General features: G+C 41.1%; 1 protein-coding gene across 3 annotated transcripts; it reads right to left on the bottom strand.

Annotated features, from left to right (window-relative positions):
- Positions 1 to 347: 347 nt before the first annotated feature.
- cdin1 (CDAN1 interacting nuclease 1) lies at positions 348 to 56,612 on the bottom strand. Of its 3 annotated transcripts, XM_078278006.1 has the most exons (12): positions 56,545 to 56,612; positions 56,129 to 56,272; positions 46,257 to 46,302; positions 45,193 to 45,257; positions 44,291 to 44,351; positions 41,053 to 41,125; positions 30,954 to 31,033; positions 30,523 to 30,572; positions 28,782 to 28,849; positions 27,278 to 27,343; positions 26,918 to 27,023; positions 348 to 1,893 (listed from the first exon to the last, which is right to left on the bottom strand). In XM_078278006.1, exons 2-12 carry the CDS (start codon positions 56,233 to 56,235, stop codon positions 1,737 to 1,739), a joined length of 879 nt encoding a protein of 292 aa, XP_078134132.1. In that variant the 5' UTR covers positions 56,236 to 56,272; positions 56,545 to 56,612; the 3' UTR covers positions 348 to 1,736. The 3 variants fall into 3 exon arrangements, with proteins under 3 accessions (XP_078134132.1, XP_078134134.1, XP_078134133.1); XM_078278008.1 differs by lacking the exons at positions 44,291 to 44,351; positions 56,545 to 56,612 and having other exon boundaries at positions 56,129 to 56,248; XM_078278007.1 differs by lacking the exons at positions 46,257 to 46,302; positions 56,545 to 56,612 and having other exon boundaries at positions 56,129 to 56,248.
- Between the last annotated feature and the right edge of the window lie 2,070 nt (positions 56,613 to 58,682).

Below are 58,682 nucleotides of genomic sequence, written 5' to 3'. Positions count from 1 at the left end.
GCATTCTCCGAGGTGGTGGCAGGGTTCTTCAACCTTTCACTTTCTTTCCTCTTATCGTTTTGTGTGCCATAAAGAAGCGGACAGGACAGGGACCCCCTATAGGCAGTGCATATCTGCCTCTTAAAGCATCACTCAACTTTATGTTCACTTCTGGTTCCCCTAGCCCGGCTGTGTTTCTTCCATTGGTATCTGCTCATAAAAAGGTTCTGAGGTTGTAAAGAAGTGCAACAGACAACTGCTGGATAGGCACACACCTTTACACGGAAATCAAGTGTTTCAAATGTACGTACCTTGAGGCACTCACAAAGCTTATTAAGTATATAATAAACATTCATGACAAGAGCATATTCAAAATCAAGAATTAAAACATATTTATTAATAATAACATACACATACAATACAAACCCTTACAGATGTTCTTTTAAATGATCACAGCGTAAAGTATAGAACGTAACAAGAACTGAATTTTCTTTTTACAATCCTGCAAAGCACTCAGGGAGGTGACACAGAGACCTAATCACTTTGCATTTTATTAGACTGTGACCTCAGATCTCTTGCTCAACAGACACCCTAATTCATTGTGTGTAGAAGACTGTAACTTCAGGCTACTTGACTTGCTATGATGTTAGCTAACACAGCTTATAAGATATATATTTAGTACAGACTTTAGGCCAATGAAATAACCCTAGTGAACTATGATCAGTGTTGAAACGATTAATCAGTCAGTCGATAGAAAGAAAGAAAATGTATAGACAAATATATACATAATGATGTTTATATCAATGCAAATTTAATAGCTTTGGGTTTTGGACTGTTGGTTTGGAAATTGTGATGGCCATTGTTTTTTTTCTCTTCAACTTTTATACACTTAGCGATTAACCAATTAATCGAAAAAATATTCAACAGTAATCGACAAAAAGTACAATTTAAAACGAGTATTATTCAACCGTACCTTTATTCAACACCTTACAAGCTAGCCAAGCAGAAAAACTTAAACACCTGTTATGTATAGCATCAAAAGCGTTAGATTTATAGTTTATTTATTATAGTTAAAAAAAAGAAAAAAGAGGATAATAATTATGTGATGAAATTTAGTTGCAGTGTGAACCCCTGTCAACCCAATGTGCTAAAAAAACAACAACCTGAATACATTTAGTAGAAAAGGTCACAGTGAGGCCATTTTTAAACAGAAATGATTCTGTTTACCCCCTGAAGAGTGACTGAGAGGGCACTGAGTGACGCAGGTGAGAGACAGGCCTCCACCCAGCCCCCAGACCGCACCTCTCTTATCTGCCTATGGAGTGGAGGAGGAAGGAGTGACAAAGGCCAGGGCTTTGGGTGTGATAAGGAAGGGCCTTATGTCCTGCTTTGGCCCTGGCTCTCACCCAGGCTGTCCGTTACTAGAGGCCATCCAGGGGCCAGGAGCTGACCAACAACTAGGAAAGCCTCCAAGACGGTGTTTTCGCACACAGGTATGAATCTGACCCTGTGCTGTCAGATATACAGAAAGATGGTGTGTGTTTACATGTGGTAGCTTTGGGGCAGTGAAAGAGAGGAAGGGAGAGACAGACAGAGATGGAGGGTCAGGTGGAGTTCAGGGCAGATTTCGTCTCACACTGCAGGAAAGCCAAATTGCTTCCGGATCTAGATATCCACCCCTGTTCCTACAATTCCCGCCTCCTTGTCTTCCTCTTTCTTTCCTTCCATCTTTGTTTTGCTTTTCTCACTCTTTGTCTTTATTCTGGCTCTTGTGGCAGTCGGTCCTGCTGGGCGGCATGGCACAGGGTGACGATGTCTGTAGGGAAGCTGTCTTTGAGCAGGATACCTCTGTCTCTCTGGCAGTCCAGCTCTCCTATGAAACCATACCAGTAGATCACAAGGCCGGGACCAAACCTGTGGTGCAAAACAAAAGAAACAAAGCCCGTCTTTTGTTAGTACATCATGTCTGAGAGTTCTGAAGTAGCTATGAATGAGTTGCACAGTATCTTTTAAACTCATATCTGCTAATTGCTTACGGCTGTTGATTTGGAAGGCAAAACAAAAAAAAGCAGTAATAAGTCAAATAAAAAGATAGAAAGATGGGACACAAGCAAGATTGATATATGAGCGATAAGGTCCTTAAGTATTTTCCTTTGATCACCATCCAGGAAACGTGTGCTGAATCAAACAAAAAAGCCGCCGAGTGATACACACTTGATCACATTACAATGGCAGTGAAATAACAATTATCGGAGAAATAACAAAGCTCTACACCAAGGCCTCCGGATCCTGTCATCCGAAGCCTTTGGCACATAGCAGAGCACACAGAGTTCATCACAAAGTCCGAGACTTAAACACACTGCATCTGGCGGCTAATGTTAGCCAATCCAACAGTGTCTAGCTGTTTCACTCACAGCCACTTTGAATGCCAGAACAACTTTGCCTAAGTTGGCAAACACTGCAGTTCCTAAAAGCTATAAATAATGACTTGCCAAGCAACTGAGAAGTCAAGTTCAGACTATTTAAATATAAGATGTTTTTTCTTCTTCTTTCTATCTTTTGTTCTCTCCCTCACATCACTTTGATGCTATTGTGTCTTATTGACACTGTAGCTACTGTACACCCGAAGGTCTGCTAAAAGGTGCAGAAACAATTAAAATAGAGTTCTTCACAGGGAATGTGCAATGTTATTTCACTACCTCTCCTCACAAAGGCAATAAATCATCTTTCAAGCTATTTATTATGCCCCAAAGAGCTACCGGTGGCCCCTCTCTGCCTCATATAGATCATACCTATTCTTTGAACGTTAGCTGCCATGCATAAAGACATGTCACAGTTGAACTCTGAGCGGAGAGCACCTCAGCCCCCACATGCAAGACCAGATTCAAGGGGGCTGACAGTGCTCTGGTCCCAGACACTCTATCCTCAGACAGTTAACAATGTTGTGAAGCCTCTGGAGACCTAGACAGGAAGCTAGCCAAAAGGCCACAGAGAGCAACAGAAGTTCAGCTCCAAGGTAAAGTGCATAAAACCTTGAACCTGTGAGCAATCATTTCATATTAAAATACAGACTCAAAACACCTTATGGTGTTATTTTAATACTAATTATGTGAATCTTTAGTTTTTTTTTATATAGTTATAATTTATGAGCTTATTATAAATACTTAGATGTTTGACCCTTGCAACTTCGGCAGGGTATTCTAACCAGATAAATTATAAATGCAAGTGCAAGAATCAGTTGTCGTGACATTGCCAACTATGTATGTCTACTGTTGACTGAGCCTTGAGGCAGTGCATGTTTTACATACAGTACTTGTATGGAGACAGAGACATGCAGGAAAATATATGCGACTATACACGCACACACCGCTCCCTCCAAGAGGCCCTTGCAGCAGTACATGCTTCTGCACCCCATCCCCTGATTCTACATTGTACAGTGTGTGATTTACGGTGCTGTATCTATGAGCAAGTAGGCCAAAGCTAACAGCCCTGGAGAAAGCCCACAGATGCACACTGAAAGTTCACCACAATGTCACACTCATAGCTCAGCCTCTCAGCGCTGCACAAAGCACAAGCCCCAAAACTCTCATCGTTTCCATGGTCCACTGCTGCACATGGCCGCCAACTCTTAATATGGAAATGTTATGGAAACAAAACCTAAACATTTACATTAGATGACTTTGGAAAAGGGGTTATGCTCTTCTTTTTATTCAGCCGCCGTGCTGTATGTATTTCCTGTGCTCTGGATGGGGAGGTGAGGCTGAAAAGGGGAGAAAAGGGAGACTCGTCTGCACAGAGTGGAGAGAGGCAACCTTCTGAAAAGGTTAAAACTGTACATCAACAGATAAGGCAGCGGTGTACAATACATCATGTCCCGGCTCTGTCAGGGGAGGCCGAGCACAAATTGAAACAAGCAAAATTATAAACACAGGGGAGCCATGTCACCAAGGCCTTTCCATACCGTAAAGAAAATAAATGGACTTTGAATCCTACTCAGAATTAATACAAGTCAATACTACAGGGAGCTTAAGGAAAAATCTAAGACTGGGAATACAAACAACACGGAGGGGGAAGGGAATGGTCAAGAGGCCAAGACTGAGCCTGATGAGTAGAAAAAGTTCCATTGTAAAGAGCAATTATAAACATACAGTATATGATGCCATATATAATGTACAGTCCCTCTGAAGTTAGTGTTTATAACGCCTGACAAAGTGACTAGAGGTTAAGTTTAAATTTATCTGCAAATTATGGTTTATTATGTGGGCTCGGCTGACTCATTACACACAGCACCTCTAAGTCAGAGTCAGCCTTCAAATAAACACCTAACTATGTAACGAGTTGGTGAAATTGTTTGTGAAACGTAGCTAATTTCAGCGAGGGGGCCCACTTGACGAGCCTGGGCGTGGATTGCGGCTGCCAGCCACGCTTTCGTTAGTGTTAATGAGCGGGTGGTGGTCGCATTTAAAGCAGGTGCCAAGCAGCTCACTACGGCAGCTTAATGAGAGCAAGGCACTCAGGAACAAAAACTCTCGAATGGAGGAGAGGGAGTGTTATTAGTGTCTGCCTGCCTGCCTGCCTGCACACGCACACACACACACACACACACACACACACACACACACACACACAGCGAGTCATGCAGCCATGCCTCACACAGAGCTGGAGCACTGAATTAAGTCTCTGCATCTTTATATGCACAAGGCATACACACACAGAGCACCAGTAAAAATATGAACTGCAAAATCTATTAAAAATACAGTGAAATACAAACTGTACCCTTCAAAGAATGTGCAAACTTGCTCTCTTGATTTTATGTATGCCCTTCTCATTTTCTGAGAAGTCTAAGGTTAATAAGGGTCATACAGCCCCCCCTCAAAAAAAAAAATAAAAATAAAATAAAACTTGCCGTTTAACATTTCTACTGAACAAACAGGTAGGCTAATTTGATCTGCCACATTTGGTGAGAAAAAGCTTTACAAAAAACTGGGGGCCAAGCACTTCTGCCAAAGCACATTACACAATATGACGAATTATCAATAAAATCAAGATGAATTTACGCTCGACTTTAAAACACCGTCACTTCATTTTACATACCGCGCAGACTCATTTTAAAGAAACGTTCCAGCAATGGTTTAGACAGCGTAAGCCTCTACCTGAGCATGAACTCTATGTCTCTGAGGTTTCCCCACAAAGACCTCTTTGTTTTCAGCATCCATACATCAGGTCATAAGGTAGGCCCACTAAAGCACTGCCAAACATCAGCTTTAGTCAGTCTTTTCTCTGCTCCCTGAAATTCAGGTATGGAACCTGCTCAACTTCTTTTAAGACAGAAAACATTAAGAGTAATTGGGGTGAGATGTATAAAGGGATAAAAGTCCCTGTGTCGGAGACAGAAGGACTATGTACAACAACAGCAAAAGAAAGATAAAATGTGTGCATTAGTGACAAATGACCTGCTCTTTACCAGTGAGTCCATGCTAAACAGACAGCTGCCTATAGGAGTTTATTTATAGGGTCAGATAATGGTTGTGTGATGTGTTTGTACGTGTGGAGGTTTAGAGGGGGGGCAGTGACCCAGGGCCTGCATGCCAGGTGATATGGCCCCGTAGCTGATCACTGTACATCCAGCATGTGTATTTTAATGGCCTTGCAGTAGCAAGTCAGCCAGACTTATGATGAAGACGCCCTGATAACACAAGCTTCCGTGCACACAAATAGGATATTTAAAGGCTGGCTCTGCCCGGAGGGGCGTCCACGAACAGGGAGGTAAATAATCCCCTGCTCCAAACTATACATCCTCCTGTCCATAAATAACACAAGTTGAATGGAAGAGTTAACCTCCCAGAGACAAGTTATTAACATGACTAGAGCTAAGAATAGAACACCTTCTTTTCTCTCACCGCCGCCCCGTTCATCTTTGTGGGCAAGGAAAAGTTTTAATTCTGCTCAGGTATGTAAAACATAAATACAAGGCAGTCATAGCACATGATCGTATGTTAAATAAGTCGCCCAAGCCTACACAAGCATCGTAATTAAGGTGGAATAGAAGGCAATAAAAAATAAAACATCTTCCGCCAGATGTAATTCTCCCCGACATTTTTATGTTTTCTGTCGATGTGGTATGAAAATGAAACGTGGCGCGGATGTGGTTTGTCTTTATCACTGCTGGAGGTAGAGAGAGTGTTCTACATGAATGTATGTTTGTGTAGTGTATAGTGTTAGGTTTAACATAGAGGTGTGGAGGCTTAATGTGTGAGTATGAAGGGTGTGGGATGCCAGGTCGAGTCGGTGTGTTGTGAGTTGTATGTTGCACAAGGAGATAATTCCCCCTCACTGATGCGTGACACCAACACCAGAACTGAGACTAGAGGATTCCAGTGCTTTATCTGGTAACCATAGCGACCAACCTCTGTGGCAAGACATGCTCTCTGACCCACCACAAAATGAGTCAATGCTACCGTTAGCTCAGGAACACTTTATTGTACAGTAAGACACACCAGCTCTAATATTTGCATTAGGAGGTGGAAGCCATGTTAAATAATGTATAACCTCAGGGAGAATATCATCTAAACCCGTCATGTGATATTGACAAAATCAAATATAATGATATTATGGGACAACATTTGGGAGATGACTATTGGTGTTTTCAGAAGATATTTAAATACATAAAACATTGAGAAAAAAAAAAACTAAAAAATAATGTGGATTTGATGACAAAATAGGTATTTGATGTCAATTTCACCTATAAAAATAAAGTCCGTAAGTTAAATCACTTTACTGTAATGCAGCCTTAAGAAAAAATTTAGTAATTTTTTACTGATATCTTGCCTCAAATCATGACACAGTACAGTGTTCTAACAATATATCGCCCAACTCAATAGACTCTCTATATCATTCTCATTACAGTGGTGGGTCATATGTGTCAACCTACTGCATTAGGACAATTGTTTGTATGTACTCTGAAGAGGGATACACAGAATTTAGTTAACATACACAACTGAGATGTTTACTTTTGGTACTCATATTAAAATCCACAGAGTTGCAGATAAAACTAACTATAATAAGGATTTTAATTTGACCAATTCATTTAAGCTTTGCACTTACGGAATGATAAATGGTACAAATCATTGATATCATTTTATTAATAACCTTTAACTCCTAACACAGTTAAGCTCCCCCAACATTGCTATGGGACTCTACAGTCTTTATCTCCCGCTAACAAATTATCACTTTCTCTGACCTCAGTTTCCCTCACGACCTCCTATCACCTCAGCCACCTTCTCACAATAACCTAAATCTTATCTCCTCTCACACACACACACACACACACACACACACACACACACACACACACACACACACACACACACACAAACAAAATCTGACAGACTATATCAATCAGCTGATTGATAACCTGGCTAACACATGATTATGTGAATGAGCACATGAGCTAATACAATTAGCCTTATTTCTATTTCGACAGCACAATAGCAAGACATAGAGAGAGCACCACCTCACAGCGCCATTTGGTCCTGGTTAGGATCCGTTTGTACAATAACATGCTTCCCAAACATCCTCCAGCCAAAGGGAGGAGTCTTAATCAGTGTTTGGAACTCATTAAGTCCCTTAACTGAGCATGTCGCCGACCGCATTAGCAACACATATCTGAGGGACAAGTGTGCGTTGTGTGTGTAATGTGTGCTGGTCCCCTCTAAGATCTACGGCGTCATGGTCCAACGCACTTTGACACACTCTGGTCTGCTTTGGATGTGGAGCGAAACCAAACAAGGTGTGGTCTGGCTTTGGCTTTGTCTGTTTAGTGTTCCAAAGTTGATCCAAACAGTATTGAGGACACCGCATACGACAAAACAACCTACTGATGACAGCTCTATGATGACACCAGACCAATCTACATTAAAGTTATGTTAGAGTTATGGAACAACTTATAGACTTTCAGACAAAACCTTTCCTCTTTTTTCATCTTCCTCTTCCACAAACAGTACCACACTAAAATTCAGCCTTTGTAATATAAATGTTATAATAAGAATGCTCCATCTGTGTGTTATTCCCTGGCTGTTTAAGGGTTAACATTCAGTCGGTCAGAGCTCACCTGATCATTTCTCAGATATCGACTCTCATCCTCTATAATGACCCTCTACATCATGAAAATGGCTTGAACTCTTCAGTTATGACACTGAGCGGGTATTCATTAACACTTGATGCTGATATTATTAAATTCTATTATGGCGATGGCTTCACAGGGTGTCTCCAATGCAAGTACTGTACTGAAATCAGTCGGCAATAATCTGTCAATACATTTTAAATGCACATGCTGCACAGAATGGAAATTAGCTTTTTTATATTCGATAAGGGAAGTAAAACTAACAGAAGACAAAATTGTCTCTGAGGTTTTCACTGTTTTCAAATGAGGCTATTTAGTCTCCAAAGCCAAACACTGGCTGCAGTGCTAATTTGGAGTCCCCTCTGGCCTTTGATGAGTCCCCATGTCTGTAAGTTCTGCTTGGAGACAGGAAGCTCCCCGCAGTGGCAGGCGAGCAAGCTGGGGGCTGGGAGCCTGTTCAGACGGAGAGGACTACGGCATCAAGGGGATACATGCTCCTTTAACCTGTTATTGTGAACTCCCAGCAGCCCTGGTCGATAATTGCCACCTGTCTCTTGGGAAACACAGTCAAAGGCAGGCAGAGGGACGGCCATTTTGTGTCTGCCGCTGCTCCTCGCCCCACGCAGCCATGGTCCTAATCCTGTCCTTAACCCTGGCGGCTAACGTGTTTTCAATTAAGGATGATCCCCCACTACAGGCACAGCCCTAATCAACAACAGTTTGTACTGTAACCCTATCTGGCCTTGCAAGGGCAGCGTCAGCCTGACCGGGCGCCTGCAAACCTGGTGTGTCCAGCACAGAAACAGTGTTATGTGTGTACATGCATGGGTGATATCTTGTTTATATGTGAGGTCATAGGATGTGTGCCTGTTTGTCTTCCACATCTGGTTATGCTATTGAAACAAACATATAAACATCTATACACACGCAATGCAACAGCACAATTGAGTGCTCTTTTTTTAAATGAAAATGTTCTGTTTTCCTAATTTTTTTGATAAATAAAGTTGTTATGCCTATGTTTAATTTTAGGTAATGTTTAACCAAGGGACAAATGCACATGTTTGTGTCACTCCTAATTGTTCATTAGGAACTTGCATTTCCATTCTGAAAAAGCCATACTCTCCAGTGGATCGATCTCTTAGTCAAGTCTTATATCTTAAATTCTGCTGCCGCTCCAGTGAAGGCTGAATCAAAATTTAGGAATGGATAGGCAGGTGTGAATGTTTGTTGTGTAGGGCCCCTGGCCTCTGCATCCATGAGTAGAACCCTGCCCCAAAATTAGAGTGAGGCCTCTAATGTCTCCCTGGGAGAAAAAGAGGCCTGGCTTTCGTCCAAGTCAGCACCTTTGGAAGTGCAGTCGTGTTACCACCACTAAATCAACATGTCAGCGCCCGGCCCAGTGAACTTCTTCACCCAGACTCCACCGCTTACAGCTATCCCACACACCTAATGAATTGGTGTGAATGCCCATCTGTCTGCTACAACGAAAAGGGGAAAGGAGATATGAGGAGAAACAGTTAAAAAAAAAAAAGATATTTCTTTTTCAGCTGTAGCATAGAACATTTTCAGTCTGCCAATATAATTATCATCACAGAAACACTGTATTAGTCCTGTTGAACAGAAGAACTGCTGTGACAACACAGAAGACGGCAGGTTAAAGGTATCCTCACCATCAACCTTGGCCTGAGTCCAAAATGGAACTGTCCCAGTTAGGGGGGCGAGTTTGGAAACGGACACGGGCGAAGGGCCACAGAAAGCCGTGTGCTTACTCGGCAGTTTGTTTACATTCCTGAGGGTAATTTTAGCCCCTGGGGGGGAGCAGAGCAGGGGAGGCCGACATGTCGTTGGGGCTTGTCAGTAGTTGACCGGCCAGCCGGCGTAGTGGCGGCACCTGGACATGTGGGTGGTACATTAAAACACACACACACACACACACACACACACACACACACACACACACACACACACACACACACACACACACACACACACACACACACACACACACACACACCTCCAGCGGATAAATCACTGGAACTGTTTGTCTGTGTTTGTTCAAATCAATTATTTACCAGGTTTAGTAATATAGGAAATTTACGAGTATCTTCTACATAATATCAATGGCTACTCTGTCTGTGACTGGAGAACTCACAGAGACACAAGCTAACGAGGAGGCCGAGTGGAAAACCACAGATGGAGGGTGTAGTCTTGCTAACAGGCCCACCACAGAGCACCATTAGCCTTTGGACAACACAGGATATCCCCAGTGTTTGCACTGATGATCTGGGGTGCAAATCTAATTTCATTGTAGTTTTAAAAAATTTGCTATGCAAACAAAAAAATAATCCTAGTTCAAGAATCGCTGAGGGCTTCCGTGCGCGTGTTTGGGATTTGTCCTTTTATTACTCCCAGCCCAGAGTGTCCCTTCAAAGGGCAAGAAAGCAAAATTCCCGTGTGTGTTTGTGGTGCTTCTGTGTAGGTGCACGTACTGTATACGTGAGAAGGAGGGACAGAGAGGGAGAGGGAGGGAAAGACTGAGCTTATCGAAACTAATTAGGCGAGGGATGAGGATGGAAGTTAAATACTAGGCTACATGTAATGAAAGAAGCAGAGTGGGGGACATCTAGGGGTCAGGCCCACACCAAACAGTGGTCCTCAGGCAATCTGGTATTGATTTTCACTCGTTTGGGGATGAAGGTGGACAGGGGGGAGGGAGCCTTGGAGAGAGAACGAGACGGGGAGAGGCGGTAGTGCTAGAGTCTAAAGGTCTTGTGAGTTGTCAACTTGACAGTTTAACCCCTTTTGGAGGAGAATAAACAAACAGAGGGATCTCCTGGGCTGACAGCGTTGATCTGTCATAGCGACAACGCTGCAAAGCCACACACAATGCCCACACAGGAGAGGAGAGTGGGGAGGAAAACAAGGGAGGGTTGATACAAATATGCAGAGGCACATTCCTTAAGCCTGAAGAAGATAGGACCGTGCTCTGCTCAATATCTGGCAACCCTGATCTATGAATATCTGCACCTCAGATCAGAGAAGGAAAACATTAAATTACTAGACTACATTTCCATTGAAAAGGTTTATAGAACAAATATAGACTACACTAAATATAAATATAGTATGCGCAATATATTTCTTATATATGGTGTTCTGTAACTGTGAATGACACACATATACAAAATTCAACCAAAGTGGGCCCGTCAGTTACATTTAGGTCTTTCCACAAATCAAAAAGTTTGGGTTTCTCTGATAAAGGAGTATGGCTGACCGTCCACAACCACACAGACACACAGATGTCAGCGCTCCTCTCTTGTCACTCAATCTGTGAAGGCCGTCACCCCGAGCACCTTCCCCTCTCATGTCCTTAAACACATGAAGACCCCTTTCACTTTTCCCCTCAGACTGCCTCATCGCTTTGTCACATTGCCAAGGGGGACTCCATTAGCCTGGCCATGCACAGAGCCCCCAACTCTCACTTATACTTAACACACACACATAGACACACACAGACAGACACGGACACACACACACACACACACACACAAACACACACAGACAGACACACTGATCCGTGCAGCAAAGGCTGTCCACATCAAATTAGAGTGGCCCCTATTGTCCCTATTACGGCCTGGGAATGCTCCATCATGACGGATGCTACGGGGTCCCTCACTTGTCAGGAGTTGTCAGACAGATAGGGAGTCTGGATACACACAGCTGACAGGTAATCTTAATGTCTTCAATTAGCCCAATTAGGCCTGTCATAAACAATTCGATAAGTGCTCGACCAACACAAACAGATAGACGCACGCACAAGCACACTCGGACGCACACACACTCACACGCCGAGGTCTGAAGGGTATTAATGAGAAGGGTAATGGGTATATCAGCGGATGGTTGACTTGTCTTTTGTTTCAAGGAGGGGTGTGTCCCCATCCCTTGCTCTCAGCTGTGCACTGCTGGCTGCTACCTGGTCAGTTCAAATTGTACCATCTCCTTTCATTAGCGCATTGCTGGCTGAGAATCTAAAAGGCTGTGACAAAATTCATTTGAGACGAGTGGGAGCAGATTGCCTGAAGCAGGTGCTATAAGGGAGATAAAACAAAAGCACCACCTTTGAGAAGCTCTGTGTGTGCATGCATGTGTTTTTTATCTGTGTGTGTGTGTGTGTGTGAGAGGCTTTTCCTTGGTCTTCACATTCTGTTCTTTTCCTTGCTATGGTAAATGGGTAATGACAGTGACATAAAGTGTTTTGTAAAAAAAGAAAGAAATAAAGAACAGGGACCAGAGAGGAATGGGGCCAGCGCACACTTGGAGCATTTACAAAGCTGTGGTGAAATCTAAATATTGTTTCTAGCGTGACTAAACAGGCCAACACCTTTTCTATAGAGAGGATGTGCGATAACTAACACTGTTTGATTTGGTCTCTCCTTTATAATATCTTATCACAGAACAATGGTGACACCCACACTACATCCCCTCCTGTTGTCCTCTTTAAATTCATATATTTGCATTCGCTATCAATTTATTTTTCTCCAGGTACGCGGGACACGTTTCAGCAACCGTGAAGCACAAGCTTATGTTTAAGATTTCACAGTTTGCAAACACAAGACCTGTGCAAAGTTAGCATCAATATTTGAGCAAGAACTTTACAGCACTGCCTTGATCTTATGTACAGAGGCCCAGAAATGCCCCACACGAAGCAACAATGCTGACACGTTCAATGCAGCGCTTGTATACTAGTCTCTGGGCGTTCCAGGCAGTGTTGTACAAAGGCAGGGGTAAAAAGGACAACATACAATCAACACTGAAGATTTTAGTTAAAACCCAGGCAATAGGCTTAATAGTGAAATCCCAAGGATCATTTTCATTCAAGGAGTCAAACTGGGACCAGAAGACAAAACCAACTGCTATCAGCGAGGTCCGTGATGGACATCTACCTCTACTTCTGATCTTTACCTTAAGTGACGGCTGGAATGCCATCTGAGGAAAAAAAGAAAAAAGAATGAAAGAAAGAGAAAAGCTGTCACCGGGAAGTTGTAATAGGAAATTGCTCTTGGCAACTATTTGTTCAAGCACCAGATTTTTTTTCATCTTTATGCCAACCCAGCGAGCCCCCATTGGAAAACAGGGCAGGTCCCCCTAATGAGTAATCTATTTCAAAGCAGTCGTGTCTGGGCATGACAGTTTACTGAGAGGCTTGAAGAACTGGTAATTACCAGTGTTACGGGGCAATTAATGCATATTACACTGCGGCACTCATGGCGGTGACTGTCAGCTCCCCAATAAAAATGAGCACTCTTCAGCTAAAGGGTGACATTAATTGGGCCCTTAATGACTATGCAGAGGAACCAAGCCAAATAGGAACAAAACAGGGGACTCGCTCTGACTCCAACAGAGGGCTGGAAATTGGACTAAAAATGAGATTAATTGCTGTTTAGAAAAAAAAAAAGGGAAAAAATGTGGTGAGGGGAAGGGGGAGAAAGAGGTTGGAATTATAGGGTGCAGAGAGCAAGGGCTGCTCATACAAATGACAATTCAATTAATTATTTTATACTGTATTTTCAATACCTTAAGGAGCGCAGACAGGCCTAAGGCCCATTTCGAGGGCTTTGTCTTGATATGTTGCTCATTGCATAAACATGTACATTTCCCAAAGCTCCCACACACTGCATCATTGTGCATACTATATGTTCAATATAATGCATACATCTAAAATCTTCATTAAAGTAAAAAGAGACTTTTCTCTACACAACATAAAGAAGGCATAGGCCTATATATATATAGCTGTGGTTAATGTAAATAAGATCAGGTAGTTAGGTCTTCCATGATGTGCAATAGAGAAACATCATATTAGGAGGGAAGTATAGAGAGATTCTGGGTTACACACTTTCCTATGAAGCCTAAGATCTTAAGTATGTCTTTCTACTTAAAACAGTCCGTTAAAACATTAGGCACAGATTTCTTAAAAGTAAATCTGCCAAATTGCAGCCCTTCCACCCCCAGGAATGTTTGTTTAGAGGGAGATCAAGGATGTGGTGAAGACATGAAGTAATTCTGATTAATGTTGCTAAAGCTAGGCACGTACTGAACACCACCTGAATATGCAAGTTCCAAATCATAAAAATATCAGCATGCAAAACATGCCGCCATTTGCATACATTTTTGATTCTGGATTTCCTTGCTATTTAAATATGCAGTTAGAAATAGTCCAGCACTGCCTCTTGCGCTGTCACGCTGCACACTCACACTGTCATTGGTCCTGATAGAACTCTTCCGCTTCAAAGGGAGCTTTGCGATGGAGAAGAGAATGAGCAAATATTTGAATTGCAAAAACATATCATCTTGCGAGGGGAGAAAATTGAAGACAACTTTTTAGAGTTAAAGACACCCCCAACCCCTAGCAAGCTAACCCTCTGCACACAGCACAAAAAAAGTCAACATATTCATAGCGTAAGCACTCTCCTTGCTAATTAACCGTATCCAAATTTGCGTAATGGGATATGACACATTTTAGAGGGGATTGTGGAAATAAACTTTAATTTAAGGAGAGAACCATAAAATGTTTAAGCTGCCCCTGTATTTAACTGAAATCCACCACACAAATCCAGGTTCTCAGACAGCCTGACATGGATTTGATTACAGACTGAAGTGTAATTAGCTACTTAAGTTATCCTCTGGCAGGTTGGAGTGAGCAGTACCACCACTGTAGCTCGCTATTTCACTCAAGATACAGGAATACCTTCCTTTAAGGATTCTGCACAGCCAGTTTACAGCCATTTGCATGCAATCACTGCAGGAGAATCTCTGACAGCTTCCAACTTTTGCAGAAGTTAGTGAAAAAAAAAACGCAATAAATAATCTTCATGACAAATCAATAATATGACTCATGGCATATTTGTAAATTTGAGCTCCCCAATTTGAAGCCAGGATAAATAGAACATTTAAGCCAAAAGTTACAAGTCTAGCCACGAAGGCCACTAACAACATTAACAGCAATAAATACCCATCTTCAGACATCTGAAAAAAATAGCCCTGCAAAGAGGGAAAAATTGTGTTCATGATTGCAAATTTATTTACCACAGGCTGAGAACTGCCTTGAATTTTTTTAATCGGGGAAAATGTGAGCAAACACATACACAGAAATTGTCTAGGACACATGGAGAATTACAGCGAGTGGCAAGATAAACAGTGGAAAGAATCAGCTACCGGTGGAAAAACAAATTCAAGGCTACATTTTTTGATAAGCATCCAAAGCTTTAAATGTAAGACAAATAGTATGCAGATTCCACACAATAATTAGAGGATCAAATTAAGTTTACACAGTTACCTTAATTCTAACTTATATCTAAACATAATTCTTAAATATGAGTCAACCTGTAATAAGAGTCTAAAAATGATGACTTCTTGTCATCTCTTAATACACAGTTAGCCTTATCCAGAGCTCCTCAATACACCGTCACACCTCCCAACGGTCTAACCCTCCTGTGGCCTCTACTCCTTGTGACTCGCCTACGTGTAGACAACTTGCAGACAGGTCAGAGCAGAAATCAAACCTGAATGATGGATAGCTTTACTGCACAATGACCTCTGTCACTGGGTTCTTGCCCTAAATCAATGCTGGCGATAAGGGCCCTGCGCCAGCGCTCACCTTGGTATGTTCACCAGCAGACCTTATCTATGGCAGGAGGAAGTATGAGTAATAACTAAAGACAAGCCACGACAAAAACACTAACCCCACCTTGTCAAACATAATTTACAATGTATATCCCTCTACCCCACCCCCCGCCCCTGCTGTTAAAACAGTAATTATAAGAGCCAAATAGATTTGGAACTGTGTGTTTGGAAGATTAACCTGTTGTAGGATGGTGGGAGAGCTGTGCACGTATCTTTGGTCATATTTCAACAAGAAAACTGGGAGATGGATTGTAGACAGAGGACTGACATATCCTACTTTTTATACACTGGCATTCCCATACACATTCATTCACAAAGTCATGAATAAGATCCGTAACTCTCAGCACTGTCAGGTCTGTGTAGAGCAGTGATGCAGGAGAGGAGAGGTTGAAGGTTGAAGTTGAGAGAAGGGCTGACAGGAAGTAAAAGCAAAGACTTTATGAAGATTACAGCATTGAGAACTCTCGAACCTTTCAGTAGTTTTTCATTTGACTGTGTGTGATAAAGTGTGTGTGTGTGTGTGTGTGAGAGACACAGAGACACGGACAGCGGAGCGAGCGTGCTTTCAGGCAGCCAACATGACATCAAACGTTGCAATTAGCTGACCCCTTTCTCCTAGAGTCACAGTTTGAAAAGCCCTGCCTTTAAAACCCTGATTAAAACAGGTTTGCTTTCTCATTCAAAATGGCATTTGACAAGGTTAGTAATATTTCAACTAACTGCAAAAACATTCTTGTGGCCGTAATCCTTTTTTTTCCATCACTTTTCAGGGGCGCAGGTAACCCTGGAGTGAGTTTCCCATGAACTCAGCACTACAATTTGAAAACAAAACGGCTGTGGGAGAAAAAAAAAGGAAGAGTAGTTCAAAGTTTTACTCAAGCGTGTTTTGTTTCACCCGGGCAGCTGAAGCTAAATGTTTTGCGATCATTATTCAGAGAATTTATCCCCTTTCTAATTCAAACCACAACGAATATTTAAAACAGAGCCAGTAGTCTTTCTCTAACCGCGAGCTCCATCCTTAGCTGGGACTCAGGGGGGCTGAGGACTGTCAGCAGCTCTGGGGATAGAGTTCCTCAAACCGTTAAACCCCCTCATCACCAAATTAGTAGATGTGTAGTCTGTAGTCCAATGGCCTCTCCAATGGAAAAGTGATATAAAAAGTAATGTAAGATGTAATTTAATGGTGCATGACAGTATATATATATATGTGATGTTTTTTTCCCCAGTTAAAAACCAAGTCCAAGTTTTAAGAAAGGCTTCTAAGAGTCAGCAAACTTGAATAAACAAAATGTAAATGGTGTCTGAGACAGTCTTTGTCAGTGTGCAATCCTGACAAAACAAGCTGAAGATAAGCCATGAATAAGGGGAAGGGATCTGAACTGGTCAGGCCAGAACTCTCTTAAGTTAACAGTTTTCACATCTATTCCAGTCGCTGGAGAAGAGAATGTGAAGTGTCGGGCCGGACAGTGAGCCAGGCCAGGCTTAACTGCAGCTGTGCTCAAATTGAAGTGGCACTTTCTATCAGAGGCCTTTCGCCAGACAGCTCTATTCTGCCCTTTCACTTGTAACCTCCATGACACAAAGACGCCCATTACAAAAAATAAGAGTGGTCATTTCAAACACTCCAGCCGTCATTGAAGAGACAGATTCGGGGTTTAACATGGGGGAAGATTCATGGTGCGAACGTGCCAGCTGATGGAGATATCACTCAAAATGAGAAATAGATTTCTCCGACATCTCTGTGGCGGCCGTTCAAAGTGTGTGTGTGTGTGTGTGTGTGTGGGGGGGGTGTGTCTCAAAGCCCCAAACTCTGTGCAGAGTTTATATTTCACTTGTTCAGAAATGTATGCCTCTGTTATCTCGCATCAGTCCAAAAGGAAAAGGATTGAGTATCGCCCGTTTCAACTTCCCGCCTATGATGAAACGTTACATCGACAGCGGACGGAGTTGGAATTTGGATCATATTGTCACCCTGTTAACTCCTTAAGCCCTTGTCACAAAGGTTTGGTTTATGGTGCTCATTTAAAATACATAATAGAGAGAAAAAAAACATATTAGAATTATTAACACAAGAGAGTGGAAAGAAATAATATATTAGTCATATTGAGTGCACATTTATTCTAAGAAGTTTTAATAGGGTTCAGTGGCCAAAACCATTTTTTTTTTCCCCTAATCATTTATAGACCTGACAGAGCTTGCGGATACAAATCTGTTGACCTGATAGATCTTGTACATTAACCCTCAGAATTGATGAGCAAAATCAGAAGGTCAGCCCTTGGACACAGGCTCCTCATGTGTCTTTGATTACACACTCCCACTAAGGGATAGGCAGGCAGAGATGTTTAAGCTATCAGGCAATCAGACCGCCGCGAGACGTGAAACTCAAACCAGAGACGGGAGAGGCCTGCCTGGGAACAAAGATGGGGGAAGAGAGTCCTGACGAAGCTCTTTAACAAATGCCAGGCCGGCGAGGAAAGACTCAGAGGTACTTGTATCTCTTTCAGTGTTTCTGGCAACAACACAATGAAGTGAATTAATACTGAAATATAAAAGCAAAAGTTCACAAAAACAAATACCTCTTCATCTGGTATTTAAATTCAGTTACTTACGGTACGTCAATCAAACTGACTGCCATGAGGTACAATCAGGTATACGTCTTACATAGTGAAACAAACAATTTAAACCGCTATTTTGCGAGATGGATGAGGTTAGATGGTGAATGGATTTATTTTTTTTTTTTTCAAATCCCTACCTAACTAAATGGAGAATAAAGGGTGCAAATTCAGAACAGCATTGCTGCTTTTGACGTCATTTAATGTGGAACAGATACAGAAGCTGATTGGTGTTTTGGTGATGCTGGCTTATACAGATTTGTTTACATGTACTGTACGTCTGTTATGCTCTAAAATCATCTCATCTTATTAACTACATCCAGGTAAAGAGTTCAGGTAAAATGAGGAGAACCTTGCCACTTGGTTCAGGATATCAAAACCTTTGTTATAGACGGGTATAAATCACTAAAAGCTTCTTATCAGGATCTCTCTGCAGTCAATACACACAGAGGTCAAACTAAGCCAGCATAGCACTCAATGCTGGTTACCAGAGTACAACAAACGCAAGTGTATGCACATGTACTGTTTGCATTTCTGCCAGTAATATATTAGCTCCCGATTACCACTGTTTACACAGAAATGTAATCAGTACTTGTTACAAGACTATGAAAATATGTAAATGTACAGAGAGGATAAACAAGAAGGTGAAATCAGGTGGGAAAATAAGGAAAATGGGCATGGGCGGTAAAAAACAAACAAGGTTACGTGAGGGACAGTGGGCCTATAAAAAGAAGCCCACTGTCTAGATTATCTATAAGGAACCACTTATCACAAGCGACCAGCTCCACACGGTGACTGATGGGCCTCCACGGACCATGAGTACCAGCACATTATCTGGTACACACAGAGCTGCTCTTTAAACACAAAGGTAGAAATATGAAGCACTGTTTCCTTTGCTGTCATTTGGTAAAAATATTATATTTATTTTTGTTCTAACATTGGAAGAGTGTTCTCAGAAATACACAAGACAATGCTGGCCGACATATAAATTATAAAGATAAAACGGCTAAACTGTAATAAATAAAATGTAAAACGCCACTGATTTAAATCCAAGTAGCTCTTAAAAAGGTTCAATTAAATCCTGAAGTATACTATTAAAAACAAACACAAGTAACCTATATGATACATGGAGCAATGCTACTCCAAACAAATCAACCTAACAAAATCAAAAATCTGAAAACAAACAAGGAAATCTAAATCTTCCCAAAAAGCTGCATGCCATGCCATGAAATTACACATCCAGAACCAAAATATGCATTCCTTTTGTATCCATGTGAACCATGGAAAAATAAAAGCCCTCTTTCTCTATACCAAATGCCATTCCTTAAAACGCAATGTCAGGACAATATTGGTTAATAGAAGAACAAAAGACCAGCTTGTTTCCATTCAACTGGGATTTTTTTCTTGGTCGCATTAATTTCCTGCGACAGGCTACGGGACTCATGGTCCAATGCTCTCCTTAGGCCTTGGGAGGACACTGGAGGAATCATCTGACGCCTCCTGGCCTCCCTCATCCCGCACTACAGAAGGGGGTTAAGACACAATTAAGCCCTTTAGTTGGGCGGTGTTAAGATGCTCTTGAAGCAGCTGTGGAGGTGCATGAAATGAAATACTTAAAAAGGCCTCATTAAAGAAGGTCCTTGAAAGCATTAAATATTTGTGTGGTAGCTTTATGTCTACAGAGCTTAAATGTGTGTGTATATGTGACTAGAATGCGGCTATAAAAATCCTCTTAAATTACTTTTAGCCTTTGATATGATAGATTCAGCAAAATGCAAGAGCACAACCTTTGGTTGATAATAGACATACCTATAAGTATATTCCTATTTCCCCTGTTATCTCTCTTTAACTTTCTACAGATGTGAAGATATCCAGCAGCAATAAGTGTGCCCAAAGGCCCGTGTTTGATGCACAGCAAGTGCCGTGTGTATAGAAAATCTTTTTGTCCAGGCTCTCTCTGTGTCAAGAAAATAGTTTAATGTCACATTGAATGTAATGTGGGCCTGAATGTCTTTTGGTTCCCGGCAGCCATCGGAATTCTCCTGTTAGATTGAGTTTTACAAAGAGCCATTTTAATCATTGCCCACCATTCTCTGTGCTTTTGACAAATGCTGCTGACTTTTTTCCTGGAATAAAACCCAGGAGGTCACTGTAGTGGAAAAAGAAGAAGGGGAAAAAGGCAGCGAGGCCGAAAAAAATAAGGGGGCGGGGTGGTGGCGTCGGGGGACGTGTGTCTCTGTAGGTCTGATGACATACATGGTGAAAGCTGACAAAAAATGTACGTTAATCTTTTAAAAAGTTCCATGGCAAAACAGGAATTCATGGAGTAGACATGCTTGCACCTCATTTCACTCGAGGCTTTCTTTCTTCTCCATCTGACAGTGTCACAGGCAAGCAGAGAGACAGGAGAAGGGTTATATATCGCTGGGGTGCCGCTTTCTGTCCCGCTTCTCGTTTATACACACAGCAGCCGTGTCAAAGCTGCTCTCACACTCAATGGTAAATGACAAATTTGGATAATGCACACATACAACCCTACGAAAATAAATAGGAGACATAGAGGCTTAACCAGAGTTAAATCCTGAGGCTGCTGGAGACCTGAGAGTGTGGATTACACCCCAGACACCTTAAACAATGCACCCAAATGTGCATCCTTAAAAGCATGAAATCCTTGAAGCATCACAGCCGACTTGTCATCTGCCATTAATATTCCAAGTTGCTTGTGCTTTGGGGGCCAGCATTGCACTTCTGTGTGCCGATGTGCCCTAAAACAAACACTCACAAAGCCCTAAAGGAACCACCATTGTGGATAGCGATTTTTCTAGCTGTGGAATATTCTACGAGAGGATGTCATAACAAAGGAAACAATAAAAGGGGCCACGTTCCTACACTGCATGGGGTATCCATAACTATAAATAGGAGGAAGGCAATGTCAGAGGTGCTTTCACTTTACCAGGAAAACTGATATTTGTGCTATCAAAAAACTGAGGAAATTAAGCTCTAACTAGAATTTCCGTGCATATTAAGTAACTAAAAACTTAAAACCTGTAACCCTGAAAAGCCACCTCATCAAAATCCCAATAACAATAATGAAATACACTGCTGGTAGGTGCACATCAACCACTGTTGCAATGGAGATTTTTTTATTTTCCCCCTTTCTTTGTTGTGCACATCTCTGATGGAAGGTGAGGTAAAGCGTGGCAGGGTACAGGTCTTGGAGGTGTCACATTGTCACCCCAGAAGCGCCAGTACCTGTCCTCGGGGATGGCCTTGTAATGTCCAGCCTCATTGGATCAGCAGCAGCGCGGCCTGTGGGCGCCCTCTCTCAGGTGACATCCCCTATCTGCTCTGGCTCTATGATGGCCCTGCTGCTGCTGCTTATATTACTCTTATGCTACTGTTGCACATTCAAGCATTTATAAATATAAGAAAATGCCTTTATTCCTATTTAACAAGTTATACGTGTAAAAGCAAACTATCTGCACATCTTAAGGCTCGAGGCACACAGGAAATCCTTTTTTAAAGATAAAATCAGTTGAATGCAATAAGGGTTTTCCACAACACAGTGTGTCATTAATTAAGCATTCCTGTCGTTACTGCTTTTGAAAGTTCAACAAAAAAATGATGGACATGTCCATTAAAAAAGGACGGCAATCTGCAATATCTTGAATCAAAAAATTAATTTGATGTCGCAAATGGATTGACGGTTCTGCGAAATATAACAGAATTACCATGCAATTTCAGCTGTAAAATCTACAGCGTACAGTTCCACAGATAATTGGAAAAAGTTCACAAAGAACTCAAGAGATGTCTAATTGCAGCTGTGTCAACTAATATAAAACATCACATAAATCAGATTTTTGTCTATTCATTAGCCAATGTGTCAGCGAGCAGATTAGTGATGTTGTAGGAACAGTCTGGTTTGAGAGTCTACAGAATTATGACTTCCTCATTAATTGTAGTTTTGCTTCCATTATGTGCGTGTAAAAAAAAAGTCTTGCAACAAAGGACAAGCACTAATCTAATTTGCACAAAACACATTTGAATGGAGATCGATATGCACTTTTGGAGCATGAGAATTTTGTGCCTGTAATTACGGGAGAACATAAATTATCTACATTACAACAGGGCATGACTTTCAAAATGACTAAAACAAAAGAGCCAGATGAAACACAATGCATGTGCGTGCATTCAAGTCTCAACAAATTTCCAAGTGGTCAAGCCAGATGATGTATAATAGCAAACCCAAAAGTCTTAACCCCCATTTCATATGAGGGAGAAATGAGGCATACTGTCCCATTATATTGCTATAAATCATTTTTTGTAGACGGCTGACAGCTTTTTATCAGATCTAACCTTTTCAAGCCTCCATTAAGAGTGCTAACATTTTCAACTCTGACACATTTGCAGTTTACGAATCTCACAGCTGATTTACTTTTGGGGGGGGGGGGGGGGCACGCTGGCATCAATGCTCATTTCCACACAGGCTGTCCATTGTGTTGGATTGGGTGGAATGGGGGAGGGAAAATAGCAAACAGCAAAGAAAAAGAAATAGCAAACAGCGAAGAAGCTCTGAATCTATTAATTTAACTCCACATTTACCCTTTTAATCTGCTATACCACAGTGCAAAGTAGTGTTGTTGCTGAAAAGCTATTTTGTGGTAAACAGTACATTCTGATTCACTCTATTGATCCTTTCATGTTACACAACTGCTGCATGGTGGGCAATTAAGGGCCACAATGATCCCTCATAATCTGACAAATGAATAGAGTGGACTTTCAGAGAAGAGATGTTGTGAGACTATGAAACAATGACTAGACAAATAAAGCATGATATCAATTTAAGAGGAACAGTTGTAGCCTTTTTGTCAGATGTTTGCTTTGTGACTGCTTTGATGTGAAAGCCTGTAATGTTAATGTTTTGACTGATTGGTTTATTTTAGTATGTTTTGTACAAGCTGTGATACACACTCTCCTGACAATGAGCAATTGAACGAACAACCACTGATCCATAGATCCATCTATTTATCCATCCATCAAGTATCAAAACTTCTCTGGTGTCTTTTGTCCTCCATTCCAGATACACAGCTTTTTACAAAAGGACTCTACAGACTGACAACAACATATTAAGTAACTGAACATCACAGGGACCACTACAGTAGCATGGTCAAAAATTTAATGTCAAAGCAATGAAAAAAACCCTAATCTGTATTTCTACATAATTTCCAAATCCAACAGTTATTCAAGTGCACAAATATTCAGGTATATTTAAATGTTTTCGGGATTAAGTATTTGATGATCTAAACTAATCACACAAATACAAGGGCGGAACTTCAGTTGCTCAGAGAGTCATTGAAGGAACTTTGCCAACCATAATTGATTTAAGTACGCCATAATCAAGGAGGGGCAGTTAAGGTGGCACCGAAGAAGGGTCCATATTTCATTACATGCTGTGTTTAACCTTACCCACTTCTCCTAAAACACAGAAGAGGCTCATTATGTGTTTAATATTCACCAGCAGGTGAATAATTTTTATGCAACTCTGATAGTTGGGCTAGATGGATAACTCAATTATGTGAACATCCGTCAGAGCAGAGGGCTCGCTGGTGCTGGAATGCCACCAGCTAAGATTGATGGCTGGAAGACACCAATAGCTGCTGCTTCGCCATCTCATCCAGGCACTGGGCCTGAACACGCCGTTTGATTCTGCAAGAAGACCGTTTTTCTCTCCATTTTTTTCTTCTTTTTTTTTCCTTGGGAGCATTGTAGGTGAAGCGTCATTACCCCTCACTCCACTGAAGAGGGGTTCATTATGGGGTTAGTGTGTTGGCAAGACTATTGTTTGGATGATAAATGTAGTTGGTGAGGGCTTTGGAGGGAAAATTAGTTATGTTTTTTTCTTTCCGTCTACAAAAACATGTCCCCATAGCTCACTCTGCAATGCTTGAGGGCAAACTGAGAACAATTAACACAAGCAATGGGTGAAGCAGCTCAGTTAAAGCAAAGAGGGAATTCATGAAAAATAAGCAAATCACTGGAAATGTCAATCAGGGGCAATGAAGTAATTACAAATACCGCTGTGCGATTCCAAGGCCAGTCGAAAAGAAAACCGAAAGGTTTAGAGTCAAGCACTGAAATGTGAGTTTGAGGAATGAAGGAATGAAACACCCTAAACATCAGCCCTTCAGGGCCTGTCTCATAAACTGAAATCAACTAATGAGAAGTGAAAGGAGGATGATGTCACCCCATCACTCTCTCGTACCCTATTTCTCTATTGGTTTATGTTTTTGCGACTACAAAGCGATGACCCCAAATTCACTGCTATTACACACAAACATGCACATGTGCGCACACACTTGTACCTCAGACGATAATGCATAAGGTCTAACAATAAGAGAAAGATGAGGCACATTTTCAAATGTCAGCAGTAAATGTCAATTAAAAATTACAAGGGTGCTGAAAAAGGTAGGGTCTGAAGGGACTGACATTTTTTCTTTTGTGACACAACAATGTTTATCTGACCGGGCTGTTGGCTGACATGATGGAATCTACTTTGTCAGTTCCTTAATACACTCGGACAAGGCCGCCCCAGTGAATATCAATGAAAGACACCCGTGGGCAAATATGTAAGGCTCAGACTAACTCTACCGTCCAATCAGCCTGTTAGTATTCTGATATTTTGACCTACTGTAAACTAATGCCACGAGGACCAAAGAGGAAGACAGATTAATGCCACTTTCTTCAATCCAAACTAAGAAAGAACACAGACTTACACAGTAAAATATTTATGAAGACATCTGATCTTCATGTCATGCTAATCAAATAAGCTCTCTTCTTTATTTATTGCATTATTTTAAGTTAGACTGACTGAGACATGACGTCATTTAAGTACTTTCTCATTAAACATTGTCTGGGAATGTTTTGGAGTTTAAGCAAAGCCTTTTACTGTCACTAACTTTCTAAGCGATAGCTAATGATGCCTAACAAAGATAGTAACCATCAAAGATTGACCCTTTTTAAATTCACACTTCAGTGACTTTTAGTTCCTGACGTCAATAATAGTAAAAAAGAAAAGAAATGACAAAGCCTTTGTCTTAAGCAGGCCATTTCCAAATAAAACTATGTTACTCTGAGAAAATATAACATACCATTGATTATGACCTTGAACTCATCTCCCACATTTTAACTGCTCAATTCTATTGGAGGAGTCATCTTCTCTTAAAATCAAATGGTTGCTCTGCTGGCAGCTTCTGAGTGACATCAGTAGGTCATTCATCTATTGGCAGGTCTAACACTTTCTGAATGTGGAACCATTATTTCTCTTTCATTTTCTTTTCAGTCTTTACATAGATGTATCTGGTGCTGCACATGCACCAAGAAAACAACAACAAAGAGAGAAAGAGAGAGTCTGGCTGTGCCTGGGGTCTGGAACCTCCTGGCGCTCCAGCACCATGTCACAACATGTCAGCTGGCCGTCACGGCTGAGGAGGGCCGGGGCCGTAGCGAGGGGAATGGAGGCAGTGTGGGCGACTTTTCAACCTGGTGACTGGAACCACGTGCCAAGAGAGGCAGGGATGTGTAGACCATGTGCGAGTGACCCCTACTCTTATCTCTCTCTGTGTGGGCCTCAACGTATATACTTCAGTTTGAGATTAAGCCTAGATAACACTTGACTATTGTGCTAAATCTTTTGATAATGGCTGAAGGCACTTTGTGTGACAGGTGCATATAGCTAATATCTTTATTGCTGGCATTTAATAGGGTTAACGTCAATGTATTCAATGGTTGGGACAAACTAAGAACTAGCACATGAATGACCAAATAAAAAGGGGCATAACCTTATACGCCCTTGTAAGCCCTATGCTTTTGCAGTGATGAGAAAAAAACAAAAACAAAGCTGTTGTTTCCTGTGGGTTGACTGTGTATAGATAATCTAGATAAAAATGATGTTCTCTCAAGAGACAATGACATAAGTATGAATGTTATGGGCCTTATTCATTTCTGGCATTTAGACACACATTCCTATGTACACACATACACATACACACACCTCTGTTCTCCCAGGGTTAGACCACGAGGGGCCGTTCCTGTCTAAAGGTTCTCATGACAACAGATGCAACGGATTCATCACCCATTTCTCAGCTTCCCTTCCAAAACAATGTGTGTACTCTGGAAAACAATCAAGCTCACAGGCAGACCCTTCAGGCTGTTGAAGGCTCCATTGACAGGAGGGATGTGGAAGTAGTGTGATGTACAGATGTACCATATGGAAGTGTGGTGTTAGTGTGGCCTATGCCAGGGAGGAAGTGGTTAGCGTTGTTAGACAGAGATATGAGCTGCTTTGTAATACTGAGAAATGCTGATTGTGGTTTGTGGTCAAAAAAGGAGAAGTTGTTCACAACTTCTCCTTTTTTGACCACAAACCAAACTAGGAAAATAGGAGTAGCAGAATGATAGGTTTAATTAAGATAAGATAGGCATATGAAAACAGAATAAAAGGAGGTGAGCATACGAAGAGAAGACTCACCTGTTCCAGTAGCTCCAGAACTGTTCGTTGAGATAGGTGCGATGACTGTGGTCATCTCCGAATGAAGCTTTGCTCTCGATCCAGTGTACAATGTGTCCCTCCACGGCTGTTCACAAACAGAAAAACACAGCAACACTCAGAAAAACAGCGACAAGAAAGTCACACAAGCAAGATCTAGAAGGGACAAGTGACATTTTCTTTGATTTTTTCCCCCGTCATTCACAAAAACCAAAGAAAATCTGGTGTTGACATGACAATATTTTGACAACTGGATAATCCACTTTGAAACAAGGTAGCTAAGGTTAACAGGCAGTTATTTCAGATATGAAATATTGTTCTATTATATATGTAAATACTAACCAATGGGAACCTCCAGGATGATGTCGGGTGTTTTATCATAGCCCATAACTCTCAGTTGGTTTTCATCTACAGGAGACAAAGTGCAACATTTTACCATCTGACTCTTACTTTGCAAGCATTTGTACTCTTCACCAAACAAGTTCTGTTGCATTAATCACAGACAGGTAACCTAACAGCCTTCACCAAGCTGCTGGTAACAAAACCCCTAAGTAGCAAAGCAGAAGAAATACCAGTAGAGGACAGCAAGCACAGTAAAACCATTAACTACATCTGCCACGTATTCGCTGTCGTTGCACAAAAAAAACTTGTAAAGCCCAGTTACAGAGCTGCTCTCCAGTTTGCAGTTTGGCAGAGCTTTATAAAATATACAGCAAAGGGACAAGGTTGGCATTATAGCCTGTGTAAGCCTGACCCCTGCCTGCACAGGCCGCAGCCATTGTCCTTGACTTCTGGTGCGCTTCAGCCATTATCCCTACAACACCTGATTTCTCCATTAAATCTCAGGCTGACCAGGTCATTCAGTTCCAAGGGCCTGCCTCTTTGTCTCCAGCCAAGCTCAACTAATGGGGCATGGAAGTGAATTGAGAAGAGATGGAGGGTGGCGGTGTCAGTGGTGGTGAGGAGGTAGCGTCAGCCAAGGGGGGACAAAGAGAGCTCAGTGAGGTCGGAGAGCCTGCCAGAGGCCTGTGGTACAGAGGGGCACACTGGGTGTGGTAATGTGGGTGTAGATGTGTATGTGGTGGGATGGAAGCCTCTATTCAAACCTACTGGGCTGTTGACATTGTCATGTGGCTCTGATCGCCTTTTTACATCACCTTTGATTAAAATTAATGGGCCATCCCTGCTGTTGGGGAGCTCATTTCCAATCCATTTATCAGATGGTGTGGGGATGCCTGAGTGGCCCTTGTGCCGCCCGAACTCTGACAGTTTTAGAACAGTCCTCTGTACAGCTCTGGAGAAAGGTCAGCACTCCAGGTTCAAATAAATGATATGGTCTTAATGACAGTGGGAATGACTTTTATCCTCCATCGCTCATCTGACCTAGGGGATGGTGATGGGATGGAGGTGATGGGAGGAAGGGAGGGTTAAAAATCCTGTTTCACAATTTCACACCTGGACACTCTACCTTGATTTAATATTGTTGGAACAAGATAATGGTGTTAGGAAAGTAGAAGATGAGAACAAAGATATAAATCCAGAACCAGAAAACCAGAAACTGGCCTTTTTTTAAATTCAATTTAGAAAAACAACTGACAACAACATTACAACTAACAAAGCATTAAAACATACCTTTGAAACTTGTATTCTATAAATATTTATTGTATGCTGGTACGTAAGCATCCAAGGGTATTTGATGACAGCTTCTTGTTGTTAGCGAATCAATGAGAGAGAACATCCACTGCATCAATCATAGGTTTTCCTTTACTAAGTTTAGACAAAAGACTACATTGCCATGACCAGATTGACTTTAGAATTATGATGAGAAGGTCAAGAGATGGCTTACCAAGAAAAGAAAGGTTCCTCTCCTTCAGTTTGTCACAGAGCAGCACCTCATGCTCTTGGCCAATAGCGCTGAGAAAAGAGAGTCAAGGATTCCAACATATAGCAAAAACAGTATTTTATATATCTAATAGAAACATGACACTAAGTAAAAAAATTCATATTTACGAGAAAACTTGCTCACAAAAGAATCAGGCAATGTACCTGTAAAATTGGTTACTATGGAAACCACAAAGTACAGCAGTTTGCTGTGGTATCAAGATAGGTGCATAGACATGAAGTGATATAAGCTCAACTGTGCTGTGTGTATGCTTGACATCAGTTAAAGTTAAGAATCTGCCTTTCCTCCACTATTGGCTTACTATGCAAAGTGAAAGCTACTTCTCTTTGGTTTTGCCGATGTAAAGAAAGAACCCAATCAGAGTCTTCAGGTCAACCTTAATCTGCTTTCACAACAAATCTCCAAAGTGCATTACCTAAATGAGGAAGAAACAAATGCCAATTTGGCAAAATGCATAGAGCGCCTGCACTGGCTGCTCCACTCATTCCCCTAAAATCTTTGAAGTAAAATGCTTTTAGAATAAATGCCATGTTGCATCAGGATGCATGCTGCTTGATGCCACAGAAAGGAATCCTGTATTTACAGAGGTCGGATATCATATATGCAAAACTTGCTTTTTCGAAAAGAGAGAAAAAAAAAAGTACTTATGCCATTATACTACCCTCAACAAACACTAATCTCTCAAAATGCATTCTAATTAATACATCCATATGGTGATTGGAACAAGTGCATTAAGAGCTATTCCTCTCATGTTAGGATGGAGCTCTTTCAAAGCACATAGTGGGGCGGTTATAATGAACTCTCAGTGGTGGAGTAACTGACTCTAAGTTGACACTGATGAGAGAGCAGCAACAGAAAGGTAAAAAGGGGGGATGTGGAAGGAGGGCATGGTCGGACAGGGTTGACTGGCTATGAACAACAACCCAGCCCCACCACCACACACAAAAGCTTGGACAGACACAATAACATACAGATGTACCCATGTACACTCATTTAAATAAGTCTCCTCCTCCAGGAAATAGTTGGTCTGCTACCTAGCTGCTTGCCCCTAAATAACCTGGAGTCCCATTCTGCCCCTATAGTCAAGGCCAAGCCCCTGTTAGATAAGGAGGGGCATGCATAGTTGAGCAAAGAAAGGGAAGAAAACACTGAAAATATAAGAAGTATGACTGAAATGCGAATAAATAAAATACAACGAATGTGCGATTAAAATGAATAGTTCAGGTTAGACCGACATGCCCAGAACTCTCCATGGTGCTGAACGGCATAAGATTCATCAGAACTAAATATAATTGAATTAAAAAGGATTTAAAAAATCAGCATGTAAGATATTTTTTGTAATTAAGGTCAAATAAAAAAACATCTGGGTTAAATGAAATACCAAACAAAAAACACATTAACCACCACAAGGCTTATGAATGATCTTTTTTTTTTTTTTTAGCATAGAACATTGGGTCTGATCCACTGTGTGCACATGGAGATGCATTTAGATCAGCCAATCCTCTCCTCCTTCTTTTCCCTCCATCGCCTTCCAGCCGCTGTACCGGTGATAGTGGGATGGCAGGCAGGATGAAACACTTCCTCTGTGAAGCAGAACTTTTATGTCAGGTGAAGCCAGACACATCTCATCCCCTTCAATAGCTCCTCGTCAATTTCAGGCTTAAAATTTTATGGGATAGGATACTGTTTGATGCAGTCTACCAGCGGTCCATAACAGCAGTCATTTATTGTGCACTGAAAAGAGGGGGAAGAAATATTATGGCGTGCGAAAAGGGTGGGTGGGTGGGTGGGTGTAAGGGAGGTGAGGGAAGGAAGCCTGGGAAAGGAGAAAACACAGGACATGCTGGCAGATTGGCAGGCATGACCGTCGGCTCTCACGTGACCTCATCAGCAAACATGAGCGGCTGATGCCGTCTGTCAGCCAGGTGGTACAATAACACTTAAAAACTCACTGTACCTAAGAAGATTTGTTACATGGGAAAAGGGCAACAAACTTTTTAAAATAGTATCAAATTAAATTGTAGTAATCAAAAGAAATATAGAATTCCATGACACAAAACTATTTTAAATAAATCCTTATAATATTTCAGTTTAACTTTAAAAGTAAACACTTACCTGGTAGATGTTATTCGCCAAAATTTGGTCTGGAATTAATGACGGCTCCTTAAGCATGCTGTTGAGGACTGTTTTAGAGGCTGGGAACAAGACAGAAAGGCACAAGATGGAGGGAAAATATTAAATATATATATTAGTATGCAAATGACATTAAACATTATAGCTTGTCTAACCTACACATATAAAAAAAACAAATTCTAATTGCTGCATCAAATTGAGAGCAAACAGTGATAACATAGAGACAAAAGACAGGCGTGACATACTGTAATTCACCATGCCACTGTTAGTGCAGTATTTCCACACTAGTCCATTAGATGGCTGCTTGGTGTCTATACAGATTTTCTATAGATACATGTTTCAGTCCAGAGCACAGGAGCCCCATGTAGTTTATCTATGTTATGAACGCTGACTATTCTGCATCTCTCATCCCCATTCTTGCTCTACTAACATTATAAATCAGAAAGGAAAGCCTGCTGGATTGATTCGCTGGTACTGCAACAGCAAAAAAAAATCCTTAAATCATTTCTTAAAAAGATTTGGATTAAATGGATTGTATCATTGTGTGACGAAATGGTTGAGGCACGCCATTTTAGTGATACATGGTGCTGACAGACTTGCAGCATTGCAGACAATACAAGGAATGTTTCTATTCACATTTCAGGCATGGCTGGTGCCTGCACCAACACTGAAAATAGAGCTCCCAGCTCATCTAATAAACTGTGCACAGTACATAACTGTTAAAAAACAAGACAGCTTTTCTGAAGATTTATGAAAATGGGTAAAAAAGGGAGCTTAAAAAAACCTGAATGAAAAAGGATCAATTGAAAAAGACTGGGGTGTACATTTACAAATGCTGACTGGATCATTAAGCATCTCTTAAATTAATTTCATTAATAGAAATGCATTTAGAGGAACATTTAGAAAGACCCTTGTCTGCCTGTCTTACCCTTTGCATTTCTTTCATAGGCATTACTCCTTGAGAAAACTATCAGAGATGGGACAAACAGTGCTGTGATCCCTCATCTACCTTATGATGAAATAAACAGGGAGGAGGGTGGAAGAAGAACAAAGCCCATTCAGCTCTCCCTCCTCTCTTTCCGTTTCTTCTTCTTTGTCTCCATCTTTTATTTTTTTGCTACCTCCTCTCTGTTTCAGTCTCTCCCAGTCACGGTACTCCCCCAACCCACCTCATAACCTCACACTCCCTCTTAGAGCTGCAAGGCACAGAGCTGTGCTTTATTTCTTTGCTCATTTTTCTCAGAGATTGGTACCTTCACACGCAGATCCATACCATGCTCCTGTGCAGTGCGGGCGGCTGTGAAGAAAGAGGGTTATATTTTCCCCTTGAGTTAGGACACCTCATGACAAATGATAATGGATAATCAATAAAGCGGGAAATATGAGGCAGCAAACTTTATGAAGCCAGGAGACATATTACTCCCCAACAACACTGGTTTCCCTTAACAAAGTCACTACTCGACTGTGCCTAATAATCTGAAGGAAAATCAAAGGACCCGCAACCACATCAGCAATATTGGCAACTTATTCCACTTTAATGGCATTTTGATTGATTTTTTCCCTCTTCCTAATGGTCATTTTATAGATTTGATGCTGCTTCTGCAAAACAGTAGTGTGTAATAAACCTCCCCGAAGGCAAACGGCAGCCATTAAAGCTCTTGTCTTACTAGCGCTCATAATTGGGGGTTGACCACTACCACATTTTGGTCTCTCACATAACACACACAAACACACACAAACACACACTTCCAAGATTCTCTCTCTCTCTCTCTCTCTGATATTTTTGGTAGATGGCAATCATAAGTGATAGGATCCCTTCCTCCTGCTCTCTTTGAGCGATGGGGTTAAAAATAGCCATAAAGAGGTGACCTTGGCGCTGACATTGTGGAATTTCAGCCAAGCATTGACCTGATGAAAATGGAAGGCCAGCCTGCTAATAAATCAGGATGCTTTTAAAATGAGTTTACCCTAATGCTCATTCATCACAGGCTGTAATGCCATTTGTGGGCCCACGATTCGCTGCTGTGCACAAACACAGCAGTAAATAACAACAGGGCCCTTGCATCCCTCGCATCGTTGCAGCCTCCAACATCAGCATACATTTATTAAAGACGCCCCCGCCTTGCACGGAAACACTCCTCTATGACACCCTGAGCTCCTCTCTGCCACATACACACACACACACGCCATGCTCTTTAAATACACACACACTCAAGGCACACACAGACGCACACATAAAACATGTGCAGGAAAATAAAAAGCATAATCTGAAGAACACCAGACACAGAGAACAAAGCCCTGCAGCACGACTTTGCACCTTGTAAACATTCAACAAATTTACTGTAATTGTACCATGTTGGTATAAATTCTGACTAAGGCACGGTATCACACCGTCAACATCTGAACAGAAAAGAAAAGAGAAGAGGAGAATAATAGATGTGAATCGCTACACCTCCATTGGGATTTGCTAAAGAAAACAACCAGCGTAAACAAATCACAAGCCTGTTTTCATATGCAACTCCAAAACAAGATCAACTATATAAAGCAAGCTAACAGCATCATAACCTTGGGTTGATTTCGTATTGCATACTTTTGTCATTTGTAACTACTCATCCTTTCTCCAAGAGGGTGAAAAAGTCGTTATCTCAAACACAAGAAAATGTTGAGAAACCTCATTAGATAGCAACATTTGTTGAGGGAGGACCGTAATAAACAATAACGGATGACGAATGTTATTGCCCCTGACACTGATGAGCTCCTCTGCAAGTTTGTTTATTAATTAAAAATCCACTTTTTTTTTTCCACGGATGGGGGGGGGCGCTTATCCATTTCCTCTATACCCCCCCCCCCCACCCCACACACACACACACACACACACACACACACACACACACACACACACACACACTCCCCATGCAGAAGCCATTGAGCTGTGGAGGGGCACTCGTTCATCAAACTTCATGGAGCAAGGGAGAGACAGGTCCTGATAATGTGCGCCGCTAAAGCTGATTTTCCATGATGAATCTCGGAGCATATAAATTGGCTAATATCTGAAAACATTTACAGATACTAGAGGAATTGACTACTTGTGGGACATGATGGATGAGGCTCTGCAACACTGGCCGACAGCTCTGCAAATCTCTGCGGCTGCCTAAAGCCCTCATTTGATTTTCCAATTTACTCCTTTTAAATTTATCCTCCTGTATTGAAAAAAAAAACAGAAGATGGGAAGGAGAGAGAAAGTGGGAGATGAGAAGAAGGGAGAAAAAAATGTGTGTGTTTTTTTTTTTTTTTAAAGTATCTGTGGTGGTGTGTAGGTGCTAGTTGATGATATGAGGTGGTATCTCCTGTGCAGGAGGATCCCAGTCCCTGAAGAGGTTACTGGGGCAGAACTGATCTGCTTCCACCTGATTCTCCCTGATAGCGGTGAGATGAGACTCTACATTTCGGTGTGTGTGTGCGTGTGCGTGTGCGTGTGTGTGTGTGTGTGTGTGTGGCAGTAGTAATGGTAGATCTGGGGAGGCTCTGCTATGGAGAGAGGCTTCGTAGGTCAGGCCATTAGACTGTGGCAGAGGCTGACTGGAGCTTCTCTGCTGAAAAGGAGTAATTAGTATACTTGTCAAGTGAAGTGCCACGCTGCTGCTTACCTCTCTTGCACCCACCCCTTACATGCATACACACAAATGCACAGAAACACTCATCCTGCCTTTGCCTCCTTACTCTCTCCCTTCCTGCTAATGAAGTGCCCTTGCTCTCATTATTTGAAAAAAAAAAAAAAAAAGGCTACATATACACACCAGCTCCACCACAGTGGAGAGGTGAGAGAGAGAGAGAGAGAGAGAGAGAGAGAGAGAGAGAGAGAGAGAGAGAGAGAGAGAGAGAAAAGAGGAGCACTTGAAGACAAGAGAGGAGGAAGCATACGAATCTTAGTGGATACCAAAGTTGAGATTTTACTGGATAGAACAGAATATTCAGTTATCAACATGCCTGATCTGCAAAACACAGAAGCTATTATGAGTTCTGTCAAAGAACCAAAGGATCATAGTAGACGCTAATATTCTCACAGTGTTAACATCAAACACAGGGCATTTATAACCTTGCGTACAAGAATTCTGTAAAGGAATGTGACAATAAATCTTGAAGGCGGTCGAATCACATAGTTACAAAACATGGAGCAGCAATCTAATCTGGAGCTGGGCCTTGGGAAAATGGAAAAGGTCAAATAGCTAGCAAAATTGCCTCCTCAAAAAAAGTATGTCTAAATCTAGAGCTGCTGTCAAAGGAGGAATAGAGGGAAAGATGAAGAGATAGCAGGAGATGGAAAAGAAAGAGCAGGAGCTCCCCCAATGTCAGGCAATACGAGGTAGTATCTACCGACATAGAGTTGGAATGACAATACGGCAGTTTACAATATAATTGTCTCATTTACAGAACCTATCAGTGGGCTGAGACACATTCTGTGCACACATGATGTAGGTTGAATCCAGTTCATGATATCTTTCCATGCTAACCACTGTTTTAAAATATTATTCTTGTTGCAGTACAGTTAGTGCATCAGTTACGTACGTAATTATTTAGATTATGGTGTTCATTGCATTTTTAGTTTAGTTTTCAAGTAATCAATTTCAGGTAATTTCAGCAAACAGCTTGTTTCAGCCTTTCAAATTTGAAGTTTTTTACTACTTTTTTTTCCATCTCATGATTTTAAAGCAGAGATGGGGACTCGAGTCTGAGTCTCGGACTCGAGTCGCACAAACAGCTGACTTCAGACTTGACTTGCGACTTGACCCAAAAGACTTCAGACTTGACTTGGACTCGAGCTTCGAGACTCGTCAACAACCTGTTTACATGTAATTATTGCTTTTTAAATCTAAATTTATTCATGTGTTTCTATTTTCTTTTAATGGCGCATATACGTCATTGGGCGCATGGGGAAAAGTATGAAGAGGAACATGTCCCCTGCCCTTTGCCATAATGTGCAACATAACACATGCATTATGCCTATGTGTGCACACTCACATTTAAAAAAATGCATTGACAATGGCAATACCAAGTCCTCCCGGAGTTGTGCCTTTTGTCATTAGTTTTGCTTTCAATAACTTGGTAAACAGTGGCAGTAAGCCAACAGCTACATGCAAGGCACCAAGATAAATGATGGTGGATCAACAACGTCAGACGTCATCAGGCATCTCAAAATGCACCCAGATAGGTCAGTCACTTGCTAATGTGAAAGAGACGTTACATTTAGCATATATCTTCACAGGTAACAAGCTAACCATTGCAAAGTGTTGTGCTAATGCTGGGAACAGGCAAATTGTATCTTTATAGTTAGTAGTTGCTGAGGCTCAGACATCCATGGCACACAGGAGGCGGGACGCACAGATCCATCTCCCCAGGAACAAACGCTGTGTCGGGTGGGCAAACTCATGTGATGCGTAAATGATCCCGTGGATGATTTGTGGGGTATTAAGTGAACAAGGTGTAGCCGGTCCACCAAACACTGGGCCGTCTTGACTGTCTTAATTCTGCACATAATTCTGTTGCTGTAGTCCTATTTACTATTTCATTATTTCATCCATGCGTGGCACAGCGGATCCGTGCACACTGTCACCTGCCGTGGAGACGCTGGCCTCACTAACCTCTCCTCCTCTGAGTCGGGTCTCCCTCGCGCTGGACTCAGTTTCACTGAGCGTACTAACACTTAGAAAATAAATGGCATTACATCAGTGAGTTCAAACTGCTTATTGTGCGTAATTTGGACTGACACTGAGATGCATGTTGTTCTGTAACTGTATTCTCTTGATTTTCACTTCGACATTAGACATTCTTTTGAGTGAAAGAGACGTTACATTTAGCATATATCATCACAGGTAACAAGCTAACCATCGCAAAGTGTTAATGTGCTAATGCTGGGAACATCTTTATAGTTGTATCCATATGATGTGACAGACTTAGGTTAATATTTCACCAGGTCCGAGGGCTAGAGGGATGTGTTAAGTAGACCCCATAAAGTTATCCTACAACTGATTTTGATACTGTACTGTATGGATGGTAGCTATAGGACATGCTTTGAATTCATAAGATTTAAAGGTCTCATGGCATGAAAATGTCACTCTATGAGGTTTTTTAACATTAATGCGTTCCCCCAGCCTGCCTATGGTCCCCAGTGGCTAGAAATGGCGATAGGTGTAAACCGAGCCCTGGGTATCCTGCTCTGCCTTTGAGAAAATGAAAGCTCAGATGGACCGATCTGGAATCTCCTCCTTATGACGTCACAAGGAGCAAGGTTACCTCCCCTTTCTCTGCTTTGCCCGCCCCGGGGAGAATTTGGCCCGCCCATGAGAGAGAGACATCATGGCTTTCAAACGAGCAAAGTGGCAGTTGGTCAAGGCCACACCCCCACCCTCCCTCTTGCCCCCCTCCCTCTTGCCCCCCTCTTGCCCCCCCCCCCTCTCCTCCTCAATAGCTACAGACACAGAAATGGCACATACTAAGGAAAGCTCATTGTGCGACTGGCTCTAGTGGCTGTAATTCTGCACCAAGGCTGAATTTCGGGAAAGAGACTTCAGATACAGTATTAGGGGACCACTAAGGTATATATAAAAGAGACTTCAGATACAGTATTAGGGGACCACTAAGGGCTATATAAAAGAGACTTCAGATACAGTATTAGGGGACCACTAAGGTATATATAAAAGAGACTTCAGATACAGTATTAGTGGACCACTAAGGTATATATAAAAGAGACTTCAGATACAGTATTAGGGGACCACTAAGGTATATATAAAAGAGACTTCAGATACAGTATTAGGGGACCACTAAGGGCTATATAAAAGAGACTTCAGATACAGTATTAGGGGACCACTAAGGTCTATATAAAAGAGACTTCAGATACAGTATTAGGGGACCACTAAGTTATATATAAAAGATACTTCAGATACAGTATTAGGGGACCACTAAGGTATATATTTAAGAGACTTCAGATACAGTATTAGGGGACCACTAAGGTATATATAAAAGAGACTTCAGATACAGTATTAGGGGACCACTAAGGTATATATAAAAGAGACTTCAGATACAGTATTAGGGGACCACTAAGGTATATATAAAAGAGACTACAGATACAGTATTAGGGGACCACTAAGGTATATATAAAAGAGACTTCAGATACAGTATTAGGGGACCACTTGACTTGGACTCGTGGCAAAAGATTTGAGACTTGACTTGAACTTGCCCCTCAAAGACTTGAGACTCGACTTGGACTTCCAAAAAATGACTTGTGAACATCTCTGTTTTAAAGCGAATCACTTTTAGTTGAGTTTGGTCGAGTTCAGTTCAATTCAATTCAATTCAATTTAACTTTATTGGCATAATATAATCTAATATAATGAGTCGTAGTCCTGTCATTCCAGTATGAAAATTAAAAAAAGAAGACAGAGGCAATAAAACATCAAATTAAAATGTATAATATCATTTTTTGATAACCAATTTGAATACATGAAAAATAAGCAATTCAATATCACAATGATGCAATCATATGCAATAAAATATATGTTTTGCTGCCTTAGTTGTGTTTCTATTTTATCGTTTTCAATTTTTATCGTCATATTTTCATATAGTGCCTTACATGTGCCTTATAAACTTAATTATCACATTCATGTCCCCTATTTGGGCCATTAGTCCACAATAACCCTGAGAGGAATTCTGGCATATACGTTGACGCTGTCTCAACTGGTTCAGAACGCTGTAATTCTTCCTAAAAAAAATAAAACAGTACAGCTTTGGGTGACTTAAAATAGTGGATATAAACAGTGTAAAAGTGCCCATGACCTTTCCTCCCCAACTGCCTAGTCTGTTTTCATGAGACAAGGAGCATTATGGATGTTGATATCATATTCAATACGTGATAAAACTGCTTTGAATGTATTGATTTATTTACAAGCGCCACCAGATAGTCTTTCATTCGACTGATGCTCTCTCCAATACTTCTGCTGCAAAGAGAGGAGAGGGGGCAGCTTGTTGGTGGTGTCGTCATGTTGAGGTGTTGTGGTGGTGTGTGCAGCTAGTGAGAAGGGAGAGGAGGGATGGTGCTGGGGGGGCAACAACAAGCGAGCAAAACAAAACAAGGAAGGGACAGAAAACAATTTAAAACTCTGTATTGATCCAGTACTAGTGATTGTACATATATTCCACAGTCCCAAAGGCCCCATTTCTGTGTCTCTTAAATGCAAAGGGACAGAGAAGGGGAATAAAAAAAACCGATGGTGCTAGGCAAAGGCAAGCCACTCACCCAGTTGGGGGTAATGTCCCTTATATAGAAGTCTATTGATCTTTGCAATGTGCCTGCCCGCCCTCCCTCTGGAGTCCGACAAAAACACACAAATACACACACACACATGCACACTGGAGCGCACTCTGGGGCTGGAGGGGGGGCATGACGGATATACCTGACAATAGCACTGAACCAACCTGTTAGCTAATTGCCAGCAAAGACAATTATCCTTGCGTTGTTTAATAATGGAAACACATTACTGGAGTCTAATATACACACAGGGAGATTGGACGATTTGACCGCGCAGCCCATGCGGACAGCAATTCATTTGCAAAGGCCGAGCAGGTCATGAGGAGATTGCAGAAGAGCTATGTCAAAACAGAAGTCACCCTCAAAGCAACTTCATAGCTGGCTACAGTAGAAAGGTACAGTATAATGACATCATCATTTGGGAATATATATATTATAGCAGGGAGCCGTCAAACTCTTTTACCATATAAAACATTAGATATTAATCTGATCTAAATCATAGTGTCACAGCGTGTAGGCTTAGTTTGGCTGATTGGGATCTATGATTATCCTGTAAAAGCCATCTAGCTCCTGTGAAATCACTTTCTCAAAGAAGGAGAACTACGACCATGACATCAGCACGGTTACAACACTGTTTTGAAATTAAACAACGATCATCCATAAAGTTTCATCTGCTACAAATCTATTCTGAGCAATAATAAAGCATGTTTTCACTGTATGGAGATGGAGGGATGCAGTGTGCTATTATCTGAGACAGAGTGCTTCTCCTGGATGAATGCCCTGTTCTACAAGCTGCTCAGACTAGTATTTTGACAGGCAGTGGATAACGGTGGGTCCAAAGCAATCACATGTTTGACTTTGACAAATGGCTGTGCTGTGGCAAAGTTGAAAATAACACACATCCACTTTAATCTCTTTCTTGATTAAATTGGAATCAAGTCTTTTTGACATCACACGATTCACTCTCGAAGAACTGACTACTGCGCACGGACACACACACACACACACACACACACACACACACACACACACACACACACACACACACACACACACACACAATTCTAAGGATAGGATGTGATATTGGGAGATCCTGAGAAAAGCTGTTTGCATGAATTAACAAATGTCACATGTAAAAACTGCAAAAAGTACGGCAGTATTTGTACAAAACATAATATGATAGATGACGTAAGAAAGTTCTATAGAGGAAGAAAAAAAAAGACACTAACCAGTGTACATGGTAATTATTCACACAATTTCTGGACAATCTCTTTGACATGTTCAACAAAAACATTTGCATCTGGAATTTTGTCCACAGCGTGTCCATCAGCGCTACCTACGAATGGTTTGCTTTCTCTGCCACACTTTTCCTCAACTCAATTTCCTCAGAGGAGCCCAGTAGGGACGGAGAAAGAGAAGGGGATGAGGGAAGAGGAGAAGGTAGGGGGTAGATGGATGCATTGGGGGATGAAGGAGGGCGAGGAAAGAAATCAGGGGTGTTATAAATAACACTGATGAGGTGAGCTAGAATTGATCCACACTGCGGTTGAGAGGTGGGTGGTCCACCCAGTGCTTAATTGCTAGTCATGTGCCTTGGGATGCAGCTAGTACTAAATGTGGTCTGTCTCTCATTAAGCTTGGACAGGCTGAAAATACAGCAGCAGGAACTGGAATTGGGACTCAAAGAGAAAGGGATTCAAAAGACAAAGTGCTACAAATAAGACTGATGGGGGGGAATGATAGAAAGGACAGAGTGGAAAATGGAAAAGTGTTACTCACGCATTCCACCCTCCAGGCCCTGAAGGAACCTGTCCAGGATGATACGAGCCATCAGTGCAGGAGACAGATCCACCTTTAAATAGATTGGAAAAAAAAGAGAATTTGCCTTAAAAAAAAACAGGCTATGGCGTCAATGGGGAGTTAATGCTACTTTAAAGCATAGGTATAGTGGAAATGTTATTCCTCTCTGGAGAATCACTCCATTTACAAACCTTCAGACTAAATCCCACATATCCAGTTGGAAGTGCAAAAATATTTCAAAGAGCTTAAGAATTACGGCGCTGAAATTAAACAGGCAGTTTACCTTCGGCTGATGTCACATAGATAATAATGATTGCAATGGCTCTAAATGATATTATTGCGTTTCCAAACCTTGACCTAACTTTTCGACAATCCCTGTGCAAATTGGTCTTTGAAAGCGTTACTCTGCAATAACCTTTCCCACAGGAACAAGAGTTGGCCAATTACACAGCCAAGCTACACAGCTGAATTGCATTCACCTCTGTCAAACGGACAAGCGTAGTCTCTCATCTCGTATGAAAAAGCAGCACACACTATGCCCCAGCAAGACACAATGGGGAGCTTTAATCATAGGATGATCACCAAGGCAAAACTTGCAGAACCAACAGGACACACCGGAGGGACTGTGGGAATGCACTCCTTAATTGGAAGGATAGAACCTATGGCTGCAAAACTCTTTGAACAGAAAGACACCTTGAGAGGTGTGCAATGTTTTTAGTTTGAGTGCAGGGAGATGCCCTGCCAGGTAAGGGAGCACTAATGATACAGAAGGTGTCTATCTGACCCCATAAACACAATGCCTTCCCACACATTTCTAAGTGACATTACCATGAAAGTGTTAGTATGGTATGTAATGAAAAACCAACAGCAATCATTTGTTTTATTATTAAGTTCAATTAACAGGCAGCATCCATAAAAAGGTCCCAAATGTTCAGACGCATGTATAAGCTTTAAAAGGTTAACTAAGTGTATGGAGCTAATTTATCTTTAAAAAACATTGCATTTTGACAGCAAATAATAAGACACATTAAGTCATTCACTGCCAAATCTTGCAGCCACTTCAGTATGGAGGGTATTAAAAACATTGCTTGAAGATTAGCCATTCCTAGCACGCTCGTTATGAAACACAATGTTCTTGCAGCATCATTTTTTCTCTTGTTAGCATAATTGGGGACCAAAAGTGAATTTGCCCTCAGCCTGTACTGAGAATGGTCTGTTTCATCTTTTCTCTGATGCTTCCTGGTATCACTGGGAGCAGAGAGGCTTCTGTCTAAACAATGTCTTTTTACCCACAGTAGTATTTGTTAACATCTCCATAATATTGCACTAAGAAGGCAGCTTGCAAAAAAGCCAAACATGTCTATAATAATTAAGGGGAGAGCACAGAGTTTATATCTTCATTAAGACCTCTGATAGCATTTTAAACTTTGCATTTGTAGCTTGCAGCTACTGTAGCTCCCTTTCCTCTCCCCAGCCCTTCTCATTTTCTCTCCCTTTCTTCTCTTTCTCTAAATCCTATCCTCTTTGTGCACATTAGCCTGCTCTCCATTCACACCTTTGGATAACGAGAGAGCATCAGATTCCTGGTAACCTGCATCAGGGCTGACACATGAAAAATGGCAACATTACCAACGCTGGCCCAGCCTGAATAAGGACCACCTGATTAGTTCAGGTACTTGCATCTCCCTAATTTTCATATTAATCATGAGTCCATCTACATTCTCAAGTCAGACTGCGGCACTTCATGAGTTTAACATGTGACTAAGAATCACAGAACCTTGCAGAAACAAATTATTGTTCAGTAAAACTCCGGTTTTATTAGCCCACAAAGCTAATGGGTGTCACATACAATACAGCATAACTGCACCTGTTCTAAACCCTGTATGTTTAAGTAACCTTTACATAAAGCACCATATAAAGCATGCAAAAAAACAGCAAATGTCGAGTTTAGGACCCTCATTCATGGGAGACTTCTGGGGACAGAAAAAAAAAGAAAGAAATCCATGAACAGTTTTCATCATTGTTAATCATTTCCCTCTGTTAGAGATATATTGTCTCATAAAGGGATGAAACTACATCAATTAGCGGTCTGGGAGACCATGAGTGCTTGGTTTAAATGTTAAGTAGCATATTAAAATGACAGTTAAATGGTTCATAGACAGTTATCTCTGAGCTGAATTTAATCCTTTGGAGAAAAAAAAAAAATCACGTGTCAATTAAATGGAGAATGAATAATGGCGGTTAGCTTTGAGGTGCCACTGATGCATATGAACTACTCTGATTTTAGATTAAGAAACCCTCAAATCTCGTTGCCTGGTGTAAGCACCAATAAAAATTGAAATGCGCATTTAAATGTTTTAAAAGGTTACACAGCCTATTCTAACAATCAAAATAGGAGGAAACTGCAAGACTAACAATGTGATCAAATGACAAACAAAATAAAATAAATAAGTGTAAAAACAATGCAGTATCTGGCGCTAAAATAATAGCCTAATAATCTAAAAACGTCAATTTCTAAATTATTCAGCCACATTAGCTGCACTTTGTTTACAGAGTAGGAACTGTTGGTTGATTTTTTGGTACTACCCTAACGGAAAGGCTGATGTACTGAATAGGTACAAAATGTAAGAAACATTAGAGGCCACGGAGCAAATTCATTTTAATAATGTGAAATGCAGAAACTTGGTCATGTGAATAATTTAAGTGCTGAAGCATTGTGCTATTTTATAACAAGCACACAAACACCCACTACAGTCTATTTTAGTTATGTACCAAGTTCACATATAATACATTGTATGACTACCATTTGCTCAACCAGAGTCCAACTCCTACACTGACCTAAAGTAAACAAATGATGAAGAGAAGCATTAACCAATGACCCAGCCCTCACCTGTCCGCAGTTTGCGGCAACTTTGCCTGAAGTGCAATTTGGTAAATTACATAATAAAACACAAAAAGTATTTTCACATCTGCTTAATGGAGGTGAGAGCTAATTACATTAAATAATTGATAATGGAGCGGACCAATTTACCAATTTTGATAATGACTAACAGACGAGAGAAAATCTAAAAACTGCAACCACTTTCTATCTATCCATTTATAAAAAAAAGCAGGCATTTTTAGAGCATTTTAGGGCATTTTTTTCCCAAGATAAGAAAAGAGAGCGAGAGAGAGAGAGAGAGAGAGAGAGAGAGAAAACTAAAGGTTATGTTATTACCTCATTGGCCAACTCTAGAAGGACAGGAGCAGTGGGATGTGCCTTTGCTTCACTCAGATACCTTCATTATAACAAAGAACAACAGCAGTGAAAAAAAACATGGATCACAAAGGCAGACAGAAGGGTAGAGGGGACGAGACCAGGCTAGCCAAGACATGCTAATGTCCCTGATGACTTTGCCCTAGGTGGCATATGGCAGGCTCGGTGCGGTTAAACCAGCACTGCTTGAAGGGCTTCAAATTTCCTTGAAGCCAGATGATGGTGATAGTTAGTTAGTTAACCCCTGCCACCCAAAAAGCCTTTTTTCCCTCGTCAGCTAAAACTGCAGCTCCCCTCTGAGCTTACCCAGATCATCTCTGAGGTTTGTTGTTGTAAGTGGATTAGAAATGCATTATCCAGCCTTGTTTTCCCCAGAACAATGGCCTAATATGCTAGATAAAGGCTAATTGCAATATGCAAAGAGGGTTTCCCCCTGCAGCCTGTTTTTCTTTTTTATTTATTTATCTGTCTTCATTGAATTAAAGATAATCATCCCATCATAAGCCTGTGTAAGGCAAATGTCCAATGGCTGGTTATTTATTTATTTTTCTGCTTTCAATTTGACATGGAGAACAGAGCTTTAGCTTAGCAGGTGCAAGTGGAGGTCTGGAATGAATCCTGAGGGTGGTGATTTGTTTGGGGGAGATTATATCTGTCATGGTGGCCCACCTACTCTCTGACTTTGGCAAGTCCCTTCCTCAGACACAGACCGGGGAAGACAAAGAGAGCACACAAGAGTGGGAGACGGATAAAAAAAAAAGCAAAAAAAGAAAGAGGAAGAAAGAGAGAAACGACAGAGATGAGAGGAAGAGAAAAACAGAGAACAAGACAGAAGTAATAAGAGCAATAAAATAATACAGTACCTTTGGTAGTGGCTTTCGATAACATCTGGTGCATTGTGTCTTGAGAATGTTCTTTTGGTTCGTTTCTGTCACAAAGAGAACACTGATGTAATAATAATCTAATAATAATAATAATAATAATAATAATAATAATAAAGGTAGTTTATTTCCATACATTTCCATTATTACCATTGTTAGGAGGCAAAAGCTTTACATTTTTTTCAGTCCATCTGAATAAAATACACTTGTTCAGCCTTGGCTCCTCATTCATGCTCCATTGTATATGAACAAGCGCAATATATCTTGGGTCACAGTAATTTAATTTCAATAAGTTTGCTGGAGGTCAAAGTGTGCCAAGGCAACCTTGTTCAAACCCCCATCGCCCTCTACCCCCCTCACTCAAACCTTGTATTAATTTCCCCTTTTTCGATCAAACAATGACCCTATTCCACGTTGCACACCCTGACATTTCCATGCAATACAATTGCCATCTTCGGCGAGAAGGTGGAGGACAGGGGATAAAAGAGGAAGAGCATTGGTTAAAAAACAACTTATTTAAAAACTACTACACACAGAAAATTTTATTCCACAGAGACAGGCAGTGTGACTGACACCTGTCAGGGGGATGATAAATGACTCCATTTTCTGCCTGTGCTGCCTTCTGCCACTGGCGGCAGCGGCCATTTATCATCATCCGCTGTCAGCCGTGGAAAGCAGCAGTGACAGTGCGAGTCAGCAAACATTTAGCACACGCAGCCGCACTACACGGGGAAATTATTATTGTCAGAATAATAATGGTTTAGCATAATTTATTACAGGTCCACCAAATAAGCAGGGGCTAGATGTTATTAGACAGATGGATGGGAAGGCTTGGCAGACATCCACTGAGGCTCAGGCAGGCAAGGGTCCTCAACGTGAACGTGAGGAAGAGGAGGGGCTGGTGAAATACACGGGGGTATGGTGGGGGGGGGGGGGCATTCTCCAAACCAATCAGAGAGCTGGCAGTTCAATTACAAAGAAATAAAGGGACATTCATCATTCAATTAGGCACCTGTCAGGGCTCACAAAGGAAGAAAACTTCTAACCTGGTACTCCAGGGAAAAGATGCTCAGAAGAGTGGACTGCGAGTGACTGGAACAAATAAAAGAAGGACAAAGTTAATTACCAGAGTGCATTGCACAGAGACAAAGGAAGAGGGGGAGCTTCAAAGCTGGGGCCAGCTGCCCTGTAATCTAAAAGAACATGAAAACAAGTGTGGCAAAGTTGTTCCAGATGAACACCTCTGACAAAGGATTCCTGCCACGATGGCATGGGGGTGTGAGAAAAGGGGGAGGTTGTGTGGTATGAGAGATGAGAAAAATATACAGTTGTTTCTCATTCATACATACCATCTTCCTCCATCCCCTCACTCTCCTGTAAGAGTCTTGAAAGCTAAATTGTTCAGTGCACTTTCTGCTGTTGTAAAGAACGCTCACTCAGAACCAAACATGACAACATTATAGAGACATTAATGACATTCATGCAAATAATTGATAAGGTTTAAGACTGATCACCGAGAGAAACACAGCATTCACTGGCAATTACGCTCCCTGGATTGGTAGATGTCTCTTTGCAAAGGGGGTTGACCACTGTGAGTGTGTGTATTTGTTTGTGTGTGTGGTGTAGCAATAGACAGATAGGAGAAAGTTTTCCTGCTTCACAGTCAGAGCTGCCATATGGGCCGTTCTGGAGCCCTCCCACTGCAACTGATGGGCTTTGAAAATGGAAACTTTCACTGCAGGAAGCTTGGACTCCCAGGAGTCGGTCAACTCCATAGGTTGCCATAAGTTACATTCATCTCCAGCTCTAGTCAATGTCAAACACCTGGCAGAGAGGAAAACAGGCAGCTCCAACATGGACTCACAGCCCCTTCGATACTCCTCCCCAACCCCCACAGCATCCTTTGGGAAGATTTAAATATTTAAAGCGGTGACAGATATTATTCTAATTGGATGATACATTCCTCCACCCTGCATATCAATGAAAAAACACACCAGGCAATAGAAGCATGCACACACGGACATACACAAACTGCTCTGGGATGGTCTCCAGTGGTTTTGTGTCTCCATATACTGCTCTCAGTAGCCAACACTTGATTGTTAAATTTAATGGACTTTTGGTTACAAGTCACCTGAGAATGGCACGTAAATACTGACAAGAAGTTTTCAATCTGCATTGAAATATTGAGTCCACATAGGCCTTCAACATCAATCACTATAAACCATGAAATAACCATGTGGCATGTAAACAAAGCCAAAGGAATCTCAAACATGGATTTCTGCCTGGAGTCTCAGTCTGTGACCATATCTTAATAAAAGCATTTCAACCACTGGAATTGTTTAGCAATTTATAATTACTTACCCCAACAAAAGACGTCATATTGGGTCATATTGTGTTTTACTGCTCTGGCTGGAGAACAGCTAATTCTCAACCATTCAAACTCTCTGGGGCTCGACCCATCACACAGATGAGATTCATCGACCACAAAGTTACATATACAAAAGTGAATGAACAAATGTTTGAAGTAAAAGAGAAGATGGGGAAACTGAGAAAACACTGCCAACTCAGCATTAATTTACAATGATGCTTGGGGACGAAGGGGCCACTGCAATTAAGTGGGCCATTAAATGGTCAACTGTCAACATGTGGACACTTAAGGGAAGAAAAGAAAATTCTTCCACACTTCAACCTTGCACCTGAGCATTTCAACAACATTACAGCCTTATTGTTGGCATGGGACCATCACGATCCCCCTGTTGGAACAGACATCTGTTAGGTTTTAAATGGATTACTCTCTATAATGAGCATGATTACTGCCTAATTGCTAAATCTATACCCTGTTAACTTTAAAGGGACATAAACTGCTCTAAATATCTGGGAAAACATATCTGTTTCAAAAACATTGGTGACTTTTGTTTTTTCTTTCCTACCTCAAATCAGGTTTTGCCGACATCAAAACTGGAAGCATTGCAAACGCTGAAAATAACTGAAGTAGAGACATTTAAAAAAAGATCAAAAATAATGGGAGCAATGTAAAGAGATAAGGACAGATTCCTGGATCCAAACCAAGAGTTGTCTGCGTTATAGAGCCTGTCAACTTTTACACTGCACTCATATTGTATAATGCCCTTTTTTCCATTTAACAGACATTAATAGTAAATTATTGTGGGCTTTACAATAATGTATATTCAATCTGTGTTCTCCTGGGCACAGTATGTTCACTTCATGCAAAAATACACAACCTTTACTCATGATACCAGCACTGTTCTATCTAAGTGGTTATACAAATAAATGAACTAATTTTAATAAATTACATTATGAACGGTTATTTTACAACTATTCCAAAACCAGATTTATTTCACTCTGCATTTTTGGTTTTAAACAAAGCTAATGAGCAGCATTGTATAATGCTATGATATGAAATAGATAAAATAGAAAAAAGTAAAAAAATAAATAAAAAAAAGGTAACAAGATTTGTATATGAATCTCATTTATCTAAAATAATTGTTAGATTTGAACATGTTCTTCTCAAAATTAAACCTAAAACAACATCCTGGACAGACAAATCTTAATTTGTTTTAATGAATCTCTAATGTATGTCTATGTAAACAACTGAGCTCATCAATCTCTGTCCTACGGTACTTAATTAGTTTACTTGATTGTATATTAGGAATTAGAGAGATATTTGACAGTTTGGTTTCAAACCAGGGTTACATTATTAAAATGTATTAAAGCAAACAAAGAACATGTCTGAACACATATCTGTGACACTGCAGCGCCTCTTTACATTGACCTTTATGAGGAGAAAAAAAAAACCTAACTAAAAATCCCTCCCTCTTGGATATAATTTAGAACATGGGGAAACAGAAGGTTGGGAGACAGAAGAGTGGTTAGGGAATCATTCACTCTCAACCTAATTACCCTTCTTTACAACATAAGACAGAGCATTAATATGCACTGGCACCCAAAATAGTAAAGCAGCAGATTAAATTAAAAACAATTAGGGACTTTCACTTTGTCACGGAGCTGGTATGCCTGTCTGGTCAGTGCTTTAGGCCCTATTAAGTTAGGCTATCCACTGGTTATGAATCTGACAAATCCGTGTTTGAGTGTTGAATTGCCTTATCTCCTCGTGCATTCAGAGTGTATCAGTGTCTTAAGCATGCAGGGAAAAGCAGTAGTGAAAATCCTAGAAATTCCCATCAACCTAATTAATAGGAGTTTGGGGAAATTCAAGCTATCAATTATATTCAGATTCTTCCTATTTACAAATAATTAATTATAAACAATAGCTGTAATTTAGGTAATGAAAGCCACCTGGCTAATGGCATTAGTATCATATGCTGCGACAGTACTTAGCATTTGGTGGATCTGCATGCAGAGAGTGTTGCATGGTGCGACTCTTCAGGGCATGGAACTGGCTAATTAAGGCACAGCACATATTTTTACAAATGGCGATGAAGCTATTTAAAAAAAAAAAAAAGAAGAAAAAAAAAGGGAATGGCATGGATGAAATGATTCATTCTTACAAAGTGTATGGAGATATTGCTTAGTTTTAATACCTTATTCTATTGTTATCCACACCTTTTATCACTTGAATCATTACCTAATGCTTCCCTAGCATACTTAGGGTTAACATCTCATCTATGTCTCATTTCATTCAAGCAAGATTGCTGACAATAATATATTGCGCATTTACTTTCCTACAGATCAATATTTTAGAAAGTAAAAAACAGCTGAATGTGGGTTAAACACTCTGGATATGCAAATGCTGCTAATTACACATGCTGATAGGCAAAATGCTAACATCTGTTTCTCAGCTAAGCCTACCGTCATCAGCAGCAAAACAAATGTGTACCAAAAACAATCTTTACGCGTTAATGTATAAATGTGATATATTTTGACAAGAGATAGAAACAAACACAAATCTCAGTGTGTCACGCAGCTTCAAACAAATACTTGCACAATGAGCACACGTGTTTACAGTTCAAATTAGTTTTACTTTTTCCCCTGCTGCAAAACAACTGTAAATCCTTCACAGTCAATGAAACAAAAGTATTGTATGACATTTACTGTAGTCATAGAAATGCATTATTATTTTCATTTTTATTATTTGTTAGTTAGCATATAAAGTAGGAGAAAATCAACAGTTTCACTATATTTTCAAGCTTTTTTCCATAACTGAAGAAAGATTTAGAAAAAGCCTGACTGAAAGTACACATTCCACTACTCATAGTAGCCCCCCTCCATACTCTCTCTCTGCAGAAGGCCATACAGACCTACAAGCCTGCGGGGGACTGTGGACAAAAATGGCTTTAGCAGAAGCACAACAGGGCATCTCACTGCCTACAATTGTCCTAATAGACGAAAAATATGATTCCACACAGCCCTCTTCACTTTATTACAATCTTTAAATTTTCTGTCTGCTGAGATGCCCTGAGATGTCAGAACTATTATATAATGGTGGTAAAAAAGTGCGGGAAAGATCCCATGATCACCACCCTAATTGTGATTCCTCCTGAAAGCTAGGCATCTTCATGACTCTGTGTGTGACAAAACATGTTATAACTATTACGGTGCGTTGCCATTGTTATAGTGTAATTATTATCATCGCCGCTTCTGCAAATTCTTGTGGAAATTGAAAATGAGGTCCATGTTGTCTGTCAAGTGGCGAGCGTCCACTGGTCTGGCAAAGAAACACATTATACTGACCAATTGCCTACTTCCCCCCCCCCCAAGCGTGGCTAAGGAACTTGTACCATTCTGGGCAATTTGTTTCATTCTTCTTTTGCAATTGATCCCAGTATGCAAAGAGAACCTGGGGCAAGAGACTCTACCATAGCTGCCCGGCTGAACCGTGGTGCTCTATGCTTTAGGTATCCCTCTGTGTGTTTAGCTTTGGGGGTTGGGGGACGACACTGATGCTACCACCAAATACAGCACACAATATGTTGGTATTACTCACAATTGCTCGTATTCCTGTGTCAATAATTTGCCTCTACTAATATTAACATCTTATTTTGTCTCGAAATCCAATAACACAAGATAGTGTCCCTTATAATCGCTTACTTAAACAACAGGCTGCTAACCTCAGTGTTTTTAGCCCAATGAGCCAAAAAGGATTTTACAATCTATAGTTGGCTTAGACATAATCAGGTAATTGATTGCATCTTATTCATTAACTTCTTAGCCTGACATGAAGTTGTAAACTCAGCACAGCTTCTCTTCTTTCTACATCTCTCCTCTCTGCTAACACTTCATCCATCCCTTCACCCTTCCAATGCTCATCTAACCACATAAAGCTGTGGAATTAGTTTGCCAGCCTCTCAGCCTTCAAGGGTTGTACCCCTAAGCCCCAACTGCCAGTTTGTGTTTTGTTCAATATGGGCGACCAGAAGTGTGAGGCCGTGCACCGGAGGCCGTCGTGGCTGCCCCCACAGGCTCTGCACTAGATCAGTCTCTGGGTAATGTGATTGCCACTTCTAGGCTACAAAAAAAAGCTGTAGAACTCTACCTTCACAAGAGCTACAACAGAGCAACTCAGTTGATTCCACAGAGACAATAGTGGAGATCACAGTTAAATGTAGAAACACTTCAACTGGGACATTAAGCACCAGCACTGTTAAAACACACACACACACATATATATATATATATATATAGAGATGTGTGTGTGTGTGTGTGTGTGTGTGTGTGTGTGTGTGTGTTTGTATATATGTCTTTAGATCCCCTCTCACGTTGTAAAAAGGCATGTGTTTAAAACCTTTAAAAACCTTGATCTAAGCGAAAGGTTTTGGAACTTGAAATATATATTTTTAGGATATTAAGTGGGCCAATTTAACAACAAAGATGGTTACAGAAGATAATTTAGCTGTTTGATGTAGGCTATTGCATTTTTTGATTTGCACATTTTTTAGTTGACTTTCTAATTAAGTTATATAACAAGATTCCTAACCTTCTGATACTGACTGACAAAGTGATTGGGGCACCTTGGTCATACACAACTGAAATAGTGCGAGTCTGAAAAAGATAAACATTTAACAAAAAAAAATACTGTAATTGGAATCCCAAATCTCTGCCCCACACTGTTAAATATAGGCTGGTAGAAATGAATACTACAAAGGGATTTTTTTTTTTAAATACATGGATTTTGCTGATGAATAAAAAAAAATGTATAAAAAAAAAATCCTAATCTGTCAGGTCTTTGTTGAGTTCTCGAGCTATGAAGTTAAACTAAATGTATCTAGAGCTTGTCAGTTTAATGCATCGTGCCTGTTACCAAATCCTTCGCTTTAACTGGAATGTAAAAAAAACAGATAAACACTACAGCCACAATAAATAATCAATGAGCTAGTCCCTAAGCTTCGTCCTGAGCCGAGATATTACCATCAAAAACAAAGTGTCTGTAGCCAAGAAATCACCATATCAATGGCACATGCCACAACAACCCTGTCCCAAGATCATGCCAGATAAACCCCAAATAACAGAGAAATTAACAAATGCTTGACATTTGCTCAACATCCATTATTCTGACACTTCTTCAGAATTTCAAAAGGCTGAACGCATGCTTAATCAACATTCATATTCCCAGAGCGAGCCCCAGCACCATATTGCAGCCCGCCTCAGTGCTGATGAAAACGGCACATTAGGGCCCGATTCGAAAAACGTTCAGGGACTCCTCACTGGGGAGCTGTGTGTGTGTGTGTGTGTGTGTGTGTGTGTGTGTGTGTGTGTGTGTGTGTGTGTGTGTGTGTTTGTGTGAGTAAAAGAGAGAGAGATGCAGTGGCTGTGTTAAGAGGGGAGGGAGCTTCACACTTTACTTTTTAAGCATTTTCCAAAAGAGAGGCATCTGCCCCTTTTTGTACACCCTCCTACTTTCATGACTGTGAACGCCATATGAGGAGTGAGCTGAATGGCATTTTAAAGAGGGGGGTAATCATTACATCCAAATTCATTCATAATACAGCACAGAAGGACACAGAGGACTCTCACATTCCCTCCCTCTTTTTCTTGCCCTTCTTACACAGACTCTCTCTGGGGACAGAGGGTGGAAAGACTGGGGTCCCCTCTAGACCCAAGGGAAGCCAGGCAAGGCCTCAGAGAGCAGCCCATCATTTCCAATTCTAATACGTGGCAAGAGAAGGACCTGATGGGACTGATGTCACATTTTTCCCCGCACCGACCTGCGATGAGCCCTCCCACCCCCCTCGCTGCCTAGCCGCGGTCCAGATACTAGGCAGGACACCACGGCTGGCTAAGAGAAGGGCAAGGAAGAGAGGGCAAGAATGGGGGTTGATATTTGCATGTCCCTCCATTGTGAGTGGGGGTAAAAAGTGACAGCACCGTGTCCAATTCTTTTCCCCCCAGAGCAGCTCGGGCCCGGCAAGAGAGGCCAGGCTGACAGATGACTCCCAACATCTGTGTTATGCAGCCGTTACAGATGAGGGACTCCACATCGCAATCTCTCTCTTTCTGTCTGTGTATGGGACACTCCCTCTCCCCTCCCACTGCCCATACTCATAGTACAACAGAAAGACTGACAGACTTCCCGTGGAAATTACCTTGAAATGGCCAATAACAATCCTTTTGTTCAAAGTTTAAATTTTCCTCCCTTTAAGTCCCCAATCAAAAGCAATGATTATGAAATGGTCTTGAACTCAATACAGCATTCAGAGATTTACAATAATGGCTATTCATATTGATCTAGTTCATAAGAACTCAAAACTAATGTTCTAATAAAGAAAACTAGGCAATATAGTTTAAATCAATATCAGGATACCAAAATATTTTTTCTGATATCAAAATATATCATACGAAAAATTGCATGTAATAAATATTATGTTCTACACAGTGATGCAATGCATAAATATGTTCCACTGTTCTGCAATACACACAAGTCTTTAATAATTCCTTTCAGTATTATGTTTTAATCACAACTTGCTAAAAAAACAATAATATAGTCAGCGAAATGTGAAAAAAAATGATCACAATATGATTACACTTTAAGTCAATAACAGATAATAACGAACTATAGTCCACCTCTAATTGCAACTAAATACTATCAGCGTGCATTTCCTGCCTGACCTTAAAAAAAATTTGATAGAATAGCTGAAGACAGGAAAGAGGGGGACGACATCCAGCAAAGGGCCGCAGGTGGGACTCCAACCCAGGCCACTGCTGTAAGGACCAAGCCTTATGGGCACATGCTGAAACAGGTGAGCTACCAGGGCACCCCAAACTTTCCATATATTGATTGGACATATTTATATAAAAAAATAAAATAAAAAAAAACTAGCTTGAAAATATAAGAAATAATACTTTATTATAAAGTTAGCACTTAAATGAATAATAGGTCATCTGCAACAAAAATATGGCACATGCCCCTTAAAAAAAAACGACCACAGCCTCCCCCATGACGCTGATAGACAACACATGAATCTATAGTTCACATAACATTGCTTGCATCATTTGGAAATTGACCCAGTGCGATGTGAAATGATTTGATATCCAGATACCTGTCTTTTCTATCTCTCTGAGTATTATAGTCAGTGAGATAGAGTGCAGGCTTGTCCACAACAAACCCCTAACCCCCCCTCCACCACCCCCACCCTCCCTCCTGCCAGCCCCAGCCTGGCCAATATTTACGCAGTGGCAGGGCTCCCACACAGTCCGAGGGGACAGGAGGGGTGTGGGGCGGGGGTGGCTGACTGCCGTGCCTGAGCGCATGCTAAGAGATGATGGATGGCCTAGTCGATATGTTATGTCTTAAGAGCCTGATTTCCTGCCAGTCCAATCACTAACCCTCCAGAGCCCAGCTCAGCTGATTGGACAACCAGAATAATTTTGCAGGCTGTGAAAACACTGCTGCCGTGCCTGTCTGTCAGGCCCAGTGACGAGACTCAGGGACTTTAAAGAGCAAGGGCCTCCCCAAGATTGGTTATGGTGAACGAAATAATAACAATAACCAGCAAGACTAAACAAAAGAGCCAGCACCTCTAGGAGAGAGAGATCGTGCAGAATTATTGGAATGAAAACGGCCCAATGTTTTCCTTTAATTATTACACCCAGCAGTACAACTTTTTGAAAAACTGGCATTTGGATTGTTTGTTAAAGACAGTTTGGATTAGGAAACCAAAAGGAGAAAGGGCACTCAAAATAAACATGAGAAGGACCTCCTAGTGTTGGTGCCTAAACATACAGGATATTGGACAAACTTTATACGCATGACATATTCTGTAAAATGCTGACGGTGAGAACAAAGACAAGCTCAAGCTCTGCTGTGTCCCCTTTGGGGACCTGATACCTTCTTCTAGATTGGTGATTAGGGCACAATGGAAGTAGGAAGCTCCAAATGCATACGACTTTGTAAGTGACCTCGGCGGGATCAGCCATGGTGTCCTGGTGGCCTTGGGGGATTACACGTGTTACGTTCAATAAAGTGAGGGCCTTCAGTGTCAAGGAGAAAGGTAAACACAACCATTAACCTCTCTCTTCGATTTCTGGATGTGCAAGCGCTGCATGGCAAAACACTGGCTAATGCTGTGGTGGAAGCCTATGCAGAAACCTGTGTGGAATTAATTAGTGATCATAAGTAATGAATTAAATGGGGTTATAAATATCTAATAATAGGAGATTTCTAGAAACTGCTGTTAGAGTTGATAGATAGACAGATGGTAAACTCATCAATGAATTGTGGTCTTATGTATTTAAATTATTATCTAAACACATATTTTGTGCATTTTGGCCATTGATTATTTATTCACAATGCACAAAGTATTGTAAAAGATGCTTATGGACAGCAGTTTAGCGTTTTCACACTGCCATACATAAACACACACCTACTGTACAGTAGCTACACACAATACATTCGCACATGTAAGGAAGCTCACAAAATAAAGTCCAGTGTGTAATAGCTTACTTTGGAAATCTTTCCTTCAGCATCTTCATGCATTGGCGGGTGGGTCTCAGTTGATCAGTCCATCTCACAATCTCTTTATATTCAGCTCGGGATAGCCTCATCTTCATTTGATTAGTATGACTGTATGCCTTTGACGGTATCTATCTGTGAGAACACAGAGGGAGAGTTGGATTAACGGATGCTCATGACGCTATCTGAACAACTAGAGGCAACTGACAGCTGTCAATAACAGCTGCAGCTACCTGCACTGCTGCACTTAGCTTTATGTTATGTTATCGCGACACACCAAACGCAAATCATAACATAAAAAACCCATTGCGTCTCATATTCGAAAGAGATTACTGAATGGCTATGTATGCAACACATTGTCAGATATGACTCTAGAGGAATATGTAACATGTAAAGGGGTTGTTTACCATTGATTCCTGCTGTCTGTGGACACTTCCCGATTGGCAGCTTCCCGCTAGGAAGTTGAAGAGGTGACTTTTGTGTGAGCAGCGAGTTGATTGGTCGATTCAGCCGAGGAGTTGAGCAAAACTGCAGGTGATTGGTTACTTGGCAGCAAGAAGGCGGCGTCTAGCTAATACATGCTGCAGTGCTTATTCACTGCATCACCGAAGCATCATTGGATTCTCGTCAAATGCAAGCGATACAAAGGCAGGAGGTACTTAAAATGAGTAGACATACCTGAAATGCTCGTTGACTGCTCTCAAGTCCGACACAACAAAGAAAAAAATGAAAATGACGAAACTGTACGGACGGAGGAAATTGTATTTTAGAGAAGGGAGGGAGAGTGACTGAGAAATAGAGGCACAGAGAAGGAGAGAGAATGGAGAGCCTGGATGTGTATGTAAAGTAGGCCTACCTATAAATTCAGCTACTCCCTACAATTTCTGTCAATAATTCCATAGTTTTAACGACAGTATTAGTTTTGTGCTTGCATAGATTTTGCAATCACTTATGACAAAATAGCATGCCGACAGCATGCTTTGAAAGATTAATTGGGTGCCACCCAAAAAAGACATGCTCTTTTGCTTTGATCATGGTCATATTTGTATGCAGATAGCCTACAGTCTAATGCAACTTCAAACATATGGTTAAGACATACAGTAGGCCTACATACATTTAAATTAAGTTATATTTAATGGGTAACAAAGTTTGATATATGTGGTAACTTCAGTGGCCTAGGCTCTTCTGCCTTCAATTCTGCCTCTTTCTTAAAATTGAAATTGAAACAAAAAAAGGCCCTGTGAAAACAAAGTGTCTCCATCATTCACTTTATTTTATTATATTAAACCTCAAAATGCAACCTCTTAAACTGCTGTTACACTGATTACTTTCCATGTAAGTGCAGTGATTGTGTTTTCTTTAAAGGAGACATAAAGTGTACCAAATTCCACTGCAGTGACACAGCAGTAATTTGTATTTGTATTATTTTACTTTTACAGGAATTCTGCCCTCCTGAGAGAATATTGGTCTGGGCGTTCCTTAATTATTTCCTACATCCTGCAGGAATTTCTGTGGGCTAAATCAAGCCGTGGGTCCCCAGAATCATCAACACTGTTCACCTCACCAGTGAAGGTAGAGCTTTAAATGCCCCCGGCAGAAATATGTAAATTAGGCCAAGGATGATGATGTACTGTAGAGTACTGTAGTAGAAAGAAATGTGTAAAACATACAAGAATAACGTTGAATTTAAAGGACAAATGCATGTTCAGCCTACATGTGTAACTCCAAACTGCTTGCATTTCAATAGAAATAGCTATCTAATAGTCACAAATGCAAACAGATTTTGAAGGAAAATAGTCAATAGTTAATTAATGATTAATGTTGTTTCTTTATTTCCCTCTGAACCATATGGTTGCTTCTGTCTGGGGTGTTGATTTTAGACAACACTTAGATAGGACTAAAATCTTTAAGACCTAATTTGTCAAATACATCCCTTGAGATCAATATCATTTTACAATGGCATTGTTGTGTAATTAGTCTCTGAACAGTGCTAAACCTCAGTCTTCCCTAATAGATTTTCTCTTTAACCTCCTCTTTACATACAGATGCAGGGAAGTCCCAGAGTCATTTTATGGTGAGTTTCCCATTTCTCAATAAAAAAAAAAACAACTTATTTTGCAAAAATAAAACAACAAAATCATCTTCGCAAATAATTAGCCTTAAAATCCCAACTCAAATTGGCATCATTGTGTGCAAGCCTATGACGACATCAAACCTTTCTGTGGTAGAGTCAAACATTCTTTTGACAACAACATTGCTGGTTTCCTCCATTGTGGGTGAACAATGCATCGGTGAGCAGAAAGGCTCTATCTGACCTGTGGTGCATCAGAAAATAGAGCTCATTGTTGTTGGGCAGTGTAGTATGATGTCTGAGATGAGCTGAGGTCTCGGGCTGTGTGTTCACCGGCACAGTCCCTGGACCTGAAAGGGCTCAGTGCTCTGTGGTGGCTACAAAAGGGAGCTGTGTAGTGGGATTGGTATGGCCAGATAAGATCAGGGCCTCTGAGGAAGTCTGGTCTGATTGCTACAAAGGGCTGAGGTCAGG

This window comes from Sander vitreus, chromosome 20 (assembly GCF_031162955.1).
Source record: "Sander vitreus isolate 19-12246 chromosome 20, sanVit1, whole genome shotgun sequence".
Taxonomy (NCBI): Eukaryota; Metazoa; Chordata; class Actinopteri; order Perciformes; family Percidae; genus Sander; species Sander vitreus.
The sequence above is the reverse complement of the archived record's forward strand: the minus strand, read 5'-3'. Positions and strand labels throughout refer to the sequence as shown.

Excerpts from the sequence above, each read along its gene's own strand:
- cdin1 (XM_078278006.1), bottom strand. The coding sequence starts at position 56,235 with ATGAAGATGAGGCTATCCCGAGCTGAATATAAAGAGATTGTGAGATGG. Across the intron at positions 31,034-41,052 it reads GGGCCTGGAGGGTGGAATGC|CCTCTAAAACAGTCCTCAAC; the intron begins GTGAGTAACACT and ends TCTTGTTCCCAG. Across the intron at positions 30,573-30,953 it reads TGGCGAATAACATCTACCAG|TGCACAATAAATGACTGCTG; the intron begins GTAAGTGTTTAC and ends CCCTCTTTTCAG.